The sequence below is a fragment of the Theropithecus gelada genome, chromosome 4 (assembly GCF_003255815.1).
Source record: "Theropithecus gelada isolate Dixy chromosome 4, Tgel_1.0, whole genome shotgun sequence".
Lineage (NCBI taxonomy): Eukaryota > Metazoa > Chordata > Mammalia > Primates > Cercopithecidae > Theropithecus > Theropithecus gelada.
In genome coordinates, this window is record NC_037671.1 from 35102129 (window position 1) to 35171582 (window position 69454).

Here is a 69454-nt window from a genome sequence, read left to right on the forward strand (position 1 = left end):
TCTAAGCAGTTCTCCCTGCCAACTCAAGTGTCCACGGTGGTCAGTGAGTCTCCTCCTGCCATGGTTCCAGAGGTCACGGTGACAATGGGTTGCTCCTTGCCAGTTCAACTCACCCATTTCCCTGGAGTCACTGGAGGATAGGAATGAGTCCGGATGTGCTGTAGCCCCATGTAGGGTTCCCAGCTTTCTCCCCCTTCAGCCCAGCTTCTGTGTCTTCCCTCTGTCCACTCTAGGTGCCTTCTGTCTGAACATCTGTTAGGAGCACGCCAGTCATCTGGGTTCCTCATTGAGAGCTGTTCCACCTGGCTGCATCTAGTCGACCATCTTGCCCTCCCCCCGACCAAGATACATTTCAATAAAATTTGTGGATACTAAAGAAAAAGAAAATACCGTCTGGATACTCAGCAAAAGTAGCAATGACTTATTAATAATTAGATTATCATCAGATTTTTTGATAGCAGTTATGTGAAAATGTAGTAACTTTTTAAGATACTCAGCAGAAAATAGAATCAAGATTTTTATAGTCACAAAACTTACTTTCAACTATGAAGTGCAAGAACTTTCTGGTGTAGATTGAATGTGCCTTCCCAAAATTCATGTGATGAAATCCTAACACCCAAGGTGATGGTATCAGGAGATGATGCCTTTGGAAGGTGATTAGGTCATGAGGGTGCAGCCCTTATGAATGGGATTAGGGCCCTTATAAGGGAGACTCCAGAGAACTGCCTTTCCTTCTGCCACATGAGGTCTTAGTGAGAAGATGCTGCCAGCAGGCCTTCACCAGATCCCTGCCAGGCTGACACACTGGTCTCAGACCTCCAGCCTCCACAACTGTGAAAAATACATTTCTGCTGTTTTTAAGCCACCCAGTCTCTGGTAGTTTGTTATAGCAGTTCATACAAACTAAGATACTTTCCTAAGCCTTCCTGAGGCACCTAGCAGAAATAGTTTCAAACAGTCATGATGATACATCAGTAGTTTATAAGTCTTTTGGATCAGGATTCCTTTTTATTCGTAAAACTATTGAGAACACCAAGAAACTTTAGTTTACATGGGTCATGTAAAGTGACATTTATATTAATTTGTTTATTTGTTATTAAATAACAATGACAAACCCATTACATGTTAACATAAACAACATACTTTTATGGAAAATAGCTGTCTTTTCCAGCACAAAAAATATAGTGGAAAAAAAGGAATTATTTTACATTTGTAAAAATCTCTTTAATGTCTGGCTTAATAAAGCTAGCTTGGTTATATATTCTTCTACATTCAAGCTGTAACAATATGTTGTTTTGGCTAAACTACAAAAAAAAAAAATCTGGCCTCACTCTGATACACAATTGGAAAAAGAAGGAAAGTTTCAATAGCCATTTCAGCTATTGTAACTGTTCTTCCTTGATAAGACACCAAAACTCGAGAAATGGCAGATTCTTACAGGTTAGTTGCTGTGTGGAATCTGAAACCTTATCAATTAACTTTTCATATTCTGTTATGTTAAAATTCACTAGTCTATCTTTAAATGGATCTTTTCCTCTATGCATGACTTTGCAATATCATGCATTGATTATTTGTAAATTATTGGTTCATAGGGTTATGCAGATCTTTAAAGTGTTGACATATTTTATTAAAATATTTTTAAACCATATTTGTTAATATCACCACCAAGCTCATCAGAAAAATATTTAAGTAGTGAGAAGCTGTGGCACACATAAGTTTTCCAAACTTTTAATTTTCTCTTGAAATTCCAATTTCCACTGTCAATATTATTTTCTTTGATGAGATAGGCTCATTTTGTTCATTTTTGAGAAAATTTCTACCAAATACCCAAGTCTGAATAATCACAGAGTGCCTTTCAGTCATTCTTTCAAGGAAAATGATGACCCACTTTAAAAAAAAAATGTTTAACTTCACTCACAACTCATGCAATTACACAATAGCTTTTCCATAGGACAACTGCCTTTCCATCAGTATGCACCAGAAATGCTGCCTATTTTCTTACACTGACTATTAAACAGATGTGTGCTTGAGGTTTAAAACGTAGTAAACTAATGATTTTATTGCTTCATCAAGGTCACTGGCTTTTGCTTTTTGTTTGTTTGTTTGTTTTACCGTAAGCTTATGGCAGTGAAGAACATGACTACCTGTACAGCTTGGTGTCACCGCCTTGATTTGTGCTCAGGCACTAACAGTTTCACGTGACCACCATAGATGTCTGTACCACTATGTAAATAATACAGTGAAAAAGGCAAATAACATCTTAGTATTATTACAAAAATAGCTTGACTTCATAGGCCCCTTGAAGGGTCCCAGGGACCTCCAGGGATCCACGGACCACACCTTGAAAACCACCACATGACAGGGATATCCACATAAGGAATGATGGTGAGCGTTAAACATCTCTCTACTCACAGAACTAAGACTAATAAGGGAGCAAGTAGTCTATGCAGTGGTACAGGATCAATAAGTATAGATACAGTTCAATTAGAAACGGGGGGAGAACATAGGTAAAAACGGAGAACGCAGGTAATAGGGAAAAAGTAGGTAAAAAGAATTTCAACCTTTTTCAGTAGCGATTTTGGTGGTTTTAGTATGAGTGTTATTATCCTTAGACTGCTGTCTATGTTAACCCAGGAAAAGCAAATAAGTATGGACATTCCCTGCGTCCCTGAAAACCAGAGTTCTTGGTGTAAAAGAAAGTAGATGCAGATGTAATATAGAAAAGACTGACTTTTTTTTTTTTTTTTTTTTTTTTTTTTTTTTTTGACGGAGTATTGCTCTGTCACCAGGCTGGAGTGCAGTGGCACGATCTTGGCTCACTGTAACCTCCACCTCCCAGGTTCGAGCGATTCTCCTGCCTCAGCCTCCCGAGTAGCTGGGACTACAGGCACCTGCCACCACACCTGGATAATTTTTGTATTTTTAGTAGAGACGGGGTTTCACCGTGTTGCCCAGGATGTTCTCAATCTCTTGACCTCGTGATTCACCTGCCTCGGTCTCCCAAAGTGCTGGGATTACAGGTATGAGCCACCGTGCTCGGACGACTGATTTTTAAAAAATGTATACATGTATAAATGTTTTTTTCCATTGATCAGGCCAGACACAATGACCACTCCCATCTATTTAGGCTCCCCCACTGCCCCTCTCCCTGCTTTCTCTCCATGTCCTGACCAAAAAATCACAGAATGCCTCTGTGACCCAGCTAACTGCAGGTTTTTCCCAGCAGGCTCGAACCCAAGCCAAGGCCTTGAACACGCCCAGGCACTGATAAACGTATTTAGGTTGTTACTCTAAACACTGAAACTTTGTCCCGGCCCTGAGCCAGATGCCCTAAACCTTCATATAAACTCTAAACCCTGACCCCCTCACTGCAGACATACCTAGGCAGAACATCCCTTTTCTTTTGCTGTCTGCGAGGACTCCTAAAGCCCTCTGAAGGTAAATTCCCCAAATAAATGCTTTGGACTGATCACCCTGGCATTTAGTGCTTCTTTCTGAGTCTTAACCCACACCATCTCAGGATGGTTTGAGGCACTTCCTTGTGGCAACTCCCTTGACGCCACTTTTGAGGTGACGCCAGCACAAAACACCCTAACGCTGGATTATAGTCTTAAATGTAATTTCCCACTAAACTAAACCAGGGATTTCTGGAAAAATGGCTGCCTCCAGGTCGGGGCAAGACATGAACAGGATGAACCAGAAACATCTTGTCATCCCAGATAACAAAGAAATTGTCAAAAGAACTTTGTGTCAAAAGAATTCAGTTTCATTATTAGCCACTTGAAGAAGTTTTCACTCACCAAAAATACAGCAATAAGCTTTAACAAGCATAAAAATTGCAATAGAGTAAAACCTATCAAACATTTAAATCCTTCTGTTTATAATTATTTTAAGAATGAAAAGTAAAACCTGATTGGCCATCTATAGATTTTATTAGTAGTGGGAAACCAATTTGTTAATTTGAAAATTGGTAAATAAAAGGAGAGTCAAACACTGATCCTGCCTTTCCACTGTACCACTGAGTAGCCCACTAGTAAATGAAGGGAACTGCCTCTTTGTAGCATTAATAAAGCATATAAATGAAGAAAAAATGACAGAATATCACCATTCAGCAATCCCCAATAAATTAACAGACTAAGCAATTAGTATCAATGGTTGATAACATCACAAAAAGAAACACCTGGAAATTATGTGTCTCATGGTGAAAGGCCACAACACCGCGTACGGATTTTCCAAAGGAAAAGATCGAACCAGAGACTGATCCAGGCTCTGCATCCAGATGCCAATTTGCAGGAGGCCCAGGGGGCAGAGGACGTGTTACACCGCACCGTGTGTACGCAGCCAGCAAAGTCCAGAGTGTGGGAAACTCTACAGGTCAAATGGCTCGAGCTTTTCAACAGATTAATCGTAAGGGGGAAAAAAGGTTGATGGGGGAGAAACCAGTGAAGTACAAGAGACGTAAAAGACAACTAAGCTGTGGCGTCCGGGAACACATACCTGGGGGAATAGACTACAAAGACAAGAAAGAAGTCACAATAAAGTCAGGATATAGTCACTTTTGAGGGGAGGGAGAGGCTATGATTGGCCTGACGTACACAGAGACTTCTGCTGGAGCTGGCAAAGTCCTGTTCCTTGACTTGATTACAGGGGTTTTCTTTCAATAATTCACTGAACTGTACATTTTTTGTATCTCCATTTTATTTGACAACAAAAAGGTTTTTAAAAACAGTGAAAAGGAAACAGTGACTACCTGAGCATTTGTCTTCTGAAGACTGTGGAGACTGCAGTTGGAAGACAGAAAGCTTTGGAGATCATGACTTATAGGAATACAGCTGGACCACAGAAAAGTAAATGATTTGGGGCTGGAAGGAGCAAGGTCTTAGGGGAGTTTCTGGACAGTGTCCTTGGCAATGGGGATTAATGATATACACATAGAAGGGAGAAGGGCAGATGGGTGGGAGATGCATGATCTCAGAACACAGAGCTCCAGAATCAGTTTAGGCTCCTCCAAGGATCAGGGAAGAGGGTTATTCCCAGAACATTGACCTCATGGATGTCCTTTACCTCGCCCACGGCCCAGACTACTCATCACTACTTCAGGCTCCAGGGAGAGAAGCTTCAGTGAGGACCTCAGCATGGCTGAGGGAGCAGAACAGCTCTTGAGACCTGGAGGAACAGTGATGAGGGTCTCAGGAGGCAGCCTCACCACTCCCCACAGCCGTTCCAGAGACTCAGGGGACAGTCCCGTCCAGACAGCACCAGCCTTACTCCTCCCTACCCCCATGGCATCTCCTTCTGGTCAAAGAACCGGGAGAATGATCTGCCACTCAAAGACAAGGGAAAAGAGATATTACCTCATCACCAGACATCTGTGTCCTCACATATCCTGGAAAGAAATCGAGAAAAGAATGGATTGCCCCAATTAGGACCCAATATGATTATCCTGAGGGAAGAACAAATGACTGGCAATGTCAGCACTCTTTCTGCTTATCCTGTTTCTAGCTTCCGAAAAAATTATCCCAGTGATCCCTGAGAGGTACAATCAGCTTTCCTTGCCTCAGATCATTGACGTTAGGGAAGGTGGGAGTGGGGAAGGTCTGGGACAGGCGGCAGGGCACTCCTCACAGGCTCATTACCTTTCTGAGCCCTAAGTTGGATGACGATTCCCACCAGAAGGAAGATTAGCCCAAGTAGGAAGGCTGCAATGCCACTCAGCATCTTTCTCCAAGAATATTCAGACTGAACTCCTATGGAAAACAGGTCTTAAATTAGTAAAAACATCCCAATATTTAAAGCATCTTCTTGAAATCCCAGAATCTGTACTAGACACCAAATCCAATGCTAGCTAGAGAAAAATAAATAAATTTTAAAATGGTTCTTTGAAACCAAAGTTGGCACCCATGGAGTTACCAGCCATCTGTTACTAATTCTTACAGCCCATAAGAATGCCTCCTGAATACTAAGACCAAAGAATTGGAGGACACCAGTTCATAGGGTTGGAAGCACATAATGAGGTGATTAGACCTCCTCGTTTCTTGGAAGATATGAGGATAGATATCTACCATGTTTTCTCCCACCCTAACCCAAGGACTCCGGTTTCTGTAACTGTCTCAGATCAAGGGAAAGAATAATTCATGCTGTGACCAAGATAAATGCAGAAGTGACACAGGCTCTGTATTGAGTCAGTATAGTCCTGAGTCAGGCCCAGAGAGTACTAGAAACTAATTCTCACTCCACTCCACAGAAATAGGGCTCAGCAGGCTGGAGTGATGGACAAGGCAGGTGTAGACATCTCCAAGTTCAGGAGTCATTTCTAGTATCACCACGGTCTGAAAGGTCCAGTCTCCATTCCCGATAAGGCCAGTGGACATGACCCCAGCTCTCTCCTCCTGCCCATTCAGGAACCACCTGATCTTGATGTCCCCTGGATAGAAGCCCGTCACAGAGCAGTGCAGCAGATTATGCTGGTGCAGGAGTGCGGTCCTCTCTGGGTACACTGTCACCTCTGGTTGCACTAGGAAGGGAGAGAAAAATGAGACATCGTGGAAGAAAACCACCAAGCTGGGACAGGAGAGTCTTTAGGGACCATCACTATGTCAATCTCTTTCCCAGATCACCCAGACGAACACAAAGTATGGGCAAGTCTCAGTCCCCAGGCTCAGTAACGGGGTATGTCAGTGTCTGCCAGGAGGATTTAGACTTTCTGAGGTACTCCCACGATTACTGCTTCTCTTTGAGAGCACACTAGCCCTCGAAGTCCCTGAGAACTGAGAACCCTGGGGGTCTGAGACCAAGATCACAGTGGCTGACTTGTGAGGATAATGCATCACAGCTGGGGCCAGAACATCTATACAGACAACCATTTATCCTAAAGCAGAAAATTGCTTACAAGGAAGAAGAGCCGTGGCCAGGTTCACATGGGGGACATTCCTGAGCCCCGCCAGACCTCACCTTCCAGCTCACCTTTTCTCCCCACAGTGAAGGGTGCGCCCAGTCTGTAGTTGTGTCTACAGACCCCATCCACGGCCTCTCTGCTCCTCTCCAAGAGATCCAGCCGGCTGTTCCACTGCTCGGCATCTGGCTGCCCCAGCTTCGTCAATGCCACAAACATCCCCACATCACTGTCGAAACGTACATACTCCTCCAAGTTAAAGATGAATCTGACCACAAACTGCACCTTTTCTGTCCCGTTGGTGAAGTAACAGTCAGCCTTTGCCTGAATCACAAAATCTTCTGGAAAACCAAAACAGGGACCATGAACCAGCCCCCTCCTCTGGGAAAACCCATGCCTGGTAAGTTACGTCAGACCACATGGATCTAAGAGGAGGCCTTTGACCTCAGAATGCTCAAAAAGCACAGTGTCAAGTGAGAAAAGAAACAGAATGTGATTCCACACACAATGATATTTACTAAATTTTAAAATTACATAAAAGGAAATAATGCTACCTATTTCTAAAGGCCCCTCTCCTACTTAGAGACATACCAGACGTGTTTAGAATGGATTCTCTAGGGAGGGGAGAGAATGAGAATGGAGGCAAGGGAAGAGAAGAGAGAGTCTTGTGCTACTGCCAATAATGACAATGTGCTGTGAACTCACTGGGTAAAATTAAACCAATTCTATGCACTTAACAGCAACAACTGCAATAAAAAGGAAATTCAAATGGGGTTAATAATGTAGGTAAGTCAGGAAGGACTTCCCGAAGAAACTGCATCTAAGTCAAGACTTGAAGGATATTTGCTATTAATGTTGGGTTGTAAATTTACTTTCATTCCCAAGTTCAGAGGCCTCCTCCAACTCTGAATTGAGCCATAAGAATGACCTTCCTGGGTGAACCCCACTTATCCCTCACTCAGTACCTAATGTCAGATGAAGTTGCAGCCTGCAGTTTCTCAGCATGTATATTCTTCTCTATTTCCTCTAGTAGTCTAAACCAGAGGGGGAAATATGAATTTTTCATCATCATTTAAAATCTGTGCTGATTTTTTTTTTTTCAGTTGTATTGTTTAATGGACATTATAGACTCAGGGCGGTTTCTCTTCTCTAAGAATGATGATCTCCCCCAGCCAGGTTTGTTCCTGTTTTGTATTTAATGAAACTAACATGCAAAGTGGATTCTGTTCTTAGCACATTACATCCTGTTTCTGCTCATTAATATGTGCTTTCATAGTCTCACATTGCTTCATGGTTGTATCGTCTGTCACCTGTGCTAGAAAAATAACAGTGACAAGTAACTTGTACCTGGTAGCCTGAGGACAAAGACAATGTATGCTATTCAACTTCTCTTACTTCTCAAAACTGTTTACTACAATTCTGACCATATAATAGCGGCTTAATAAATGACAGAAGGAGCAACCTTTGTTTCCAGTTTCATTTGTCCACATATACCCCAACTGAGGTTTCTTTCCGTGTCCTGACCGAAAAATCACAGAATGCCTCGAACCCTGGCCAAGGCCTTGAACATGCTCGAACCCTGGCCAAGGCCTTGAACACGCCCAGTCTCTGACTGAGGTTGATATACACAATAAGGACCCTAAAAAAAACACAATGTTTCCCTCTTTCTGCCTCCCTACCCCTCTTTAATAGGTGGCTGTGGTATATGAAGTCCATCCCATGCAAAGAGGGAAGAAGTACTTTTCGGCCAAAGGGCAGAACACTGCTCTTTGAAACCAAAAGCCACTTCCAGTCTGATCTGTGGCCTGGACTTATAAGGAAAGGCATCACTCCCCCATGCCAGCTCTTGCATAAGCACTGGAAAAAAATAATTGCTCTGTTCTTACCTGGAGAGTCTGTGCCTTGAGTCATGGAGGAATCCAGTCTGGTCAGATTCACTAGCAGAGCCACCACCCAGGGGACCCACCCAGAACCCATTCTGGAGAAAGCAAAAAAATGAGATAGTAAAATCGTCAGCCTCTTCAGAATGGTTTCAAAAAGTACTCATTAAGAGTATAAATAGGTGTTTTTCTGGCTTCCCCAGGATTGGAAACTCCTCGGATTGACAACCAATCAAGATAGAAGAGTTTTGCATCATCAGGTACTAGGTAGGATACTTTCACAAAGTTGTGTCATACCACTCAATCATTGTTTGCCTGCAGAATCACTGATAGTAATTTAGGTATATTAAAAATGGGCTGGGAGAAGAAGTAAAAATATATATTTGACACATTATGGGGCCCTAGAAGAACTAAGCAGACTGTTTATTATGTATTCTTCTATTCCCTGGCCTGTTCTGACCAATAGGCCTCCCTCCCTATGGGGTGTTGACATTGCCAACAGGCAGGGTATAAATTAAGAAGGAATTAAGAGTATGTAAATTAAGCATTCTGAAGCATATGCCTCAAGAGGATTTAGTAAAGGGATTATCAGAGAAGAAACAGAAGACATAGAGAACATTTGGAGAGTACGGTTTCCTATAAGCCAAAAGGACCACAAAAAAATAAAATAAATTTAAAAAAAAAAAACTACGGAAAGAGAATTCTCAAATAATAAAATTCTGCAAAAAGGCTCACCAGGATACAATATAAAAGAGCATTAATGTGTTTTATGATTAGTAGGGCACCAATAACCTTCAAGAGGACAGCAGAGTGTTAAAGGTAGAAGCCATATTTCAAAAGACTGAATTGGAAACAAGAAAACAAAAGGAGCAGATTAAAAGAGTCTTTCAAGAATTTTGAAAGTGAAAACAAAGAAAAATGGGATACACTTGAGAAAAAACAACACCAAGAAAAAATACTTTTCTTGGGTTATTTAAATTGACACGTAATAATTGTACATATTTATGGGGCACAGCATGATATTTCAACACACGTATACATTGTGTAGTGATTAAATCAGGGTAATTAGTATGTGATATATATACATGATGAAATACTCTTCAGCCATAAAAAAAGCATGAAATCCTGTCATTTGCAACAACATGAGTGAACCTGAAGGGCCCTATGTTAAGTGAAATAAACCAAGAACAGAAGGACAATATTATGTGATTTCACTCTTACGTGGAATCTAAAAAAGTTGACCTCATAGAAGTAAAGAGTACATTAGTAGTTACCAGAGGCTGGGGAGTCAGGGGTAGAAATGGGTAGAGGTTGGTAACAAGTACAAAGTTACAGTTAGACAGAAGGAATGAGTTCTGGTGTTCCGGAAAAAGAAACTTTTAAGACAGGAGAGATCTTAGCAAGGTTCCAAGTGAAGTGGAAGGCATCTGTAGAAAAGAGGAACTGAAGATAAAAAAGAAAAGAAAGGGACAATTTTCTCCAAAATGCTGTGTCTGAATGTCACTCAAAATTCATGTGTTGCAACTTAATCACCAATGTGATAGTATCAAAAGGTGGGCCCTTTAGGAGGTGATTAAGTCATGAATGCAGAGGCCTCCTGAATGGGATTAGAGACTTAAAAAGGGCTAGAGACAGCAGCGATGATGGCTCATGCCCATAATCCCAGCACTTTGGGAGGCTGAGGAGGAAGATTGCTTGAGGCCAGGAGTTAGAGACCAACCTGGAAAACATAGTGAGACCCCCGTGTCTAAATAAAATTTAAAAATATTAAAGAAAAAAATATGCTGGTATGCACCTGTGGTCTTAGCTACTTTGGAGGCTGAGGTAGGAGGACTGCTTGAGCCCAAAAGTTCAAAGTTGCAGTGAGCCATGAATGCACCACTGCACTCCAGCATGGGTAACAGAGCAAGGCCCTGTCTTAATCAATCAGTCAATCAATAAAAATAGAAGGGCTGGAGGGAATACCTTGGCACTTTTGCCCTTCTGCCTTCTCATTTGTGAGGACTGTTACACTGGAATGATTCGACTGAAGTGTTTAGTTAAGTATTCTTTCAGTAAAACCTAGACAGTAAAACACTATCTTTAAGCAAATAAAACCAAAAGTGCAAATTGTAATCCACCATCTATGTTATTATTATTTAAAGGACAATGTTTACTCATCATTTCACATCATCTTTCAGCATGAAATGTGGCCCTGATTTACCTATACTGTGCAATTAAGAATGAACCCAGGATATCATGGTAACCACAAGTTCACTGCAATTACTTTTTTTTTTCAAGTCGATGGCCAAGGCATCAAATCTTCCAGAGCTATGACCTTGAACTTCTAACTTCCAGAACTGTGAGAAATAAATTTCTGTTCTTCATAAATTACCCTGTCTCGTGTATCTTGTTACAGTAACACAAATGGACTAAGATAGCGAGCATAAGGCTTGGGGGAAGAAAGGTACACTTCTTCAGATAAAAGAACAAAGACAGGATGATTAGCAGGGGAGAGAGGGGAATGAGGGAGTTCCATTTAGATGGTTGTGATGGACTCAGCTGAGAACAAGACAAGATCTGTCAAAAAGGAGTTGAAAGAAAATATATTTGATAACTAAGAAGAGCAAGAAGTGGTTTGTAAGTGAGTTTTTAAAGTTAATTAAGCAGGATTCAGAAAAGAGAGGTGAAATGCAATTGTGCAAACTTTTACTGTTCTATGACCCTTAGTAAACATAGCCTTGGTTAGAAGCCTGGATCAGACCATCAGAAAAATAATTTCTTCCCCATGGGAGATTATAACAGGTAAAGAAAAAGAGAGAAGACGTGGAAGACATCGCTAATGTTCATCCTCTAATTTCTAGGCCCATGGAAAACAAGAAACTAGACTTCCTACTCTCCTGGAGCTGTGTGACTCGTTCTCACCAATGGAAAGTGAACAAAAGGTTCCTAGTCAAAGAATTTAACTCCCCGTGCATGACTCTTCTCCTCCTCCCCTACCAAGTCAACCAAGACAGCCTTGTGTTGAGATGGCACAATCCCAGTAGAAAAGCAGTCTAATTAGCTGAGTCACCACGAAAAGCAGCTGCCCCAGGGAATCACTCACACCTACAACACACTCTATGAATGAGAAACAACTGTTCTTTAATGAAAGCCCTGGAGGTTGTTGGTTACCACAGCCTGGCCTGACTTGACTTAACCGCTACAGGACAGGAGCTAGGAGGCTGACACCTCTCTCTCCACATCTCTCATGTAAATGTGATGATTCATGAAGTGGAAGGCTGGCCACAGGCTTACTGGTAGACCCCAAGTACAAGGCATTTGACCCTAGTTGCGAGTACTTCTCCTCCAGGTGCATGGCTGTGGAGCTCACACTGGTGAGGGCTTGTGTGGAGCTGAGGATAAGGAGGCATCAGAGGGTGGTCAAGCCACTGGCTCTAACTTCTTCCCTTTTTCCTGCCCACACCTACCTCAGTCTTTCCCAAATGTTTTATTGCATTTGGAAATGGAGACAGACACCCAACTTAGGCTAAGTGAATGAGGACATGGCGCGGAGATGATCAGATGCAGTAACAGCATGAGCGGGTGGAAGAGGTGTGTGTCCCCTTCTTTGTAGACAGCACCATGGCTGGGCTTCTGCAGCTTCCCTCAGAGCTGAAAGAAGGGCCATGTGGAGAGGAGAGGAAGGGCCTAGACAATATGGATCAAATGGGGGCCTGTATTTAGATTCAGAGGAGAGAGGGGGTTGATAGATGGCAAGGGGTGGGGAGGAAATGGAGGATATGGCGCTGGACCAGAAAGTTAGGAGGGCTGCTCTTTCTTCTGTGTAAATGTGTCTAAGGCTCACAAACTCTAAAATCTGATCTGCCTACATAATAATAATAACATTTGTCAATTGCTTATTATGAGTTTATTTTCTAAGTACTATATGAATGTGTGCTTGTGTGTGTGAGAGAGAAAGAGAGAAAGAAAGAGAGAGAATCATCACAAAACCCTTTGCAATAGATACTATCATGATCTCCCTTTTACAGATGAAGTAAGTATGGAATGAACCACAGGTCACATAACTAGTAAGTCCCTAGGCTGTACTTTTTCCATCACACTGTATTTCTTGGGAACCCAGGGAAACTTTATTCCTACACCTTTAGCATTCCGGTCATGATAAGGCACACAAAAAGGCAAAATAACCAAGGAATTTCATCATAGCTATTTGGTGTCAGAACAGATCTCTGTCAGGAAATCATATCCTACCTAACAAAGGGAAATCAGTGGTCTCACATCACAAGCAAGGAATGGCATAGAGCTTGGCGATGGGAACTAAGAAGAGAAAGCAATAAGCTTCAGTTAGCAAGCTACAGATCTCCTTCATCAATGGCCTCTGGTACATCTTAAATAAACTGAAGCATCATATTCACCCCATTAGAAACGTTTTTGGGTCATTTTCTGTGCTTAGTGTCAGTGTCTACAATAGAAGGGCCTGGGCTTATCAGAGACACTGTTCAGTTCCGGGGAGACAAGAGGAAAAAGATGTGGCTTGCTTCCTTTCTCCCATATTTATGTTTTTTGTCTTCTACTTTAATTAACCTGAAAAATAGGGCAGGGTGTTTTGATCTTTTTCTTCCTGTCTGACCTAAGTCAGCAGCCCTCCCTAAATAGCTACAGGCTCCTCTGTGATTTTTCACTCAAGTTCATATTTTGCTTCTCTCTTTTCTTTCCTTCCTCGTTCTCCGAGAAGTGAGAGAATTTGGGTGTATGTGTGGTTGTTTTTTTAGGGTGGTATAAAATTATTATTCTCCCTACTGCCTGACACAAATATCCCTTCAACTGCTGTTTTGGTGACTTTAACATGGAAGCAAAATGTACATCTCAATTCATTTTCTTCCTTCTACTTCCTCCTAACACGCCAACATAATCCACTCTGCCCTGGAGGAGTTATGGAAAATATTCTGAGTTGCTAGATAGAAAATTAAATCATATTTTTAGAGAACACTATTGTTGAGCTACAGTTTAATTGAAGGAATTGTACTAGGCTAAGAATTTTGCCAGCTCAAAATACTGGTTTAATTCTTTCTCAGTGGTGACTGACATCTCAAACTAGCAAGAGGTGTAACATGAGGGGAAGGGGCTGGGAAAGAAGGAAAGGATGTGAGAAACAAAATAAATAGCTAGAATTTGGGGTGTCCAAAGCAAACTCATGATCCCACCTAGTGAGAATCCATTTGGAAACTGAGGAACCAAAGACTTGGGCTCCAATCTGTAGTCACTTCTTTGATATACCTTTGGGATGGGTGGACTCACCCAAAGTATTGTTTTATATGTACTATTTGCCTCAATTTCTCTATGATGGTTTTGTCCATCACCTCATCCTGAAAAAAATAAATGTTGGTGATGCTTTGTTCCACATATTCGTTCATTTGCACTCATCATTCCTAGGAAATATCCATTGAAATTCAAAATATCATGAACTTCCAAAAGGTTTTCTAGAAAAAAAAAAAAAACCTTAATCTTGATGGGTGTTTTTAAATCTGTGCTAGAATCTGTTTGCAATGTTTTATTTAGGATTTTTGTGTCAATACAATAAGTAAATTCATCTACAATTTTTATTTTTGAGCATTGTCTTAGCTTAACATCAACATTATACTTGCTTCATTAAAAATGTTTCTTCTATGCCACTGAGCCATTTAATTTTTATTTGTTTGTTTGTTTGTTTGTTTGTTTTAGAGACAGGGCTTCACTCTGTTGCCCTGGCTGGAGTGCAGTGGCACGATCATAGCTCACTGCAGCCTTGAACTCCTGGGCCCAAGCAATCCTTCCACCTCAGCCAAGTAGTTGGAACCACAGGCACAAGCCACCACATCTGCCTAATTTTTGTATTTTTTGTAGAGACGGGTTTTCGCTGTTGCCCACATTGGTCTCGAACTCCTGAGTTCAAGCAATCCAACTGCTTCGGCCTCCCAAAGTGTTGGGATTATAGGTGTGAGCCACTGCGCCCGGCCTTTATTTTCAATTGTAAAAGTTCAATATAGATGTAGCATATCTATTTTTTTATTGATAGTAATATCTTCTATCTTCTGTGTTCATACTATTTTTTTTTTTTTTTTTTTGAAACGGAGTCTCACTCTGTTGCCCAGGCTGGAGTGTGGTGGCGCAATCTTGGCTCATTGCAACCTTTGCTTCCCGGGTTCAAGAGATTCTCCTGCCTCAGCCTCCCGAGTAGCTGGGATTACAGGTGCCCACCACCACACCTGGCTAATTTTTGTATTTTTGGTAGAGACAGGGTTTCACCGTGTTGGCCAGGCTGGTCTCGAACTCCTGACCTCAGGTGATCCGCCCACCTTGGCCTACCAAAGTGCTGAGATTACAGGCATGAACCACCACACCCGGCCTATTTTTTGTCCACTTAACTGGTCTAGTCCAGGGAAAGGGAATTAAAGTGTTCTATTGATAGTACATTTCTGAATATTTTCCTTGTATCTACCTTAACTTCTGCTTTATAAGAGTTACCTATTTGGTATTAGAACCTAAATATACACCTCATATATTCATATGAATTTTATACTTTACATTATAAAGTGCCCTTCCTGTCACACGCAATTTTTGTTGTTGTTGTTGTTTTTTGTTTTTTGTTTTTTTGTGTGTGTACGTGTGTGTGAGGAGTGTCTGAATTTCATCTTGTTTGGTAAGACGAATGTGACCTCTGCTTCCTTCTTGTTTGCATTCTCTTGTTATGCCTTTGCCCATCATCTTATTTGTTGAAAGTAATGAATACATCTTTCTGAGTGGTTTTATGTTAGGTGTCTTTTGCATATTGCAAATAATATAGTTTTTATCTTAATCTAATTTAAAAATATTTTCATTTATAAAGTTCAGTTAAGAAGCCCGTTTATAATTATTCATACGGCAAATAGAGTCAATCTAATTTGTTGATATTAACTTCAGTTAAATATAATGTTTACATGAGTATTTATTTTTGAAAATCTTTCACTATGTCTTTATTGTGCATTTTTTAAATTTTAGCTTTTCAGATATTAAGAAAGGTGTATATTTCAAGGTTGCTTTGATAAGTTTATTTGTATATAATACACTTAGTTCTGTCTTTCTTTAGACAATCCCTGTTAGTCTTCTATAATGAACAATCATAAAACTAGCTCATATCCTCTCCCTTCCTCCTTCTTTGTGTGTGTGTGTGTGTCTACCTTTGTACTCTTAAATATGTAAATACATGCACTTGATTTATTAGTTTTAAAGAATATATTTTGACTTCTAGATGTTACAGACAAGAACATCAACAAGCTTATTTGATATTCTTATTCCTTTTTCCACTTATTCTATAATCTTTGAGAAATGTGTTTCAATTTGTCAATTAATTTCTTCTTATAATTCTCCTATATTTCTTACATGTTTTGTAGTTTTATTGCTAGGTGCAGACTGATTCAGTTTTAGTATAATGTTCTAGTGACTTCATTATCATTACATAATGGCTGTCTTTGTTTTTACTAATGCCTTTGGTTTTAGACTATACGTTTAGATATGTCTGTAACTACATAAGCTGTCTTTCTGTCTCCTGTTAGTGTTTGCTTTGTGTATCTTTTATCTGGTTTTGATTTAACATTTTCATGTTTTTAGGTTTTTTGTGATCTTATGAAGGGCATGTAACTGGATTTTGTGATATTGTTAATCTAATCTGAGAACTTTCCTTTAACCCCCATATTTAAGCTATTTATACTTGTGATCACTGTGCTATTTACATTCGTTTCTGTTACAATATATTGGGCTTTGTATTTACTATGTCTTACTGTGCTTCTTTTGTTTTCCTTGCATCACTTATATTAAATCAATTAACTTTTTATTTAAAGTCTTCTTTAATTTTCCCCTACTGATTTAGGAGTTTTAAATTCTAATTATATTAGTTAAAAGTCAGTCTTACATTTTTAACATGCTTCTCAAATGTGGCAGCATCTGAAGGTAATCAATATCTCTATCCTCCTTTCAAACAAGACAAAGACTTTAGGTGCTTTAACTTTGTCTGCCTCATTCTCATGTCATTTGTGGTTGCTCTGCCTTATTTTAAAATTTAACAGTCATTTTTATTACTGATTTTTATCGTTACAGTCATATTTCATTTCTCATTCTGATTTTCCAATATTTTAGACAGATTTCTTATTGTTGTTTATATGTATGTGTTTATTTTTCTCATCTTTGCTCCCTTATCCTTCTGGGTTTAGTATATGTTACTTACATGATAATATTAAAAAGAAAATGATAACTAAAATACAATGCTGTTTTCACCCAGAAGACAGTCAAAATTTTAAAAATTAACACTCTCTGTTGGTTAAAAAAAAAAATAGGGTGCGCGCCCAAGATGGCTGAATAGGAACAGCTCCAGCCTCCAGTTCCCAGTGTGAGCGACACAGAAGACGGGTGATTTCTGCATTTTCAACAGAGGTACCAGGTTCATCTCACTGGGGCATGTCGGACAGGTGGCGCTGGTCTGCGGGTGCAGCCCGACCAGCAAGAGCTAAAGCAGGGTGAGGTATTGCCTAACCTGGGAAGTGCAAGGGGGAAGGGAATTCCTTTTCCTAGCCAAAGGAAATTGAGACACACAACACCTGGAAAATCAGGTAACTCCCACCCTAATACTGCGCTTTACCAAGGGTCTTAGTAAAGAGCACACCAGGAGATTATATCTCACACCTGGCCCAGAGGGTCCCACGCCCACGGAGCCTCCCTCATTGTTAGCACAACACTCTGAGATTTAACTGCAAGGCGGCAGTGAGGCTGGGGGAGGGGCGCCCACCATTGCTGAGGCTTAAGTAGGTAAAAAAAGTCGCCGGGAAGCTCGAATTGGGTGGAGCCCACCACAGCTCAAGGAGGCTGGCCTGCCTCTGTAGACTCCACCTCTGGGAACAGGGCATAGTTAAACAAAAAACAGCAGAAAACTCGGCAGAGGTAAATGCCCCTGTCTGACAGTTTTGAAGAGAGCAGGGGATCTCCCAACACAGAGGTTGAGATCTGAGAACGGACAGACTGCCTGCTCAAGTGGGTCCCTGATCCCTGAGTAGCCTAACTGGGAGACATCCACCACTAGGTGCAGACCAACACCTCACACCTCACATGGCGGGGTACAACCCTGAGAGGAAGTTTCCAGAGCAAGAATCAGACAGCAACACTCGCTGTTCAGCAATATTCTATCTTCTGCAGCCTCTGCTGCTGATACCCAGGCAAATAGGGTCTGGAGTGGACCTCAAGCAAACTCCAACAGACCTACAGCTGAGGGTCCTGACTGTTAGAAGGAAAACAAACAAACAGAAAGGACACCCACACCAAAACCCCATCAGTACGTCACCATCATCAAAAACCAAAGGCAGATAAAACCACAAAGATGGGGAAAAAGCAGTGCAGAAAAGCTGGAAATTCAAAAAATCAGAGCACATCTCCCCAACCAATGGAACACAGCTCATCGCCTGCAACGGAACAAAGCTCGACAGAGAATGACTTTGACGAGTTGAGAGTAGAAGGTTTCAGTCGATCAAACTTCTCAGAGCTAAGGGAGGAACTACGTAACCAGCGCAAAGAAACTAAAAACCTTGAAAAAAGAATGGATGAATGGATAACTAGAATAACCAATGAAGAGAAGACCTTAAAAGAACTCATAGAGATGAAAATCATAACACAAGCACTACATGACAAATGTACAAGCTTCAGTAACCGACTCGATCAACTGGAAGAAAGAGTATCAGTGATTGAAGATCAAATGAATAAAATGAATGAGAAGAGAAGTGTAGAGAAAAAAGAGTAAAAAGCAATGAACAAAGCCTCCAAGAAATATGGGATTATGTGAAAAGACCAAATCTACATCTGATTGGTGTGCCTGAAAATGACAGGGAAAATGGAACCAAATTGGAAAACACTCTGCAGGATATCAGCCAGGAGAACTTCCCCAACCTAGTAGGGCAGGCCGACATTCAAATTCAGGAAATACAGAGAATGCCACAAAGATAATCCTTGAGAAGGGCAACTTCAAGACACATAATTGTCAGATTCATCAAAGTTGAAATGAAGGAAACAATGTTAAGGACAGCCAGAGAGTAAGGTCGGGTTACACACAAAGGGAAGCCCATCAGACTAACAGCAGATCTCTCAGCAGAAACTCTCCAAGCCAGAAGAGAATGGGGGCCAGTATTCAACATTCTTAAAGAAAATAATTTTCAACCCAGAATTTCATGTCCAGCCAAACTAAGTTTCATAAGTGCAAGAGAAATAAAATCCTTTATAGACAAGCAAATGCTTAGAGATTTTGTCACCACCAGGCCTGCCCTACAAGAGATCCTGAAGGAAGCACTAAACATGGAAAGGAACAACAGGTACCAGCCATTGCAAAAACATGCCAAATTGTAAAGTCCATCGATGCTAGGAAGAAACTGCATCAACTAGTGAGCAAAATAACCAGTTAATATCAAAATGACAGGATCAAGTTCACACATAATAATATTAATCTTAAATGTAAACGGACTAAATGGTCCAATTAAAAGACACAGACTGGCAAATTGGATAAAGAGTCAAGACCCATCAGTTTGCTGTATTCAGGAGACCCATCTCACATGCAGAGACACACACAGGCTCAAAATAAAGGGATAGAGGAAGATCTACCAAGCAAATGGAAAAAAAAAAAAAGCAGGGGTTGCAATACTAGTCTCTGATAAAACAGACTTTAAACCATCAAAGATCAAAAGAGACATAATGATAAAAGGATCAATTCATCAGGAAGAGCTAACTATCCTAAATATATATGCACCCAATACAGGAGCACCCAGATTCATAAAGCAAGTCCTTAGAGACTTACAAAGAGACTTAGATTCCCATACAATAATAATGGGAGACGTTAACACCCCACTGTCAACATTAGACAGATTAACGAGACAGAAAGTTAACAAGGATATCCAGGAATTGAACTCATCTCTGCAGCAAGCGGACCTAATAGACATCTACAGAACTCTCCACCCCAAATCAACAGAATGTACATTCTTCTCAGCACCACATCACACTTATTCCAAAATTGACCACATAGTTGGAAGTAAAGCACACCTCAGCAAATGTAAAAGAACACAAATTATAACAAACTGTCTCTCAGACCACAGTGCAATCAAACTAGAACTCAGGACTAAGAAACTCAATCAAAACCACTCAACTACATGGAAACTGAGCAACCTCCTCCTGAATGACTACTGGGTACATAACGAAATGAAGGCAGAAATAAAGATGTTCTTTGAAACCAATGAGAACAAAGATACAACATACCAGAATCTCTGGGACACATTTAAAGCAGTGTGCAGAGGGAAATTTATAGCACAAATTCCCACAAGAGAAAGCAGGAAAGATCTAAAATTGACACCCTAACATCACAATTAAAAGAACTAGAGAAACAAGAGCAAACACATTCAAAAGCGAGCAGAAAGCAAGAAATAACTAAGATCAGAGCAGAACTGAAGGAGATAGAGACACAAAAAACCCTCCAGAAAATCAATGAATCCAGGAGCTGATTTTTTGAAAAGATCAACAAAATTGATAGATCGCTAGCAAGACTAATAAAGAAGAAAAGAGAGAAGAATCAAATAGACGCAATAAAAAATGATAAAGGGGCTATTACCACCGACCCCACAGAAATACAAACACCTCTACGCAAATAAACTAGAAAACCTAGAAGAAATGGATAATTTCCTGGACACTTACACTCTCCCAGTGTAAGGAAGAAGTTGAATCCCTGAATAGACCAATAGCAGGCTCTAATAGCCTAACAACCAAAAAAAGTCCAGGACCAGACGGATTCACAGCCAAATTCTACCAGAGGTACAAGAAGGAGTTGTTACCATTCCTTCTGAAACTATTCCAAGCAATAGAAAAAGAGGGAATCCTCCCTAATTCATTTTATGAGGCCAACATCATCCTGATACCAAGCCTGACAGAGATACAATAAAAAAAGAGAATTTTAGACCAATATCCCTCATGAACATCGATGCAAAAATCCTCAATAAAATACTGGCAAACCGAATCCAGCAGCACATCAAAAAGCTTATCCACCATGATCAAGTTGGCTTCATCCCTGGGACGCAAGGTTGGTTCAACGTACGCAAATCAATAAACGTAATCCAGCATATAAACAGAACCAAAGACAAAAACCACATGAGTATCTCAATAGATGCAGAAAACGCCTTTGACAAAATTCAACAGCCCTTCATGCTAAAAACTCTCAATAAATTAGGTATTGATGGAACGTATCTCCAAACAATAAGAGCTATTTATGACAAACCCACAGCCAATATCATACTGAATGGGCAAAAACTGGAAGCATTCCCTTTGAATACTGGCACAAGACAGGGATGCCCTCTCGCCACTCCTATTCAACATAGTGTTGGAAGTTCTCGCTAGGGCAATCAGGTAAGAGAAAGAAATAAAGGGTATTCCATTAGGAAAAGAAGTCGTCAAATTGTCCCTGTTTGCAGATGACAAGATTGTATACTTAGAAAACCTCATCATCTCAGCCCAAAATCTCCTTAGCTGATAAGCAACTTCAGCAAAGTCTCAGGATACAAAATCAGTGTGCAAAATCACAAGCATTCTTATATACCAGTAACAAAAAAACAGAGAGCCAAATCATGAATGAACTCCCATTCACAATAGCTTCAAAGAGAATAAAATACCTAGGAATCCAACTTATAAGGGATGTAAAGGATTTCTTCAAGGAGAACTACAAATCACTGCTCAGTGAAATAAAAGAGGACACAAACAAATGGAAGAACATATCATGCTCATGGATAGGAAGAATCAATATTGTGAAAATGGCCATACTGCCCAAGGTAATTTATAGATTCAATGCCATCCCCATTAAGCTACCAATAACTTTCTTCACAGAATTGGAAAAAACTGCTTTAAAGTTCATATGGAACCAAAAAAGACCCTGCATTGCCAAGACAATCCTAAGTCAAAAGAACAAAGCTGGAGGCATCACGCTACCTGACTTCAAACTATACTACAAGGCTACAGTAACCAAAACAGCATGGTACTGGTACCAAAACAGAGATATAGACCAATGGAACAGAACAGAGCCCTTAGAAATAATACCACACATCTACAGCCATCTGATCTTTGACAAACCTGACAAAAACAAGAAATGGGGAAAGGATTCCCTATTTAATAAATGGTGCTGGGAAAATTGGCTAGCCATAAGTAGAAAGCTGAAACTGGATCCTTTCCTTACTCCTTATATGAAAATTAATTCAAGATGGATTAGAGACGTAAATGTTAGACCTAAAACCATAAAAACCCTAGAAGAAAACCTAGGTAATACCATCCAGGACATAGGCATGAACAAGGACTTCATGCCTAAAACACCAAAAGCAACGGCAACAAAAGCCAAAATTGACAAATGGGATCTAATTAAACTAAAGAGCTTCTGCACAGCAAAATAAACTACCATCAGAGTGAACAGGCAACCTACAGAATGGGAGAAAATTTTTGCAATCTACTCATCTGACAAAGGGCTAATATCCAGAACCTATAAAGAACTCAATCAAATTTACAAGAAAAAAACAAACAACCCCATCAAAAAGTGGCCAAAGGATATGAACAGACATTTCTCAAAAGAAGACATTCATACATCCAACAGACACATGAAAAAATGCTCATCTTCACTTGCCATCGGAGAAATGCAAATCAAAACCACAATGAGATACCATCTCACACCAGTTAGAATGGCAATCATTAAAAAATCAGGAAACAACAGGTGCTGGAGAGGATGTGGAGAAATAGGAACACTTTTACACTGTTGGTGGGACTGTAAACTAGTTCGACCATTGTGGAAAAGTGTGGCGATTCCTCAAGGATCTAGAACTAGAAATACCATTTGACCCAGCCATCCCATTACTGGGGATATACCCAAAGGATTATAAGTCATGCTGCTATAAAGATACATGCACACGTATGTTTATTGCAGCACTATTCACAATAGCAAAGACTTGGAATCAACCCAAATGTCCATCAGTGACAGACTGGATTAAGAAAATGTGGCACATATACACCATGGAATACTATGCAGCCATAAAAAAGGATGAGTTCGTGTCCTTTGTAGGGACACGGATGCAGCTGGAAACCATCATTCTCAGTAAACTATCACAAGAACAGAAAACCAAACACTGCATGTTCTCACTCATAGGTGGAACTGAACAATGAGATCACTTGGACTGGGGAAGGGGAATATCACACACCGGGGCATATCACGGGGATGGGGGAGGGGGAAAGGATTGCATTGGGAGTTACATCTGATGTAAATGTCGAGTTGATGGGTGCTGACGAGTTGATGGGTGCAGCACACCAACATGGCACAAATATACATATGTAACAAACCTGCACGTTATGCACATGTACCCTAGAACTTAAAGTAAAGTATAATTTTAAAAAAAAAGAGAAAAAAAAAGGAAACCATCATTCTCAGCAAACTATCGCAAGAACAGAAAACCAAATACCGCATGTTCTCACTAATAGGTGGGAATTGAACAATGAGATCACTTGGACACAGGAAGGGGAACATCACACACCGGGGTCTGTTGTGGGGTGAGGGGAGGGGGGAGGGATAGCATTAGGAGATATACCTAATGTAAATGACGAGTTAATGGGTGCAGCACACCAACATGTCACATGTACACATATGTAACAAACCTGCACGTTGTGCACATGTACCCTAGAACTTAAAGTATAATAATAAAAAAAAAGAAAATAGGAAACGTTTGAGCTGTAGCAATGTACATAAAGCATGAATCAATTTGCTCTTGAAACATTATATTAAAAAGCAATCGACAGAAGATAATATGTATAACCTTGAAATACCCAGAATACTGAAATACTAGAATAAGCTACATTGAATCTCAGAACTTTAGAACTTCAAACAAATCAGAGATAATTTGAAATCATGCTTTTACTTAGTATTAAGAAAAAGAAACTAATTCCTAAAACTAACTACTTTATTTATTCACTGTTTCACAGCTAGTCAATCTAATTTCAGTATCTTTTAATAAGATCATTTCCTTAACAATGCAGATACAATTTTTTTTAAAAACATTCTTGAAAATAAACTGTTACATACCAAAAAATTATATATAGAGAGAGAAACAGATAAAGTCATATGTTGCTGCTGGAATGATAAATTAATATAACATCTATGAAGGCAATTTTGCAATATCAATATTCATAATGTATATATTGGATTCAGCAACTCCTCTTTAAGATTGTATCATACTCGTATGTTTGCATATGTGCATTACCATATCTATACAAGACTAACTAGCAACAGCAAAAGACTTCCAATAACCTAACTAGCCATCAGTAAAAGGAAACAGGCTAAATAAAATATGGAACTTCCATAAAATAGAATACTACATAGCCATATATTTTTAATTTAAAAAATAAAGTTCAGAACAGTTAACTTAGAGAGCTGCTGTTTGCAAAAATACTGAGCAAGAATAAAGATATACATATTTGCTTAATACACAGTAAACTTCTCTGGCAGGATAAACACAAAGCTGGAAGCACAGATTGCCTGTGCAAGAGGGATTAGCAAACCTTGGGGAAGGATTGAGAGTGAGGGTTTCCTCTGTATATTTTTTTGTGTCTTTTGAGTTTTAAACCACATTAATATATTACTTATTTAAATAAATAAATAATATATTTTTAAAAGAGGATAGTAGGAAGATAAGTGGAATCAGGGAGTATAGGCAACTCTTTTGAGGAGCTGTTTTGCAAAGCTGGGCAAAGTCTACCTTTTCCTTAGCTATGTGACCCAGGCAAGTTAGTAAATGTTTCCGAAACTCCATTTTCTCCTTGTTAGAATTGAGATAGTAATACCTGTCACAGAGAATTATCTTGAAAATAAGGTAAGAAAATATGTGTCAGATACTTAGCACAGCAATAGCACATAGTAAGCACCAGTGAATGCTTACTAGTAGTAGTATAATTCCTAAGAGTCCATGGAACTCTAGGTTCAAAATCCAGTATCTTCTGGGACCATCAGATGGCATCAGACTCAAGCACGTGCTCCTCTAGCTGACAGCTCTAAAACACAAGGAAGATATTTGTTTTCCTTATTCCCTAGTCCCTTCCCCAACAAAATTCTGACAATTCCGCATTTCCTCCTCTTGTTTCACAATTGCCATGTGGATTCCAAGTGGCTATCCCTGGGTGGAGGCATAAAGGACTTGAAACTCAATGCTGTTTCCACATAGGGCCGGGCAGACACGGTATAGAGTTGTTTTGGCGTCCAAGGAAATCTATCAGTTTCCCAAGCTTTCCCCTCTCCATTCATACTTTCCTTCAGAAAGAATAAGGCATGCCTAGGTGGGAAAGATACTGCAGGTAAGTGACAAGAAGGGGAAATTATAGGGTAAGGAGATCAATCAAATGGTGATGGAGGGTAGGAGTGAACAAAAAGAACTCTGGAGCAAACCAGGATTAGTGACATCTGTGGTTCCTAGACACACCACACTTACAGGAATTTGTCTGTCTAGCCCGAATATTACGACTTTCAGAGGACATTTTTCTGTGTCCCTGACATAAAGCCTACCTGGGAGTTTCCCCTGAGATAAGAAACTTTCAGGACATCTTAAGGTCTACTGCTTCTTCCTGTGCTGCCCATCAAGATAAGTTTTCTACCCAGCTTTATCATGATGAGCTGTGTGATTTCATGTCAGTTTCTCCGTAAAATTAGATTTGACTGTTACATTATTTTTAAGATGCCTTCCAGGCTTAAAGTATGATGATGCATGGGTGTAACTGTATGGAGGAAATCAAAGAATTTCTCAGATCATCTTCTTCCGTGAGGGCTTCAGCTTCCATAAAGTTGGGAGATACAGGAATTATTATTCCTGTTTTATGAATAAAGGACATTTGTGGGAGGGAAAGGAATCAGGCCAGAGCTCTTTCTCTCCAAAGGCCTATTTTACTGTCTGTGAAATTTGAGAGATGGATGGGTGTGGAGCTGCAAGTCAGCCCCAGGATGAAAGAAAGGCAAATCTGCACAAGAACTGCCCACTCTTACCCCATCCTCACTGCACCCTGCTCCCAACAGCCGCCAGGCAAGAAAAAATCCAGAACAGCAGTTCTGGGGAATCCGTTGCCAGCACTGGAAAGTACCTGCTGTTTCCGGGAATATGAAGGTTTCTCTTTCCTAGAATAGCAACCTTCCAAGTTAAGTCCCTCCCATCAACCAGTGATCTGTACAATGTTGCACTTTCAGTAGTGGGAGTGGGCAGGGAGGATTAAGATTGAGCACGATGGAGGAGATATTTATTCATTTATTCAACGGACTTTTTATTTATTCTCCACTATGAATTTGGCCCTCGACCAGGTAGTAGATATAAAGCTTCATAAGATATATGGCTTTCTGCCCAGGTGCTCATGGTCTAGTGGAAGGTCGAAAAAGCTGGGAAGGTGAAGATAGAACTTTAAAAGGGCTGTGAAAGAGGTAACCACACAGTGACAGAAGCACGTGGAAAGGGCTCTTTGCCCAGACTGACGACGTAAGGAAGGCTTCCTGGAAGACCTGAAAACTGAGTTAAGTCTTGAACTTGAAAATCAGGGGCGAGTCGAGCAGAAAATGGGCAAGAAAACACCATATGCAAAGGCACAAAGGTATTGGGGAGGGCAGGAAGTTTGTTGTGGAGCTGAATGCAGCAAGAAAGGCTGAGACAGGTGGGCTGGAACACTGTGTGCCCTGAAAAGGATCTCTGCAGTAAGGCTCAAGAGCACCTGAAGGAATTTTCAGAAATGCCATCATCGTATGTGACATACAATTTAGAAAAATGACTTTGTGAAGAATGGCTGAAAGAGGGAAGCTAATGGCAGAGAAACCTCCCTGGTGATGGGATTATCTTAAGTCTATGGGTGAAGACTGTAACAATGGGACCAGAGAGAAGAGAATAGATTCAGAATTATTTAGAGCTCAAAGCAGCAGAGCTCTTCTCAATCTGATTATGGATTAGGGTTTATGGACCCAAGATGCAATATCATTTATTGGGCCAGGGTGTGGACTCTAGGGTCAGGCCTGTGTTCAAACTCCAAGTCCACCACTACGACTGCCTTGGGAAAGTCATTTAACCCCTGTGAGCTTCAGTCTTCTCGTCTATAAAACAGGGGTAATAACCAACCTCATAAGGTTGGGGATAACGATTAAAAACGATAATACATCAAAAACACTTAGCACAGTTCCTACTCACATTAAAACTCTATCAATGGTAGCTGTTACCAATGTTGTTATTAATACTGCTAATCAGGGAACTGTTCTCTGTCCCTCCATACCCTAGCTTCTTCAAAACAGCAGACACTGGTGGGAACAGGGAACGATATAGAAAGGCAATCTCATGAATATTTATGTCATTTTTTGTTAATTTCTATCTCAAAAAACAGATAAACAACTGATGGGACAGGCAGCAAAATAGTAACTATGGTTATCTCTGGGAAGTGACACAATGGGTACTTTTAGTTTTCTTCTTTGTACTTTTTTATATTGTCTAAATTTTCTATATGAATGTATACAGTTCATGTAAGAAGGAAAATATTTTAAAATATATTTATTATGCCACAAAATACTCCTCATCACCAGGCAAAGCTCTAGTCACCAAGGAATTAAGTTTCCTGGACACAGACAGCCCCCACCCAACCCCCCCCCACCCCTCCATCCCACCAAAAGCACACAGGGTCCAAATCTCCATCATGCCTGCAACTCAGGAACAACTATCTGGCCACAAAGCTCTGGGAAACTCAAAGCAGGAACAGCTCTGGGTCCTGGAGACGCCCCTGAGAAGACGGCCCAGTATCCCTGGGGCCTCAGTCCATCAGCCGCTGCTGCACCAGGCGGGAATAGAAGTCCTGCCCCTCTTGGAGCTGGGCAAGCTTCTGCAGCTCGCCCTCCTGGAGAACGAGGATCTGGTGGGCGCTCTGAACTGTCTGCAGCCTGTGAGCGATCACCAGCACTGTGCGATCCCCACGGGAATTCCAGTCCTGCAGCTGAAGGGGTGATCACAGTGCCTCAGAAAGACAGGAATAAGACGGACACCATATCCACCTGGGCACCATCTCTTAGGACTTAGGGTAAAGAAGATGTGAAATAAAAGAAGGTAGGAAAGGGCAGTAGATAAAGGCCTGGACTGCCCTTCTCGTCTGGCTGTACTGCCACAGCTGGAGGAACGGGAGCCCAGGAGGAATCGGGGCTGCCTTCACACCACCAGATTCCATTCCCCAACCCCAAGAAGGCACAGACTCTTTCCACTAGTAGGTCCTTCGTCCTCCCTCTGCCCAATTCTGCACAGGCTGATCCTCCCAGCGTGCCCGCTCCCAGGCCCCACTGTCCCCCACCCCTCTCACGGTACTCACGGCCTGCTCGCACTGCACATCCAGGGCACTAGTGGCCTCATCCAGGATGAGGACTCGTGGGTCTCGCACAAGGGCCCGGGCAATGGCCAGACGTTGTTTCTGTCCCGCAGCCAGCTGGCTCCCCTTCTCCCCTACATCTGAGGACATCAGAGAAATTCTCTTCCTCAGATACAAGTGACAGAGACAACATACAAGGAGGGACAAGTGCATAGCAGGTACTTCCAGTAGGACCTCGGGAGGTGGCAGGAGGGCCATGGGGTGGAGACCTGACGAGGCTGCCCGTGGAGGGAGCACCACTGCTGCATTGCTTTCTGCAAACAAAGACTCTTGAGCAAGATGGAGGCTGAAGAATTCAAGGTATGGAGAAGAAGACATAGGAATGGAGTAAAGGGCAGAGGAACAGCAAACATCAAGTTACAGGGACACGACTCTCACCACTAAGAGTAAGTGTGATTTTCTCTTTTTCACTGAAGGAGCAGGCTTACAATTTGTAGAAGATACCTGTGTATATTCCATGCTCCATTTCCTGGATGAAGTCATCTGCGTGGGCAGCCTGGGCAGCCGCCATCACCTTATCATCTTCGCAGCTCTGCAGCCCATAAGCAATGTTGTTCCTCACAGAACCGGAGAACAGCACAGGCTCCTGCCCAACTGAAACCACCTGTGCAGACGGGACAGGGGCAGAGGACTATGTATAAACCCCCAAGGCACGGGCCCTCTTGTCCTCCCCACCTACCTCCCTCAGAATGAACACCTGGTGCATCTCTCCGTGGATCTCCCATCCTCTCTCTGTACATGCTCCCTTCTCCTGTCCCGTCTTCTCCCTCCTCACCCACCTGGCTGTGCAGGTAGCAGTGTTCATATTGTGAGACGGGCTTTCCATCCAGCAGCACCTGTCCCGCGGTGGGCTGGTACAGATTCTGCAGCAGGGCAGCCACTGTGCTCTTCCCAGACCCATTGGGTCCCACCAGCGCCGTCACCTCACCAGGACGTAGGGTGAACGTCAGCCCCTGGAAAACCAGAAAAGAGTTAAGGGCCTGCCCCTTCTCCCTCAAAATCCCTCCATTTCTCTTCCTAGCAGAGGCAAGACCAGTTTCTCAGAGGCAAATGAACTACAGGCTGTGATGTCCAATTATGCATTAGCAGCAGAGAGCAAGGGTCCAGGTTTCCTCCCTCTTTCAGGCACCTTGAGCACATGCCTGTCGGGGCGATTGGGATATGCAAAGGAGACGTCTTGGAATTTCACAACCCCCTGCAGAGTGGTGGGGGCCAGTGTGCCAGGTGAGGGCAGATTTGGCTGTCGGTCCATGTAGGAGAAAACCTTGTCCGCAGCTCCCACGTTGCTGAGCATATCCCCATATATGTATACCAGGGTCTGCAAAACAGGAATGGGAGAGCCGGCTAATCAAACACACTTCCACCAGAGACCACCCTCCCAACTCCTCACACACTCCACTCACAACCGTACTGCTCCTCCTCCGTATTCAAAAGAGATTCTCCACCTTTAAATGTACAATTTGGATGGAATTTAAAAGCGGCACCAATACCCCAGTGTTCCAATTTGCAATGTAAAAGATATACAGTCCATTCTCCTGCCATTCAGCATTGCCTCTAGCCCCAGATCTTTTCAGTTACTTCTTCCTATTACTTGGGCCCAGTTCTGTCTTGCTTGATTAGACAGGAACTCCTTAAATGCAGGCACTGTGTCCAACTCACCTGTGTAGCCATCAGAGTGACTAGCGCAGTTCTCTACACAAAAAAGATGTTTATCAAGTGTCTAGGAAAATGTTTAAATAAAGCCCTGGATGAAGTAGCTGTTTTTGAGAACTGGTAAATGTAGGAAGAGACCTAAATGCTCACTCTGCCTTTCCTCATCAAATTGTACCACTGGATAATGAAATGGTAGATAAGGGGAAGTCTCCCTTCATAGACCTACTTCAGATAATATGTGAAGAATGACAGAGTATCTCCCTTTTGCAGCCCTAATTCTGTCATGGATCTAGGTACTGCTCATCGGTGGCTGATGTTGCCACAAATAGAGAACCAGACACTGTGTGACTCTTGGAGGAAGAAAGCATCACCACCTAAAAAGCACTGTTGCTGGAAAAAGACAAAAAAAAAAAAAAAAAAAACCCTCAATCTCACAAGCTTCTAGGTGTATCTATCAATAGACAGGAAATACAGAGGCAGAAGAGCATATAATACCACAGGGATTCAGTCAACAAAATCCAGACCCTAAGAAACTCCACAGGACAAACAACCTATTTCTTCAGCAAATAAACTGTGCAAGGGAAACTTTTAGAAAGACACATGGATTGATGGATGGAGGGATGGATAGATAGATAGACAGATGGAGAGAGAGAGAGAGAGAGATAGACAGACAGACTTAGGTATAGATAGACTTAGAGAGAGAGAGAGAGAGAGAGAGAGAGAGAGAGAGATAGATAGATAGATAGACTTAGATAGATAGATAGACTTAGATAGATAGATAGACTTAGATAGATAGATAGATAGATAGATAGACTTAGATAGCCTTAGATAGATATCGATAGATAGATAGATAGACTTAGATAGACAGAGATAGATAGATAGATGGACTTAGATGGATAGACTTAGACAGATTGATAGACAGATAGATAGACTTAGATAGATAGACTGATAGATAGATAACTTAGATAGATAGATAGACTTAGATAGATAGATAGATAGATAGATAGATAGATAAATAGATAGACAGACTTAAAAGATGTATCAACCAATCACAATATGTGGCCGTTTTTGGATCCTGATTCAAGCAAAGTACAATAAACACACTCATACACATATATTACATGGATAGCACAAGTGGAAATTTGACAACTGACTGTATTTGATAAATTTTAAGAACTATTGTTAATTTTTTGGTGTGATAATGGCTTTGTTGTTATATACTTTTAAAGATGTTTATATTTTTAAGAAACATACCAAAATATTTACAGATGAAACTATATAATATCTTGGATTCGCTTCAGAATAATATGGGTGGGGGAAGTGGCTGGGGATACCGATCAAACAAGATTGGGCATGAGTTGATCATTGTTAAAGCACAGGATGTATACATGTGAATTTGTAAAAGTATTTTGTCTTATTTTTGGCATATGTTTAAAATTCTCCATAGCAAAATTACTTGGGGGTTTTGGTTTTGTATTGTATTGTTAAAAGGAACAAATAAAGCCCAAGGCCCAGAAGGCCACAAAGAAAAAGACAGGGAAAAAAGGAGAGCAGGCTTGGCTTCTCACTCACTTGCACATAGCTCCCCACGCTCTCCTGGTAGATCATAAAGGAAAGCAGGCTGCCCTGGGTGAGCTCCCCATCCTGCATCTGCTGCAGCCCACAGCTCAGCATCAGCACCTGCACCCCCAAGTGCAGCACCTGGGAGAGGAGAAGAAAGAGATGAGGCTGGGAATCCTCCCATTCTTTCCCCCTCTCTGCCTCTATGAGACTGACCTGCAAAGGCCCCCAGAACCAGCTGTAGTTTCCCTTTCCCTTTCCCTCCCCTTTTCCTGGGCTCCTTTCACAACCACTCTGCTATCTTACCCTCCTTATGAGCAGGTACAAGGCGCGTTCCAGGTCTCTCCGCCAATACAGCTGCCGGCATTGTTCAAGGGCCTCTTTATAGCGACAGACTTCATGCTCCTCAGCCCCAAAACTGCGAACGGTCTGCAACCCTCCAACGGCCTCCCGCACCACCTGCCCTGCCCTGGCCACTGCATCCTGGATCTCCCGAAGCACTGCCTGGAAGAGGGTCAGCAAACACCGGGGCTGATGTGGCAGAGACAGCAGGCCCCCACATCTTATTCCAGCCTATGCAATGCTCCCTAGTCTACCTAAAAATACCAAACTGTTTCTTTCCTTCTTCCTTACTCTTCTTTCCAGAAGGAGGAAGAGTGAAGGAGCGAGGGAACAAAATATTATCGAGCTCTCAGTGTTAGGTAGTAGAGGAAATACATGCAATTTTTTTTTTAACCTGCATTTGAGGTAATTCTCCCATCCCCAGTGTCTGAATCAGGAAGGAAGCGTAGTTTTCTCAAGGAGCCACAGATAGTTAAGAAAGGGGGAGATGTAATTCCAAATGGATCAGAGGCCTCAACATAAGAGCTAACACTATAAAACTCCTAGGAAAATGTAGAAGAGCCTCATGCCACTAGATTTGGCAATGATTTCTTGGACATGACACCAAAAGCACAGACAACAAAAAATAGATAAATCAGACTTCATCAGAATCTAAAACGCTTGTGCATCAAAGAACTCTATTGACAGAGTGAAAAAGCAACCATAAATGCAAGAAAATATTTGCGAATCATATATCTGATAAGAAATTAATATGCAAAACATTTAGTGAACTCCCATAACTCAAAAAAAAAAACAAAAAATGGGCAAAGAACTTACATTCTTTCAAAAAAGATACATAAATGGCTAAAAAACACACGAAAAGATGCTCAACATTTACTAATCATTAGGGAAATGCAAATCAAAACCACAATGAGATAATCCTAATCACCTAATCACCACCATTAGGATGGCTATCAGAAAAAAAAAAAGACAACAAAAAGTAATAAGTGTTGATGAGGATGTGGAGAAATTGGAAACCTTAATCACCACTGGTGGGAATTTAAAATTGTTGCCTCTGCTATGGAAAACTGTGTGGTGGTTTGATACAGTCTGGCTGTGTCCCTACCCAAATCTCATCTTGAATTCCCATGTGTCATGGGAGGGATTGGGTAGGAGGTAATTCAATCATGGGAGCAAGTCTTTCCCGTGCTGTTCTTGTGATAATGAATAAGTCTCACGAGACATGGTGGGGTTAAGAAGGGGAGTTCCCCTGCACAAGCTCTCTTTTCTCTTGTCTGCTGCCATGTGAAATGTGTCTTTCACCTTCCGCCATGATTGTGAGGTCTTCTCAGCCACGTGGAACTGTAAGTCCAATAAATCTCTTTCTTTTGTAAATTGCCTAATCTTGGGTGTGTCTTTATCAGCAGTGTAAAAATGGACTAATACGTGGTTCCTCAAAAATTTTAAAATAGAATTACCATATGATCCAGCAACTCCACTTCTAAGTATATACCCAAAAAAACCAAAAGCAGGGTATCAAACAGGTATTTGTACACTCATGTCCACAGCAGCATAATTCACAATAGCCAAAAGGTGGAAACAACGCAAATGTCCATTGACAGATGGATAATCAAAATGTGACATATGCACACAACAGAATATTATGCAGCCTTAAAAGGGAGGAAATTCTAATGCATGCTACAATAGGGATGAGGCCTGAAGACATTACGCTAAGTAAAATAAGGCAGTCACAAAAAGACAAATACTGTATGGTTCCAGTTACGTACAGTATCTGGAGTCATCAAATTCACGGAGACAGAAGGTACAATGGAGGTTGCCAGGGGCCAGGGGTTGGGGGTAGTGGGCAGTTACTGTTTAGTGGGTAGAGTTTCATTTTAGGAAGATGAAAAAAGTTCTGGAGATGGATGATGACAATGGTTGCCCAATAACAATGTGGGTTTCCTAAATGTCACTGTACTGTACACTTCAAATGGTTAAAATGGTAAATTTTATATTATGTATGTTTTACCACAATATAAGAGAAAAAGAGAAGGTGGAGCTGACATTCAGACTCAGGACTTCCTGATGACGCCTCCTTTCCCTATGCTTCATCCAGACTTCTTCTGTTGATTTTAAAGGGAAAATCTCCCTGCCTAAAAGCCTCCAAAAAATCATTTTTAATCTTTGCAGTGGGGGCGGGGGATGTATAGACTCCTTTAAGAAGCTAATGAAAAGTTATCACCTCCTATCATCTCCCCTTCCTATTCCCTCCCCCACACCCTCACACACACCTTTACATTTTTGTTTACAGTTCTGGAGGATCATGAACCTTCTGAACTCAAATATCTATTGTTGGATGGCTGGACAAGCAAAATGTGGTATATACATACAATATACCTTCTCCCCTAAGGGCTGAGAAGAGAACATCTCTCTCTAGGAGATCCTCTAGCCACAAATGTGGAAGCCTCCTCACCTGTCAGTTTTATTCTCCCTTTGGGGTTCCCTTACATGCACACTCACCTGATGGCGGGTGTTGTACACCTTCTCGGCTGCTATTGTGAAGGGCATGTCCAGCAGAGAAAGGAGGGTGAGTCGAGGCGATATGCTGAGCATGAAGCCATACAGCCCCACCACTTTCACCAGGCTTCGCAAGAGCACATTGGCATTGTAAGGAAGCCAGTTACTCATCAGGGTGGTATCCGAGCTCAGCCGTGAGTTCAGCTCCCCTAAGAAGGACAGAGCAGGTAAGGAAAGAGGAAACCATGTGTACTGCAGGGCCCCCAGAAACTCCCTCCTAACCGTTCCCTCTGACACAGCCCCCTCCTCTGAACATTCTCCTTCTCTTGCAGAGGGACAGTGGAGGCTGCTTCCCCCCCATCCCAAATGAGAGAAAAGCATCCCCAGGTCCTGGCATACGAGTGAAGGCAGGAGGAGAGGCTGTGGATGGAAGATCACTGAGGGGCAAGGGATGTCCATGGGAATCCCAGACCTGGACTCCAGGTCCCACCTGTCTTCACCTCCTGGAAGAAACCGAGGTCCTGGCGCAGCAGGGAGGAGAAAAGCTGCTCCCGGATCCGCAAGTTGATTCTAGACATGGTGTAGGTGAAGCAGCCTCCTCGGCAGCCTGCAGACAGTGAGCTGCGGGGTAGGAGATGAGAGGGGAGGGAGATGCAGAGAAGGAGCAAGCCAGCGGGTGAAACAGAGAAGCAAGCCAGGAGTGCAGAGAAGCACAAAGTCGGGGGAAAGCATGCCAGGAGAGGCAAAAGAGAAAGAAATGAGAGACAGACACACAGAGAGAGAAGAGGCAAGGAATACACAGAGGAAGAAGAAAGGGGAGACATGGTGAGCTAGATGTGAGAACAAAATCATAACATGTACAAATTCACAAGTATTTATGGAGTGCACTCTGTACTAGACACAATAGAAGGCTACAATAGAAGGGAAAATATATTGTGAAAACAAGTATCCCAGTGCTTATTTCTGTCCTGGCCTCCCTCAGGCTTGTCCCTCTGTGTGTCTTCTCTGCCTTCGTCTCCTTCCTGCCCCATACCCAAAGCCCTTCCCTGTCATCATAGATACTTCATCATGGGAACTGCAGTAATAAACTCCCTGCCCCCATCATTCTCTGGAGCCCGAGTCATGTGGTTCCCATCTTTCATCCTTCAGGTTGGAGAATTCCTCTTAGACCAACTACATGTCTACAGTAAAACTTAGAGGAAAAAATATAAAAGCATAAAAGCAGGTATTTTACAACATATATATTTCTAACACAAATTTAGTTACCATATTGAAGAAGCATTTGGAATAGTCAGACATGATATAATGAGGGTTTGGACTTTAATGAAAGGGATGCATTCTGAGAAATGTGTCATTAGATAGTTTCATCATTGTGTGAACATCATGGAATGTACTTACACAAACCTAGATGTCATAGCCTACTGCACACCGAGGCCATGTAGTTTAGCCTATTCCTCCTAGACTACAAATCTGTACAACATATGACTGCACCTAACACTGTGGGTGACTGTAACGCAGAAGTAACTATTCGTGTATCTAAACATAGAAAAGGTACAGTAAAAATATGGTATTATAATTTTGTGGGTCCACCATCTTATATGTGGCCCATCATTGACCTGAACATCATTATGCAGTGCATGACTGTAGTTTCAGCAGAAAGCAGCCAGGATGGAATGAAGGCACAATGAAGAAATGGTTTTTGAGGGTATTCTAAATTAAGTATGACCATAAAAATAGAGACAATCAGGCCGGCTGGGATTTGGGTAAGGTGAGTGTGCACCTCCTTAAACTTTGCACCCCAGGTGCCTCACTCACCTCATCCCAGTCCAAGCCTTATCAAACAGTTTGTTTGTTTATGTCTAGAAAGAGAAGGGAAAGCAAGTGAAGGGAAAAGAGTAATGATTCTGGAAAGAAAGGTGATAAGCCTCAGAGTAAGATCTTCAGGGACTGGCAAGGTAAGTTGGGAAAGAAGAGTGAGAGGGAGAAGCATGCTCGTCCTGAGGAGTGACCCTGGAGAATACTTTGGAGACAGACTTAGCGGTAGGAGGCAGAAAGAAATGGAATTTCATGGGCCTAGGAATGTTGAGAGACATTCCATCTGAGACTTCAATTACTTCTGTACTACCTTCACTCATAACTTGTACCTATAATAAGATCAGATAAACTTTGAAGATACTGGATGAATATGAATGAAGGAAGAAATGAATGGATAGAAGAAACAGAATGGTGACTACATTCGCCATATTTTAGTTTGAGTATTTTTGTGCTTTGCGCCTGAAAGGGCCTAGAAATAGGGAAGTGAAGACCCCTGGAAAGACTTGGGGCTAGCAAACGGACCCAGCTGCCCATCACCCACCTGCCAAAGGAGAAGAGGCACATGAAGAAGATGGCACTGGCAAAGGCATGGGGGTCAAAATCACCTCCCAGGATGTCAATCACACGACCAGAATAGTGAGGGATTAATGTCTCACCTGAGAGAGGCATGAAAAATAACGCATGAACGTACTGGTGCCCAGGCCCTTTTCCCACCTCCAACTCACAACGTCCTCTCCCGACTCACCTAAGACAGCAAGGACAAGGAAGAAGAAGGCGGCAACGAGGAGAGGCAGGTCCGGCCTGGAGAGCTTCAGCAGCCTCCACATCAAGACTTTGTTGTTCACCTGGTCCTGCTCCTTCTCCTGGGCTCCAGGAGGGCTCAGAACAGCCCACAGTGACCAGCTGAGCCCCGCGGCCCCGTACCCCACCAGCAGCCAGCTCCAAGAGGCTGAAGCGACTCTGGCTGGGGGAGCACGTGAGGCCCCCGCGACCAGGGCTCTCAGGGAGACAGTCAGGGGGGTGGCCAGACAGAGTGAGGGCAGCAGTGTCCCCACAAATCCCAGCAGCCCTCTTAGCTTCAGCAGCCCCCACAGCCCTCCCAGCCGCAGGGTCCCCTCCAGCCATAGTCCTGGCAGCCCTTGAGGAAGCAAAGTCCCCAGAGGGCCCTGAAGCAGCCACAGTAAAGCCGCGTCCACCAGCAGCAGGAAGGTCCAGGGTCTCAGGTCAGGGAGCGGCATGGCTCTGTCAAGGATACGAGATAAGAAATTACGGGGGTGGAGCCCCAGTCCTTGTCCCTGCCCTCCTACCTGCCTGGCTTCGCCCAACCCGTCCATCGGCTTCTCATTTTATCCTATTCGACCCTGAGAGCTCTCCTGAGTAACCGGTGCTCATCCGTACACCCCTCCTACAACAGACAGCTTTCGGCCTGCCTGGGGAGCTGGAAGCATGACCATCAGGAGCCTCGCGCTTAAAAAAAAAAAAAAAAAAAAAAAAAAAAATTCCCCGGACCCCCACCCCCACCCCCGCCTGCCGCAGCGAGCTAAGCGGTCCGGGCTCCGCTGCCTCCTATCGCCGGGTGCAGAGGGACTGGGAAACTGGAGCGCAGAGTGGGTAGTCACTTGGGCTGCGTCCCTGTTGGCGCTCCAGGTTCCCCTCCGCACCAACTCACCAGCCGCGGCGGGGAGACTGCAGCTCCGGGGTCTTCTGCTTCAGCGTTGAGGTCCGCTCCGCCTCTCCCAACTTCGCTACCGGCTCTGGTCAGCCAGCTACGCTCAGCCAGGGCGGGCGTCTGGGCGCGAGCAGCTTCCGCTTTCGCTTTCGCTTCCGCGGCCAAGGCCTTCATTCTGGGCTGGGCCGCCGGGAGGGGGCGCGCGAGACCCGCAGACAGCGGAACAGGAGCCCGAACTCCGGTTCGCAAGGCACAGGCCTCAATGAGTCTCACTCACCCTTAGTGGTGGTTACTCTGGGATATAAAACTGCAAAAATGTTTCTTTATCATTAAGTAAAATACAGTTGTCTCAAGGACTTTATCTGTTGTCCTTGCTTTGTAATTGAAGAATGCTTTGTAATTGGAGAATCACTAGATTTTCTCAGTTACTACTTCAAGCTCTGAACTTACTGTTAAGAAGTGCCCTCTTGCGGTGGCTCACGCCTGTAATCACAGCACTTTGGGAGGCCGAGGCGGGAGGACTGCCTAAAGTCAGGAGTTCGAGACCAGCCTGGCCAACATGGTGAAACCCTGTCTCTACTAAAAATACAAAAATTAGCCAGGGCATGATGGCAGACGCCTGTAATGCCAGCTACTCGGGAGGCTGAGGCAGGAGAATTGCTTGAACTCAGGAGACAGAGGTTTCAGTGAGCCGAGATCAGGTCATTGCACTCCAGCCTGGGCGACAGAGCGAGACTCCGTCTCAAAAAAACAAAAAAAAAAAAAAAAAAAAAAAAAAAGTGCCCTGTTCCATGCAAGCTCCAGTTTTAGGCGAACGAAAAAATATGCCGGGCTCTCCTAAATAGAAGGTTCCAACCAATCTCAACAGGCCAAAGGGGGTTTTCACGTACAGATTTTGAATTTAGGAGGCCCTGACCTCTTCATCCGTCCTTCTCTTCATCCGTCCTTCTCAGCAGAGCACCTTGAGCTGGCGCGTGCTCAGATGCCTCTAAGCCTGTATTCCAAATTATGTTGGGTGCACCTTCAGCCTATGAGGGAAATGCACGGTACTGGGCTTTGGTTCTTGTTCTATTTTAACACTGTTTAGAACAGTAATCAGGTTTCTAAATATCCTTCCTGACCCAGAGCCTACCTATGCAACAGAAAGATTCGTTTATTCCAGAAAGGACTCTTCAGATTGAAACCACCTCCCAAACTAAAAACAAACAAACAAAATCCCCAAAGGAAGGGTCACTTGGATTCCAACTCACCATTTTGAAATGTTATCTGTGTGACTACCAAGGAGTCACTTAAAGTTTAAAACAGTGGTGGTGGGGAGGAGGGATTTTAAGTAGGGACTCGCTAAAGTTTTTACAACTCTATTCATTCTGGAATTTTAAGTATCTCTCTCTAATGAAGAAAGTTCCATGCTCAAGCTCATGCTCCTACTTTCAAGCATTTGTTTCCTTTATTCTCTGGAAAGGGACACGGTCCGTAGTTCCAGCATGATTCCGGAAATCTCATGATGTGTGTCTATTTCTTCTAACCTGCGTCTTTCACATTTTCCCTGCACTCCTCACTTAGGGGAGTCCCCCTGATCTCTTCTTCCTCTAGAATTATAGTCCTGTCATCTTGCAATTCAGCATGACACATCATGGAATTGGACCCCTAATGTCTGTCTTTATATTCAATATCCAGTATCTCCGAAGTGTTATTTGGGGTAAATGGTATGGTGTTTATATGATTACCGTGTTAAGGTGAAGTGGAAGCTTTTTCATCCCACTCTGTAAAGTCAAAAACAGTTATCCTAGGTGTCCTACTCTCTGTTCCTCAAACCATTAACAATGGAGCACACAGGAGTCCCCAGGTGTCCCTCTATGGAAAGGACCCTAACCTATGTGAAATTGCAAATAAATGTCCATGAACAACAATGAACAGCCTTCCTGAGGTCTTGAAGAGATGAGTGTGGAAGGAAACCCCAGGAAGAAATATGTGGTAAGGCCACATTTCTTAGATAAGGGTCTGAGTCTCTTCTCCAGAAAAAGTGTCTCTTTATTTCCTGCCCCACCCAACAACCACAGGCCCAACCCCATTCAGCCACAAGAGGTATTTATAACCGTTTTTCTTTATTCTACTTAGTGGGGCACCCAGAAGCTTCCCTGGGGGAAACACTTGTTTAGATAGAGAACACGCAGAAGATGCACTTCACCACCTCCTCTGGCTGCTGAGCCCATACTCTCTCTTTGGCTCAGGCTAGGCTGCTTCTTCTGGGACTTAACGTGGCTCAGGTCCCTGAGTCGGCCAAGCCCTCGCGGAGGAGACCTGCCCAGCTGCCACCACCACCATTACTGGTTGGCTTCCCGGTACTGGTGCAGCAGGTCACTGACATCTGTACTTTCTACTTTTACCCAACCATCTTCCTTCATGTGGTACACTGTGGACAAATGAGAAAAGAACTCGGAGTCACCTTTCAGCTCAGCAAGTTCCTGTCACTGACGTTACGTTGAAGGCAGCAACAAGACACATGCGCAGGCTTAAAACCGTATGACTGGGCCTTTAATGCCCTTCTTCTGACTCTGAAAATTTCCTTCCTACCACTCTCCCTCCTTTGAGTCTTTCAATCTTTTTTTTTTTTTTCTTTTGAGACAGAGTCTCGCTCTGTGGCCCAGACTGGAGTGCAATGGCATGATCTTGGCTCACTGCCAAGTTCCACCTCCCAGGTTCAAGTGATTCTCCTGCCTCAGCCTCCCAAGTAGCTGGGACTATAGGCACCCGTCACCATGTCCGGCCAGTTTTTGTATTTTTAGTAGAGATGGGGTTTCGTCTTGGCCAGGCTAGTTTCTCAATCTTAAATCACCCCCCAACCACCCGCTGATTCCTCCCAGACATGATGGTGGGAGCATTGGTCTCTTACTATTGACAACGCCTCCAGAATAGCTGTCTCTGTGAGTGGCATGAGCAATCGCCCTGCGGCCAAGGTCATAGGCCTCTTCAGGGCTAAGATTAGGCCGATAGCCACTGTCCATGACCCCGTAGGCATAAGTGTTCCCACTACCAGTGGAGAACATATTTCCTGAGAGCCGAGTCCCATGTTCATTCACGTAGTAGAGTCCAGGACCCTGTAAGATGAAAGATTTCAGGCTGAAATTGGAGAGGAAGATGTTGGTAATATGGAGGTTCAAATGTGAGTCATAAAAAGTGGACAAAAGAATTAATATTACCACAAGAACACTGGAATTAGGAAATCACTCTGGTAAAGTCATAGAACTTTAGAAATAAAAAAGAAAAAACAAACTTGAAGTCAACTATTTAACAAAAGGGACAAGCTTACAAAACACACGAAATGATTCATATCTGGGTCAATAAATAGTCCATGGATATACTGGAACAGTTCTATAACCAAGCACTCTATATGCCATGCATCTTGTCAGGGAGGGAGTGGGAGCATATGATGGGAAACACATATGTCATCCATGGGGGACATGGTGGGGGAACATGGAGAATGGAGAGCACCCACCTTCTTATCCCAGCCACAGATCATACTGCCCATAGAGAGGCCCATGCCCCGGTACTGGCACATCATGTTGGACAGCAGCTTGGAGGCTGCCGACACTGAAATACGATCTCCATTTCGCAGATAGTACAGCCTGGGTGAAGACAAAGTGGAGTAAGGGAAGGGAGGTTAGCTCTTTCCAACTTGATGAGACAGGAAACGATTGAAGAGATAAGCATTGGAAAGGAATTATTTTGTAGGATCTAAAGATGAGAGAAAGATTTGGAATTTAAAGTATCTGAAGCATACAAAGGCAGCCTAGTAAATGATACTATCCCACCAGGGTGGATGTGTCAGTGCTAAATAACTGACATATTATCTGGCTTATGTGTGGAGCACAGGCTGAGATTTGGGAGAAGGTTCTTATCACCAAAAAGCTGTTTTGTGAAATATGCTATTAGCACTAAGATGGACCGCATAGGACAAGAGTAAGGAGCAATGATCTGAGAGATCCAGGGATTAACCACTAATCTAAGAAAGGAAGATGAGAGGCCTCACTTACCTGCATTCCTTGGCCAGCAGGCGCTCCCAGTACTGACAGTCTGCTGCACAGCCAGACATGGTGCCAAGCAGGTAAGGGTTAATCTCAATCACCTTGTTCACCCGTAAAGTAGCTGGAAGAAGATGGAGTTTTGGGAGAGAAGGGATGACCCCACAGATCCCCCAATGTGTCCTAAATCAATATCCACTTCCACTTTGCTGCAGAGTTGGCCTCCTGTAGAAAGGGGAGCCCAGCCCCCCAGATTCTGGAGCCTGCTGGAGTGTATAGACTCACCAATGTAGGACCCAGCTGAGGCCCGAGAATCCACTGCTACAATCACTCCATGCTGGAACTTGAAGGCAAGCGTGGTGGTGCCATGGGCCATGTCAATCTGAACGTTCCTTTCTCCTTCCCCACCCAGAGACTGGAAGAATTCTGTGGGCTGATAAGAGGAAAGAGGTAGAGAAAGGCAATGAAACATTCTGTAGTAAGAGGCTCCAGGAAAAGGTTTTAGAGAGTATGAGGGTGAGGAGATATGCACAAATTATCTAACCATCAATAAATGAAACAGTTAATAACCAATCTCTAGAAGGAAATGACTTGGGAGAAGGAAAAGAAGAGGTATGCTGTATCAACCTTTTCCATTTTCCAGCACAATAGAAATGAAAGCAAGCACTTGTTACCATAATGAAAAAACTTTGAGAGTGACTTAAAGTGTTTCTCCCATGCATAAACCATTCGACCCTCACAAAACACCGTTTAGTAACAGTATCCTCATTTTACAGAAGACGGGCTTGGGACCTAGACTAAGTGACTTGTTCTAAGTCGCGCAAAAGTGAGTTGCTGAGACGAGGCCAGCAGGCAAAGTTCATAGGTTTCCCAAGACACCACACAGCTCCTATATCATGTGATAACCCCATGAAAAAGGCCCCACGATTTGTGTGTGGACAAGGGCAGGAAAGCTCTCTTGTCTTCCTTTGGGAGCCCCCACCTCACCTGTAACTCTTTGTCCTAACTTGCACTTCCTCCTCTCAGGCCCCATCCCCACGTGGCTTCTTCTTTGGGTCTGGCGCTCTCCAGGACTGAAGGCTGCCCCCCACCCTGTCCCCCGCGCTCCCGCTCTCGCCTCCTCCTCTCAGGCGACCCTCCACTCCTCAGCACCCGCCTTCCCTCATCCCTGAGGGTTTCCCTACAGCCCCGACCTGCATTCCCCGGGGTAAGGCGAGCTCTGGAGACCGCATAGAGAAACTGTAGTGTCCTGGGTCCGAGCGATGCCCGCTTCCCGCGACCTGGAGAGCCCATTCCGGCCGCTGCCCTCGGGGGGCTCCGCATACATCCAGTAGCGCCATGACCGCCCAGCACCCGGAGATCTGTCGGTTCTCGGAGGAGGAAGTGAAAGCGAAAGCCACAGATCGAAGGGGAGGGAACCAGAATCTTTTCCACATCCCCCTGCCTTTTCCGAGAAAAGGACAGTTAGTGCCTGGACCAAGACTATCATATTGGGGACCGTCTTCTCTGCTGTCCCTTTATGGGGGTCGGGAGAACGATGGGTCAAGGGTTGTCCGAAGAAAGCGAGAAAGCGACGGGCGCCTTCAAAAGCCCCCTTGGCGATGTGTTACAGTAAGAGGTACTTCCAGGCTTGGGCATCTGCTGGAAACAGGGGTGGGTAGGGTCGTGTCATCTAAAGGCGCAGCCTCAACCAGAAGACTGGAAGTCAGCCAGGAGCTGGGAGTAGTTTCACGCGGAGTGGGGGTTCCTATGAGCATCACTTTACAAAACCAGGAGGGACGGAAGTGAGAGGGGGCAGAGTCTTGGGAACAGGTCCTGGGGCAACTGCAACAGAATATAACCGCCGCATGTAGGGGAAGGGGGCGCCAGGGAGAGGGCGCAGTCTCTGAATCTTTCCACGGCATCCATCCTAGGGCCCCTCCCAGTTCAACGGTCTCCTAACCTGTAGTCACCCACAAGAGCGTGCCCCTTCTGCCCGCCCTTCCTAGCATTGCTCCTTGCTTGGCGGAGCACTGCGGAGTTTCACGCCTCTAAACCCCGCCTCTCCTTGCAACATGTGTTGGCCTCATCTACCCAGCAACTGTCGACGTCACACGACCTGGACCTCCCTGAATGGGAGATATTTACTAGACAATCCCGCCTACTGTTCTGAGGTTTCCCCTCCAGGTGCCGCTTCGCAGCCAGGCGAGCCAGGAAGGACCGAAGCGGGCGAGGTGGTGAGTTGTGGGGCGCGCCCAGTCCCTCTGTTCCCCCCTGGCATTTGCTCTGGCCGCGCCCGCCCCATCTGCCACCTTGGAGAGGCCACGGCTCTGAGCTGCGGCCGCTGGTGCTTTGGTGGGCCCTGTAGCCGGGGTCTTGCTCATTCTTGGAGGTGGGCGTAAGGGGATGGGGGAAGTGGAAGGGGCCTCATAGGAATTAAAAAGCTTAAGGGAAAAAATGATGCACTTAGGGGGTAAAACATTGAGGATGATAAAAGACGAGACACCCCGCGCTGAAAAGTGCGCTGCACTTTGGTGTGCCAGAAACATAAGAAACCACAGTACAAAACACCAATTTTATTATAAATATCAAGCACCTACAGGGTGTTTATGGGCCAGCATACGCCTTCAGTGCTATTGACAATAGCTGATCATCTTTCTGTACATTCTGAACATTTCTCAGTTTTCAGAGTGCTGGCCACACCAAAGCATCAACCCTGGCTCTAAACCCAGTCACACCAAGGAATTACAAATCCTGTGTTTGTCCTCCAGGAAGTCTGCATTATCATGAGGAGCTTGGAAGGGAGGTAACACACTCAAAGTAAATTTCAAGTAACTCCTTCTAGAGGCAGCTGCCTACTCTGCAGCTGTGGTTCTCCACCACAGAGAGAAGAAAAGGGAGGGAGATGGAGTGCGCAGGTCTGAGAAGGCTTTCATTCTGGAGCATCTGCAGGAGCCTGTACCATGGCCCAGTAGCACCCCTTTTTCTCCATGAGCTGCTGGTGGGTTCCCCGCTCCCGGATAGTGCCTCCTTCCAGAAAGAGGATGTGGTCAGCCTGCTCCACCAGGCTGAGGTTCTGGGTGATGAGAAGCACTGAGCGAGAGTACCGCTCAGGACTTTCATACAGGAGCTGCTCCACCTGAGGAAAGACATCGGACCGTCAGAGCTGGGAGCCCAGGGAGCCACCTGTGTTTCCAGGGCTGGGACTGACCTCACAGGATCACTGCTGACTCTGCCAACAACCCTAAGGACACCAAAGTTTCCCATTCTGAGTACTTCTCGGCAAACCCTTTGTTTCATTAAGAACTGTTTTAAATGAAGGGTGCGAAAGTGGGATAAAAGTGAGAGTCCTAGAGTGAAACACATGACAGAAGAATAAAGACTATTGAATAGTCCTCTTCTCTACCCATGGACTTGGAATTTTTATATTAGATTTTAAGAAAATATAACTTAGTAGTAAAGAGGTGAGCCTTCAAGTCAGGCAGATCCAAATTTGGGTCAAGGCTGCACCACTCAAAAGCTATATGACCTCTATATGAGCAGCTTATTCAATCTCTTTTAGCCTCCATTTTGTCATCTGTAGAATGATGATAAATGCCTAGCTCAGAAGGATTCCTACTGAATAAATGAGTGGCAGTGTGTGTAAAGAGACTAGCTTAATTAATATTATGATTAGGATGTGCTGGGCCCAGTGGCTCATGCCTATAATCCTAGCACTTTGGGAAGTCAAGGTGGGAAGATCACTTGAGCCCAGGAGTTCAAGGCCAGCCTAGGCAACATAGCGGGACCCTGTCTGTACCAAAAAAAAATTTAAAAATAAACAATATTATGAGGATGGCTTTTTCGTTATGTTTCGCTTTAGAAATTCAGTCTATAGGACTGGGCTCGGTGGCTCACACCTATAACTCCAGCCCTTTAGGAGGCTGAGGTGGGCAGACTACCTGAGCTCAGGAATTCAAAGCCATGTACACACACGCACATGCACACAGACACACTCATGCATGGGCAACATGGTGAAACCCCATCTCTACTAAAAATACAAAAGCCAACCAGGCATGGTGGCGTATGTCTGTAGTCCCAGCTACTCTGGAGGCTGAGGGGAGAATCGCTTGAGCCCAGGAGGTTGAGGCTGCAGTGAGCCAAGATTGTGCCACTGCGCTCCAGCTTGGGCAACAGAGTGAGATATTGTCCAAAAAAAAAATGAAAGAAAGTCAGTCAGTCTGTAGTTTGTAGATAGTCTCTTTTAACTGGTGCTAGGTGTCTTGTCTTTGCCTTGTCTTCGCCTTGTCTTCTATCTCTACTCCTTGGGGAGGCATCCAGTGGAACTGGATTTGGGAACTGAGAATTGCAAGGACTGGTTTGTATAATTATGATGTTAGTAAAACTAATGGAAGATGTATAAAAGAGGCAAGATGGGGTGGGATATAGGCATTAAGAAGATGACTGCCTCACCCGTAACTGGCTGTTTGCATCCAGGGCACTGGTGGCATCATCCAGGATAAGTACACATGGCTTCCGGATCAATGCTCGGGCCAATGCCACTGCCTGTCGCTGACCCCCGGACAGCTGGCTTCCAGCCTCGCCTACCTCTGCAGAGCAAAGGGCCAAGATGAGAACTGTATAGCCATATGTGTGTGTACATGTACACACACGCACATGCACACACACTCATGCATTCACGCACTCACACACACCAAGATCTGACAGTTGTAGCTGGATAGGGGAGATTCTGGGAGGGTGAATAGAATCCTGAGGATGTCAGGATGAAGAAGCCATAGGAGCACGATCTTACAACTTAAAATTGATGTCCATGAGTCAGGAGGAACTGAAGGATAAAGGCAAGACTATTGGGGTTTCAGCAAAGGTAAAGATGGCTGGGTGGTGAGATGAGTGGAGAGAGTACCTGTGTCATAGCCCCGAGGGAGTCCAGAGATGAAACTATGGGCCCCAGACTTTACTGCAGCAGCTGTGATTTCCTCCATAGTTGGCTTCTGGGTCAGGCCATAGGCAATATTTTCTTGAAGACTTCTTCCAAATACCTGTGGCTCTTGTCCCACTGCAGCCACCTGAGATGAAATATGATGAAGAGTCATAGAACAAGGCACACGGGAGTATGGTTATCTGGAGATCGAAGACTCAAAATCTTTATTGAGAACATGTCACGAAATCATACTACCTCCCTCCTGACCACACCACCATCTCCACCCAAGGTCTCTTATCATTCCCTAACTCCCCTTTCAGAGTGCTCAGTAAGAACACTCTTCTTATTTGATGCTCCCTGCCTTCCTTCATGCCACCTTCTTGCATACCTGCTTGTGCAGGTAGCGGTGCTCATATTGGGGAAGTGGCTTCCCATCCAACAGCAGCTGTCCCCCGGTGGGCTGGTACAGATTCTGCAGCAGGGCAGCCACTGTGCTCTTCCCAGACCCATTGGGTCCCACCAGCGCCGTCACCTCGCCAGGGCGTAGGGTGAATGTCAGCCCCTAGAGGCCAGAGAAGCACACAATAAGAGGCTACCAAGGCCTCTAACCTAGAGGGTGTTATTGCCTTGTTACATAGCATGATGTCTTACCCCAGAAGAAAAACAAGGAAACATAGCAACTCCTACCCTGCCACATGCACAGATCTCTGTCTGGGTGATACCTCCCCAAGGAGTAGAGATAGAAGATGTGGCAAAGACAAGGGCAGACACCCAGCACCACTATGCCACACACTTGATGTCAGATACCACCAGGAAATGGAAAAATCACATTCCAAATTACAAAGGAGAAGGAAAGATGGAAGACCGAAGACACAGATTTTCCTGCAGCAATTCCTTGGAATGTGAGAGCACTCGCTTCGAAACCTCTTCTCCCATTCTCTTTGGAAGCCCAAACTGGGTTCTTGAGTTTGGGGAAGATTTATGGAACAGACGATGCTTACCATTATCTTTAAAGGGTTAGGAAGGATATGTGCTTGGCAGTAAGCAGGCTGAAGGCAGGAAGAAAATGTAGGATGGCAGAATTATAGTTGGGGCCAGTGGAATACAGGGAGTGGTAGGTTGTACCTGTAGCACTAAGACATCTGGACGGTTTGGGTAGGCAAAGGAGACATCTTGGAACTGGACAAGGCCCTCCAAGTGTAAGGGAGTCAACAGACCACTGGGTGGGCAGCGAGGGGTGCGGTCCAGGTACTCAAATATTTTCTCTGAGGAGCCCACAGCCTTCTGTACTCTGGGGTAGACGGAGAGCAGTACCTAGAGGGAGGTAAGAATAGTGAAAGTGAGGTGGGAGACCTAGTCTGCTTGCCAGCATTATGTGAAGTGAGAAGGGTAAAGAATGGAAAGAAGTAACACAGATGGTGCTGGGCCAGAGGAAGGAATCACACTGGGGAGTGAAGGTGGAAGGACCTCACCTCCACAGCCACGGTGAACTGCATCTGGTAGAGAACAAATGTGACAAGGTTCCCACTGCTTACAGCCCCGCTGGTCACCAGCTGCCCACCGATATAGAGGATTCCCACCTTCAGCAGCATGCCTGAAATCTATAGAGACCACAGAAAAAAAGGGACTGAGGTAGAGAAATCTGGAGGGGACACAAAGAACCACAGTCATTCACATAAAGGAAATATCAAGTCCCCTTCTCCCAAGTGACATCGGTAGGCTCAATAGGTAGACAGGAGAATGACCCAGAGACCCCAGGGAGTCTGACTCAATGCACATCATGGAAGTCACGGTTATCTTCACCACCATCACCACCATCACCTTGTCTGGGGAGCATTTTACTCTTCGCAAGAGGTTTTCATTCATGTGATGTCAGCTAGTACATCAAGAACCCTATAAAGAAGGTTATATCACTCCATTTTTGGAAAATGAGGAAACAGTCGGCCGGGCACGGTGGCTCACGCCGGTGATCCCAATACTTTTGGAGGCCGAAGCAGGTGGATCAGGAGATTGAGACCATCCTGGCTAACATGGTGAAACCCGGTATTTCCAACCATTTCCCAGTAAAGGAGGAGTGGGAGCAGGGTCATAGGAATGGGAATGGAGTTACGGCATCTTAAGGACAAGGGAATGGGTATTCATCTTCAGGTGCTCACACTAGTGGTCCAGGAGTTGACTGCATAGGCCACAGCCTCCTTCTGGTTGAGCGTCTTTATTTCTTGCAGCTTTTCCCTAAACTTCTGGACTTCACCCTCCTCGTTGGCAAAGCTTCGAACTGTAGGCATGGCCGACAGAGCCTCAATGGCCACCTGGCTGGACTTTGCCAGAGATTCCCGCACCTGCACTGCCAGCAACTGTGGAGACATGGACAAGAGATGTCACACAGGTTGGCAAACCATCAGGGACACTAATACCTGAGTTACCTATTTGGAAATTAAAGGTGAGAAGAGGCAGAGGAAAGGGAGAAAAGAGAAAGAGACACAGCTATGTCCCTTAGATACTAAAGAAATACAAGGAAGAGGAAAATGACTCAGAATGGGTTGGGGATCAAATTCTTAATGACAGATTGTGGGCAGAAGCTAGAAAACAAGACCCAGAGAGTATGAAGATTAATGTTGAGCAACCTGGGAACATAGACCAGAGGGACAGGGCGTTCCATGAAGATGGAGAATCAGTAAGGGCGCCAGGAAAGTTGGACTGAAAGCAATGTGAGAGGAACTGAGTGTGCCAAGTCTGGGAGATGAGGGTCTGTGTAGTGCGGGCCAACTCCATGAACATACCTGATACCATTTTCCCACCTTCTTGGGCAGAAGGAAAAGCAGAGGCAGGGTGACCAGGGTGACCATGGTGAGGGACACTGACCCCCAGAGCATGATCCCCAAGAGACATAGGCCTCGAACCAGGTACCACAGAAATAAGCTCAGATTCTCACTCAGAGCATCACTCAGGGCGGAAGTGTCCTCTGTTACCCGAGACGTGATGTTACCTGCAGGGTTGGGGAGAAAAGAGTGAGGTGAATCAGACAGGTTCCAAGTGATGAGAGGAACTAACAATAAGCCAGGGTGCCAGGGTTGGGGCATCAACATGGGGTTCTAAGGAGGCTGCAGGAAACAATGTTAGGGTTCTGCAGAAGTCTGCAAATCTCAGTGCAGGGAGGATAAGTGTTAAAGAGGAAAGGCCTGACCCAAGACCTGCATTTTAATTATAAAGTCATTGATGCACATGTGAATTTCCATTTTCCTGAAAGCTTTCTGTTCCCTAAAGAACCTGTATGTCCCATGCTATACACACAGGCAGGAAGAGCTTAAACTGGTCACATAACAGAGATGGAGGAGGAGGGTGCTGCTAGAAAGCATGCCAAAGTCTGTGGAGCACTCACTGGGACTACGGTTCTAACCCCAGGTGTGTCTCTAGCCATATGTCACTGTGCAGTTTCTAGTGCTGCTAGAAAGCATGCTGAAGTCTCTGGAGCACTCGAGAGACCAGGGTTCTAACCCCAAGTGTGTCTCTAGCCATATGTAACTGTGCAGTTTCGCATTTAGGGTCTTGGCGTCAGTTTCCTTCTCTGTCAGATGAGGCAGTTGGTCTCTATGAGCTCAAAATTTCCAGGTTTGAAATCCTATGGTTTCTATCTAAGGATATATAGGAATAGATTTATGAGAAAATGCTAGATGAAAACTCTAGGTCTTTCTTAAGGTAAGGAGGACAATATTTTGCTCCTGAGGTATATCAAGAATGAGAAAGAACAATGTGTGTGTGTGTGTGTGTGTGAGAGAGAGAGAGAGAGAGAGACAGGAGAGAGGGTATATCAAGAATGAGAAAGAGCAATGTGTGTGTGTGTGTGAGAGAGAGAGAGACAGAGAGAGAGGGTATATCAAGAATGAGAAAGAACAATGTGTGTGTGTGTGTGAGAGCGAGAGAGAGAGAGCGGGGATGGGGGAGATCAAGGCAGATGTATGAGGATATAAACAGTACATGGTGTATAATGAAAGAGTTTCAGGAGAAACCTGTTTGGTTCTGTTGGAAAAACTCTGTCTCCTGGCGCAGGACAGCACCAAACACCTCTCCCTGCAAGTGGCTGTGCACGTGGCCCATGGTGGTGTTATAGATCCCGTCACCCATGAACTCCAGCACTGCACTAGAAAGAACCCGGGAAAAAAAGGGGGTCAGGGTGTGTTCAGGGAACAGACTGAAGGTCCAGGTATCCCCATATAAGTGCATTTTGGACAGCAGCCCCAATTTCCAACTCCCTCATTTGCAGGGTGCCCCATTTTCAGCCCCCAGACCTGGCTATGGTGAGAATGGACATGAGAGTTAAGTTTCGAGTGAAGGTATCGGCTGAGCCATCTTGTAGAATCCAGTCAGTGATACGGCCCGTAAAGAATGGAATGGCCATCTCCCCTGAAGAAAGAGAAGACAGGTCACAAACAAATATTAAGTCTAAGTAGGTCAGTTCCAGTCAGACTGGTCCCACCACGCCTCCTCCCCCTCACCATTATTCTGGAGGACATCAGCAGAAAGGAAACACTGACGTCTCAATCCCAAACCAAATAGGCTGCCCTGGAACTCACTACCCTGTGGTTGCTCTACCAGAACTTTCAGGATTTTATTAGGAAGGCTGGAGATCATGAAGTAGAAAAGCCTCCTGTTAGAGATGAGGATGCCCCGCCCTTCGGCCCCAGAGCAAAGGATTTCCCCGCCTCCGGCGTGGCCCAGAGAATCAAGACGCCAGCAATCGAGCCTCGAACTTCTGGCCCTGCCAGTCCAATGCCGTTTCTTCTACACTGAAGTGGTGTTCCAAGACCCATGCTAGGATTCCTTCCCCTGCTCCACATTTCCCAGAACCCACGCTACTCTACCTCACTGACAATTACCTTTGATTCCTGTCCCGGTCCCCTTGTGTCCTCCCCTCTTGCCCTGCGTTCCCCTTACCAAGAGAGGAGAGGATCACCAGGACCAGGAATAGCGAGAGGCGGGGCATCTCCGAGCCCAGGCAGCCTAGAAGCCGACGCACAGGGTCTCCAGAGACGCCCTGACCGCCGGTCACCCAGAGGCTCCCGAGTTTGTGCCACAGGGCTGCTGCGGGCAGTGCCGCTGCGTAACTGACGATGAAGGCGCTAGGGTGACTTCCCCAGTGCAGTAGCCTGGTGCTATCCGCGGCCCCTGGAGCTCCCCACGAGATCAACTCTCGGAACAAGGCAAGTCCTGGCAGGGCCAAGCCCAGTGCCGCAGCTAATGGCTCCAAAGCAGCCAGCCAGCCCTGAGCACCTGCGTTTTCGCTCTTGGAGCCAACCGTTGCCCTGAGGACCCCGCAGGCCCCCAGCCAGAGCACGGCCCAGCGGCTCAGGCCCACCGCCCAGACCTGGAGCAGCGGCAGCGCGGTGGGCACCAGCAGAGAGAATATGCGGGGCAGCGCGGTCCGGAGGAGCACCCAGTCGGTGAGAAGTAGCAGTACTGTCCCCAGCCATGCGAGAGAAGCTCCAGGAAGGCAGCGGCACCCGCGGGGAGCGGGGCACCTAGAGCTAGCCATTGGCACCCCGACGCCGTTCAGGTCCCGGTCGGCCCTGGGACTCTCCGTGCTCCGGTGGGGCCTGAGGCTCTGGGTACCGCGGAGTCCGCCCCTACTGGCGACTGGGGGAGGGAGCGAGGGCGGAGCTCTTGGAAAGTCCCAGTAACAGTCTGATCCTGTGCTGGCGAGAAGCGCAGCCATTTAGAGGAAAGCGAAATCGAAAGCGGCCGCCTGCTCACTAGATACGCCTACTTCCAAAAGTGGCCTGCCCAGACTATTTTGGGAGCAAGCGTGGAAATCAGATCTGAGAATCTTGGGAGCAGCCCTAGTGCCCAATTTTCTCCGTCACGCACACCCTTCCCGCCTCTCCCTGCCTCCTGCCTTCCCACCAGCACCAGTTTTCCCACCCCAGCCCCAGGGCGGGGCTGTCTAGTCACTTGTCTCCGGGCAGATCTGCCCTACACAGGTTAGCGCCGCGCGCAAAGCCGCTGCGCAGCGCGCAAAGGCGCACAGCAGCACCCGGGCGCCTCCTGGCGGCGCCGCGAAGGGGCGGGGCTGTTGGCTGCGCGCTGCGCGCTGTCCCAGGTCCGAAACCAGTGCCCCAGGCGGCGAGGAGAGCGGCGCCTGGCAGGGATGCTGCGGGCGGGAGCACCAACCGGGGACTTACCCCGGGCAGGAGAAGTCCACACCGGGGTAATGGGTCTGGGCTTGAGGGTTGGCACAGGGGTGGAGGAGGTGTACCGGCCAGGGGACCCTGGAAGCGCGGAGAAGTGAATGCAGAGACCAACGTAGGGAGGTAGCCTCTAGCAGCCAGCGCTTGCAACCCGCAGTCAGCATAGGGTATTTCTTTTCTGGGGTGGTGGTCGTCTAGCGTGTCCGTGAAGGGACCAGGCACGCGAGGCTGGTGGAAAAGGGGGTGCTTTGACTCCTAGCTGGAAGCGTCAAGGGGAAGCTACTCTAAAGCGCTTTCGCTTTCACTCTGGTCCCAGACAGTGCGGGCTGGTTAAATCAAGAAAGGGGGTTGGGGATGGTGCAAAGAGATGAGGAAATGGTTCCCTGGGTGAAGTAGAACAGCACTTGGGAGAAGGAAATATAGGCACTTATTGAGAAGGACCAATTCATCACACAGACTTTTGATAAACTTGCCACTGGGTAACTCTTAGCCCAAGCACTGATAATGGGGGTTCTGCGTTAACCAGTGATGCCCTTCCCTAGCTTGACCCAGAAAGGCTCCTCCTTGGCCCAGATGCTGCCTTGCTCCCTTCCCTGTGTCTTCCCTGCCCACTCCCATGTGCCCACTGGGGGGACTTTGCTTAGGATGGGCGCCTGGGGCAGATGGCAGTCCCAAGACTGGCTGGCTGGCTTCTGCTCTGGACTACTGCCACCACTCGTGGCTTGGGGGCAGCTTTGTTACAGAGGAATAGCCTCTAACTTGAAGTTAACCTGTTCTTTGACCCTCTGTTCATGATAAGTCGGTCCGTCGGAAAGCACACTCAGAGAAGCGTCCTTTGGGGCCAGAGTAATTTACAGCCTGGTAAGAAAGGCACAGTGAAACCACTTACACTCTGGGAAATCTCCCCTCACTGCCAAATGAGCAGTGGCAAGTAGGAAGTAGAAGTGGAAACAAGGGATAAGAGTTAGACCTGAATTTTAGTCCCAGGTCTACTATTAATTCTGTGTGACTCTGCATAAGTCGTTTGCATTTTCTGTGACTTGGTTTCCTCATTTGAACCGAGGATCTTTAAGACTCCTTCCAACTCAGCAGCAGGAAAAATGTAGCTCTATCTCCCCTCACTTTTTCTTGATTCTTTTCTTGACCTGGAAAAGTCAACTTAAACTTCTCAGTCAAATCCTCTCTTGGTACAAATTTACCCCCCTGGCTGCTGAGATATTTATTTACCTCTTGATCAGAAATTCCATAACTGAAACTTTTATTTTAAACCATCTACGTGTTCCTTGCTGCTTCTCTCCTGCCTTGCCGCTGGCCATGCTAACCACTGCCCTCCTCGATTTTTTCCACTGTTCAATAAATTGAAAGAGCTCACTTCTGATGAAATGGGGGTTGAGAGTGGAGGATTGTGAACAAAAGAAAAGAAAAGAAAAGGCTGACCTTGTTTCCCAGAATCATAGTCAGATGCTCTGTGTTGGGTCTAAACCACATCTGCACATACTAGGAGCCTTTCCCATGGAGATAATTTTCACTTGTGGAGCTGCTTCACTTCTACCTGTAGGAACCTCATCTCCACCTCTCTCTCTCTTTACAGTGGAGAGGATTCCACTAGGCAAGTTGGAACTCAGGGCCACAGTTCTTTCTGTGTTGTATCACAGCTGCGCTGTGGCATTCCCCTGCAGCCAGATGAAGCAATAGATAAAGTGGAAAGATGAAGGGAAAAAAGCCTGTACTGACAGTCAGCTCTGGCCTGTTACTGTGTGATCTTTGAGCCAGTCAACTTCGCCTCTCTGGGAATATTTTTTCTTCTCTAACATGAGGGCATCAAGGCTCTTCCTGCCCTGATATTCCATATTCTGTGTCTCTGCAGACCACCATCATGGCAGTGGAGTTTGACGGGGGCGTTGTGGTGGGTTCTGATTCCCGAGTGTCTGCAGGGTAAGTAAAAGTGAAGATGTATGCATTTGGAAAGAAGCTAATGGCCTCAAATACACATTTTTCTTACCCATTCATGAAAAGACTGGCAAATTGGAGCTTTGGAGGAATGGAGTTGACCTTCCCAAAAAGCCACTATGATAAGCTATTTGGTGGGCGCTTGGGTCTCTGAATTTGTGGAGGAGGATCTGGGGTCTGAATGCGTATGTGACCTGTCCCAGTAGTGTACAGGGATGAGTGTAAAGGAATAGGGTCTGAGTGGGGGACAGGAGACAGATTTTTGAGGAGCTTCTTTCCATCTGTATTTAGAGATCAAAAAGATGATTCTGTCAAGCAGATACCTGGTTTCTCATTTACCATATATTGAACTATGTTGTCTCTTCCCCCCCTCCTAACCAATTTCCTCACATGCAAAATGAGTATATAGGGTTAGGTCAATATTACTTACATTATGTTCCATAGAACATACTTATGTTCTATGTTAATAGCATAGATTGTTAATAGCAAAGAAAAATTGATGAGGCATATTTTTCTTACCTTAGCATTTTTTGCTTTGTTATAAAATCTAAGCCTGAAAAATAAACCTAATTTTGATTAACATCTGCAGTGATTAATAATATCTGAGATGATTATTTGCCTCCTGCTTTAATCCAAGCATTAAACTTCATGCTATTCTCTTGTCAAATAAATTTGAGAGACATTGAATGATCACCCTCAAAAATTCCTGAGTTCTGGTTGGGTGCAGTGTCTCACATTTATAATCTCAGCACTTTGGGATGCCGAGGTGGGCAGATATTTGAGGTCAGGAGTTCGAGATCAGCCTGGCCAACATGTTGAGACCCTGTCTGTAATGAAAATACAAAAATTAGCCGGGCTTGGTGATTGATGCCTGTAATCCCAGCTACTCGGGAGGCTGAGGCAGGAGAATCACTTGAACCCGGGAGGCAAAGGTTGCAGTGAGCCCAATATTGCACCACTACATTCCAGCCTGGGTGATAGAGTGAGACTCTGTCTCCAAAAAAAGAAAAAATTCCTGAGTTTTAACTTGGTGACTGTTGACTCCCTCCTAACAGCGAGGCGGTGGTGAACCGAGTGTTTGACAAGCTGTCCCCCCTGCACCAGCGCATCTACTGTGCACTCTCCGGTTCAGCTGCCGATGCCCAAGCCGTGGCCGACATGGCTGCCTACCAGCTGGAGCTCCATGGGTATGAAGCTCTGGAGTTCTGACTACCCACCCACTAGAGCTCCCCCAACTTGCATGAATCCATGTACAGTGTGCTGTTCCAGGAGCTGGACACTAGGAAATGAAAGATTCTTGTTTTGGCTCCTGCTGGCACTTGAATCCGCCAGTTTCTGCATCTGTAAAGTGGAGACAATATATATAGTACCTTATGAGACGGTTATTTGGAGAACCACGTTATATATGCAAACATAGTTTAAAAGCTGTAAATCACTATCCTAACATAAATAATCAGGAAGAAGGTGATATCGTGACCCACCCTAATATCAGGCAGTTACCGTATGAGAAATCAAAGTCGTTGGGATGGAAGTAATCTTATCTGCTTTTCCCCATTAGGGCAGGGCCCTTGCAGCCAAAAGAAAGTTATGTGGGTGGGGCTCAGCGAAAGAGAGTGAGCAATTGAAGGGTTCTTACCAGTTGGTGGTGTGGGACTCTGGTTCCCCTGTACATGTGGGAGGGAGGCTGCAGTTTGAGCTATTGCAGCTATAGTTTTCAGGGTTCGTTTAGCAGGGATGATGGTAACAGTATAGGAGAGTGAGACTTAAAATTCTATCAACCTTTATTCCTAATATTTCCTTCAGGATAGAACTGGAGGAACCTCCACTTGTTCTGGCTGCTGCAAATGTGGTGAGAAATATCACCTACAAATATCGAGAGGACTTGTCTGCACATCTCATGGTAGCTGGCTGGGACCAACGTGAAGGGGGTCAGGTGAGTTTCTCCCAAAGCGCTCTCTCCTCTGGGCTTCCCCACTCTCCTGTAGGGGGAGATGGAAGGCCTATGTCATTCTAGCAATGAGTTCCAAGGACACTACCTCTGAAAGTATAGTACATTTGGGACATGAGATACCAGGGCTTCATTGCAGGGTGCACAGACCACTTAATGTCTCAGTGGGAAGGAAGGGCTTGATGATTCTTTAACCTGAGGATCCCTCTCCCAGGTATATGGAACCCTGGGAGGAATGCTAACTCGACAGCCTTTTGCCATCGGTGGCTCTGGCAGCACCTATATCTATGGTTATGTGGATGCAGCATATAAGCCAGGCATGTCTCCAGAGGAGTGCAGGCGCTTCACCACAGACGGTAACCAGCCAAGTGGAAGGGTACCTGGGGAGGGCTTTTAAACATGGGAAGGAAGTAGATTATGAGGAACAGGAAGAGAAATACAGGGGTGACCATTTAAGTTAATGCCCAAACTAGTACACTTTTAAAAGTGAAAAGGGGCAGGACAAATGCAAAGCTCAATGGGGCTCTTGGGCAATACGGATAAACCAGGGCTGTTCTGAGTAAATCAAATGAGGATACACAGTCACTGTAAGAACCAGTGGTGTGCTAAGCACAATGGCTCACACCTGTAATGCTAATACTTTGGGAGGCTGAGGCAGGAGGATTACTTGAGCCCAGGAGTTTGAGGCCAGCCTAGGCAAGATGGTGAAACCCTGTCTCTACAAAAAAACAATTTAAAAAAATACAAAAAAAATGAGCTGGGCATAGTGGTGCACACTTGTAGTCCCAGCTACTCAGGAGGCTGAGGAGGAAAGATCATCTGAGCTGGGGAGATCAAGGCTGTGGTGAGCGGTGATTGCACCACTGCACTCCAGCCTAGGTGATAGAGTGAGACCCTGTCTGAAAAAAAAAAAAAAGAACCAGTGGTGTACTGAGGTGTGCTGAGGCTGGCTTGGGACCGCTCATGAGAGCTGATTGTTAAATAGTCAAGGATTTGTGAGCTGCTCGTTAAGCTATTTGTAACTTGCAGTTGATCATAGCGGGAGCATTTACATCATGGACATCAGCAGATGCCACATATGGAAGCCTTCTTTTAAAAAAACTGACTTACCAGCACACCACTAAATATGCCTTTCTGAAAGATGAGTTTTGAGGTGAAAGCAGTAGTAGGCATATGGATGGAGGGGGAATAAAAATATTTTTGAAGCTAAGCCATTCTCTTTCTCCCTCTCTCCAACTTGAAACCCTCTGCAGCTATTGCTCTGGCCATGAGCCGGGATGGCTCAAGCGGGGGTGTCGTCTACCTGGTCACTATTACAGCTGCTGGTGTGGACCATCGAGTCATCTTGGGCAATGAGCTGCCAAAATTCTATGATGAGTGAACCTTCCCCAGACTTCTCTTTCTTATTTTGTAATAAACTCTCTAGGACAAAAACCTGGTACGGTCGTTGGGAAATGAGTGCTCAGGGAGATGGAGCTTAGGGGAGGGCGCTTCTTCCCTCCTAGATGTCAGCATACACTCTTTCTTCTTTTGTCGCAGGTCTAAAACATCTTTCCTAGAGAAAACAAAAGGGACTAAACTAGAAGTATAAAGAGCCCTATACATGACAGATCATCACGTACTGAATGATTTTGAAGTACTACAAACAATAAAAATTCTTATTCTTGTGCCCAAGGGATGAGGATGCAAGTGAGGTGGTGGGAATCTTTCCTTTGAGGCTAAGACTGACAGATAGGCAAGACACCTGCACACATGAGAATTAGCTAAGTCTATCAGCAAACTCACATGTAAAAGAATTCCTTTCATAATGCATTCATTCACATTAAAGAGCAATACATGAAAAATGCTCAAATATTTTGGGGCACTTGTGAATTTCAAAGAATAGTGACAATAACCAAAAGAAGCTACATTTATGGCATTGGCTAAATGTTTTACAAATTTTATCTCTTAAAATTCAAACCGGAAAACCCCCTGTAATCCCTCCACTTTGGGAGGTCAAGGCAGGAGGATTCCTTGAGCCCAGGAGTTTGTGACCAGCCTGGGCAACATAGTGAGAACCCTGTCTCTACAAAAAATATTAAAAATTAGTCAGATGTGGTGGTGCACGCCTGTAGTCCCAGCTGCTTGGGAGGCTGAGTGGGAGGATCGCTTAGGCCTGGGAGTTTGAGGCTAGAGTGAGTTGTGATTGCGCCACTGCACTCTAGCCTGAGAGACAGAGAAAGATCCTGTGTCAAAAAACAAAAAACAAAAAAAAAGGAAAAGAAAAGAAAAAGAAAAACAAACAAACAAAAACACCCAACCCTATATAGGTATTATTCCTTCTGTAGGACACATAGAGGTTTAGAAGGACTAAATCACTTGACCAAGGTCACAAAATAAGTTCTGAGGCTGGGACCTGGGATTTAGTTTTATTATATGCCCTTCCTCTACCACTCCCTAAAACTTCCCATTCCCTCAATCCCCATATATCATCTTAAAATCTGCAACAAATAGCCCCATACATTGGTTGGCACTTATGAAACTGTTACCAGATGACTGAGTAACTGTATTAAAACAAATTGAATTCTGCTTCTATCTTTGCCCTGCACTCCCTGAGTGACGGGAGTGAACTCTTATGTCCTTTTCTGTCAAAAGATGGTGCTGAATGATTTCTAAGGTAGTTTGCAGTTCCAACATTCAATGCCATTTTGCTAACAAGTGGGCAGTCAACAGGCATATTCAACAGAAATACTAGTAGGATCTCAGGCTAAACATACCAATTCAAAATACTCCAAAACAGTCACATCCCCCTGGAGTGTAAAGAAAAAATCTAAAATTACAAATGCCTGGAGTTGTTTCTAGCCATGATATTTAACTTATTTGAGATTTTAAAACACTAATTTAATAGCCCATTTTTATCGCTGATCACAGGTAGAAATGCTGGGCAGCATACAAAAAGCAAGTACTCAAGGACTCCAAAAAGTAAACAAAAGCAGGTGGATTGTGAAGAGGGTCAAAACTTGGAGGGGGCCCCTCCTGGGGAGTGGGTTTTCAGTGTTTTCCCCTTTTTTCTCCCAGTTCTGCCCTGACATCAGGCCTCAGGTGCAGAGCTGCACTACGTGGTAGCACAAGCCCTGAGTCAATAAGAGAAATACCAGCTTTCTGGCCAGAGGAACCAAGAAAAAGGGCCCCTGCGGGCGGGGATGTGTAGGGGAATCTCCAAACTGAGAGTGCAGGAGGAAATTCCCTAATTCTGAGTCTGAACCCTCAGGTGTACCAGGTTCCCCCTGAGCTGCACATGCATGTGACATGCCCTAAGGGCACAGCAAAGACTTTGAGAACCTAATGAAGATTAAATCTTTTAATATTAGAAGACTTCGGCCAGGCGTGGTGGCTCACGCCTGTGATTCCAGCACTTTGGGAGGCCAAGGCGGGTGGTTCACCTGAGGTCAGGAGTTCGTGACCAGCCTGGCCAACATGGTGAAACCCCTTCTCTAGAAAACTACAAAAATTAGCTGGGCGTGGTGTCTGTAATCCCAGTTACTCAGGAGGCTGAGGCAGGGAGAATCACTTGAACCTGGGAGGCAGAGGTTGCAGTGAGCCAAGATCGCGCCATTACACTCCAGCCTGGGCAACAAGAGTGAAACTCCATCTCAAAAAAAAAAAAAAAATTAGAAGACTTCATTTCTCTGCATTGGCCAAATAACTGTTCTAATGCCCTTCATTCCAATAAAAGGTTTGTAGCAGCTTACAGAGATAATTTTAAACAATTTTTAAAAGAAGAAAACAACATTGGGTCAAAGAGAAAATATGGTTAAGAAAATAAGTGAAGCCAAGGAGTGAAGCTAATGGACAACATGAATATCTTTAAAAAAAATAGTGGTGTGCTGTCTTATACTGGCTAGCAAGAGCAGACTGTAAAGTATTCAGGATTTTTGAAGACAGTTGTTAACTATTGGTAACTTGATACCATGGTGGAAGTATTTATACTATAGAAATCAGCAATGCTACAAGTCAGAAGCATTGTTTTTCTTGAGAGCCAGTTTAACAGGACACATATTTATCAGCCAACTATAAATGGATAAAAAATAATTGGTTCTGGGCCATAGGATAGTGAAAGCAAAGAAGAAAGTAAAATGAGGTACAAGATTCATAGGATTCATTTTTTAAAAGTTGCCAAAAAGCCAAAAATTATATGTAATAGTTCAAGCCACACAGAACATTTACTCAAATAGGCCATGCATCATTCCATAAAGGTAATTCTAATAAATTCCAGAGTATCAGTATCTTAGAAACTATCTATATTCTAGGCCGGGAGCAGTGGCTCACGCCTATAATCCCAACACTTTGGGAGGTCAACGTGGGCAGATCCCTAGAGCCCAGGAGTTTGAGACCAGCCTGGGCAACATGGCAAAACCCCATCTCTACAAAAAATTTAGCTGGATGGGGTGCACCTGTAGTCCCAGCTACTCAGGAGGCTGGGCGGGAGGATCGCTTGAACCCAGGAGGCAGAGGTTGCAGTGAGCTGAGATTGTGCCATTGCTCGCCAACCTGGGCAACAGAGTAAGACCCTGTCAAAAAAAAAAAGAAACTATATTCTGCAACTATACTGTAATAAAATTAGAACTTGATAACTAAAATATACTTAAAATTGTAAGTGAACAAATATATTTATCAGTAACATGGATTTAAAAGGCAGTCGTGGATGGGAGGATCGCTGGAGTCCAGGAGATGGAGGCTGCGGTGAGGCATGATTGCGTCACTGAACTCCAGCCTCAGCAACAGAGTGGGACCGTGTGTCAAATAAATAGCAGTTATAAAGAAAATTAACTATTTTTAAAACAGGTGGTAAAAATGTTACATATAAAATATACGTATAAAATAATGTTATAATTTCAAATTTATTAGAACAAGAAAAGTTAAAATAAATGACCTAAAAATTCTACTCAAAACTTTGGAAAAAGAAGTTGAGCAAACCTAAAGAAATAAGAAGAAAAGGAGTTATAAAGATAAGAATAGAAAGCAATGAAACAGAAATAGAGAACAAAAAACTAGGTAATGAAAATTAACACACTTTTGATTCCAAAAGCTGCTTATTTAAAAATATTTGTAAGATATTCACTTACAACAAGGCTGATTATGGATAACGGGAGAAAAAATGAATAAACAAATACATAATGAAAAAGGGGGAACAGCTACAGAGATGACACAGATAGAAAGCGTAGAGTATTATGAACAAGTATATGCTAATAAATTTGAAAACCTAGGTGAGATAGGTAAATTCCTAGAAACATTTCATCTATCAAAATTAGCACAAGAAGAATACAAAACTTGACTATACCAGTAAGTATTAAAGCAATTTTTAAAGTTATCAATGACCTCTAATAAAAATTTATATTTTTTAAAATGCCCAGATGGTTTCACAGATGAGTTCTATCAAACATTCGAGGAACATGAAACTTCTATATTATGTATTTTTTCCAGAAAATAGAAAAAAGATTAAACCTGATTAGCTAATTTTATCAGCAAGTGTAATCTTGATTCGAAATTGAGTTGTGGAAAACTCAAGGAAAGAAAATAATAGGCCCGTTTCACCTTAAACACAGATGGGAGACAAAATAATTATTTATGAACTGAATTCAACAATATTACAAATAATAATACTGGGAGGCCAAGGTGGGAGGATCGCCTGAGGCCAGGAGTTCAAGACCAGTGTGGACAACATACTGAGATCCTGTCTCCACAAAAAATTTAAAAATTAGCCAGGTGTGGTGGTGAGCATCTGTAGTCTCAGCTACTGGGGAGGCTGACGCAGGAGGATCACTTGAGCCCAGGAGTTTGAGGCTGCAGGAAGCTATGATTGCACCACTGCATTTTGGCCTGTGCAACAGAGCAAGACCCTGTCTCTAAAAATATGTATAATAATAACAATAATAATGATGATTATGCTAGTAATGATACATCAAGATCTAATAGGGAATCCTTGGAATACTAGGGTGGTTCAATATAATAAAACATATTGTTGCTATAATTCACCATATTCATAGACAGAAAAGTCATTTCCTTTGCTCAGTCTATTAATAAAAGACATTTGGTAAAGTATATCCATTTGTGATTTTTGGAAAACAGTTAAGGAGGCAGGAATCAAAAGTTTCTTATTTTGGTAAAGGTTATATTCCAAAAAATCTGTAACCACCAGTATACATAATGGAAAAACCTCAGGTACCCAAGACAAGAATGTTCACTATAATTACTAGCTTAACATAGCACAAAGCCTATGGGCAACATAGCAAGACCCATTTACCAAAAATAAATTTAAAACATTTTAATTAGCTGGCATGGTGGTGTGTGCCTGTAGTCCTACCTACTTGGGAGGCCAAGGCAGGAAGATTGCTTGCGCCCAGGAGTTTGAGCTTACTGTGAGCTGTGATCACACTCCTGCACTCCAGCCTGGGTGACAAAGGAAGACCCTGTCTCTAAAAAATAAAAAAATACAAATACACATAAAAATTAGCACTAAACCAACAATGACTGTGTACCATGAACTGAAAAGTATTAATTTTACCATTTGCATCTGAGGTTAACAATATGTCAATGACTTAAATAATATCATATCTCTGAGAGTAATTTCTCCTGTATTTCCAAGACAAATGTTAGATAATTTTCCATTTTTTCCATTCAACAAAATAAACAGGAAATATAATTAAAGTTTTACTTGAGGATTGGGATTTAGAAAGGAAGACAGGAATTAAGAATAATCCTTAGTTCTCTTCCTAATTTTCACCTCTCTCACTGATACATATGTATTATTTTCTTTTTGTGTCTTTTAGAATCTAATAAACATGTTCTATATTATATAACAAACTAGAATATATGGATTATCTTTAGTCTTCCTTACCAAGTTCTTAACTCTGCTGGCTCTGGGGCACTGGACATACCATGTAAGAAGAAAAATGTTTTAACTCCATTGAACTTATTCAGAAGCATCGGAAATTGGTTCAGCAATATTCAACTTTGCCCAGCAATGTTTATGAAAGTTTCATATATAGAATAGTGTAAGTATGTGTAATACAGAATGTATGCTCTCAAAAACTAAGAGATAAAGTATGGAGATCCTAAACTCTGTTGACATAGAAGAGGGTGGATTTCTCGAAGAAACAGCCTTCTATAGAAAATGGCTTGTATGAATTGGGATTCTCCAGAGAAGCAGAACCAATAGGATGTTGGCAGAGAGAGATTTATTTTAAGTAATTGACTCATACTACTGTGGGAACTGGCACGTTCAAAATCTGCAGGCAGGCTGGAGACCCGGGAAGAGCTGATGTTGCGGCTCGAGTCTGAAGGCAGTCCAGAGGCAGAATTCCCTCTTCCTTGGGGGAACCTCAGTCTTTGCCCTTAAGACCTTCAACTGATTGGAAGGGCCACTTAAATTATGGAGGGTAATCTGCTTTACCCAAAATCTATTGATTTAAATGTAAATCTCATCTAAAAAATACCTTCACAGCAATATCTAGACTGGTATTCAAATGTCTAGAAACCATAGCCTAGCCAAGTTAACACATAAAATTAACTATCACTTGGCTCAAGGTGAAACTTCCAAATCAATGTGGCAGGAGTGTTGAGGAAGGAAGTGAACTCAGTTCTAACTAAGTAGGGCAGCCGAATCATCACTGAAGTGTGGCACTGGCCTTTCGCCAAGGTAACATGTGGCAAAGTTTTAAATTAGGATAGGTACCAGGCAAAAGCTGGGTGAATCGATGGAGGCTTTTGTGCCAACCTTCACAGACTATCTGCGTCAGACTGCCCTGGATAGCATACAAAGGAAAAAAAGACAAATTACAAGCCTTTAATCCAAACTCATGACATGAATGAAAAACTGTAAATGCCTCTACAGCAGTTTTAAAGGCTATCAGTTTTAAAGGCTATCTTTTCTCCTGCAACCCAGCACAGATATGGCTGAGGGTCAAGCCCAGGGGCTTATGGTAAAGGTTATGAAGTTGTAGAAATGTTTGTTGCATCATCCAACAGCGGCTGTTGTGATAAGGCAAGACCACTGGTTGAGATAGACTGGACCCTGAGATATGAAATAGGGACCTATGAGCAGACACAGAGAAGTCTGAGTGAGAACTATGAATCACTACACCCCTCTGAGGGTCCTTGCTGAAAGAAGCAGACTCACTGTATTAGTTACCTATTGCCATGTAACAAATGACACCAGCTTAAAATAACAGACATTTACTATTAGGTGTTACTGGGACAATAGGGGATTTTTTAAATATGGATTGTGTGTTTGATAATATGGTATCAATTTCAAGTATCTTGGGGGTGATGACAGTATTAGGATTATGCAGGAGAAATGTCCTTATTCTTAAATCATACATGACAAAATATTAAGGATTCAAGTGGCATAATTTCCAAAGATTACTCTCAGATTGTTTAACAAAATGGTTCTTCAACAGTAAACAGATAAACAAAACATTGTCTATTCATACAACAGAGTACTATGTAAGCAATGAAACTTCATGAACTACTGAAAATGTAACAACATGGATGAATATCATAGAAACAAAATACTAAGTGAAGAAGCCAGACTTGCAAAAATACATACTGTGTGTTTCCATTATCTATTACAGTGCAGCACACCAACTCCAAACTTAATGGCTTAAAACAAAAACAATCATTTTATTATCTCTTGTGAACCTGTGAATTAACTGGACTCTAAGAACCACTGATGTAGTCCATGAACCAAAGCACATATTCACGGCAGCGGCTCCACCCAGCACCTCACACCTCTGATGTTTACTGGCTGCCTATCGGATTTGAACACCTTCAGAGTACTGTGAAATTTCCCCTACCTTTTGAGTCCTGCCTCCCTAAAGTAGAAACCAGAAAGCTCACTTCCCCTAGCCACCTTTGAAGCTAGAGCACCTAAGTTCCACCAATTAAATTCATCCACCTAAGACTTCAGTTACAAAGGGAGCCACAGGAGGAACCAGGGTGTGGGGGAGCGGAGCACGTTTTACTGTATTTATTTCTCTGGCAAAGGTGACAGAAGCAGCAACTGTCTTTTGAGGAAGCAGTGGGGTTTTTTCCTTTTTTTTTTTTAAGTGAAGTTCCTGAAACAGAAGTGGTTTAGGAGGTGTCTTCAGTGGTGGCTGCAGCAACGTCCAGGTGCTAACAACAGAACAAGCAGCAGCGTCTAGAAGACGTGGGGCAGCAGCAGTGGTGTGGCTCATCAGACCTGCTGTCTGCGTGGTCTGAGCCGTTACACACATGTGCCTCTCATCCGTAGTTCCAGCATTTCCTCTCTAAAAGTCTAGTTCTGAGAGAAATTTCTTTGGTAGACTTTTCAAAGTTTTATCAAACTCAAAGAAGGAACCAGGAAGAATACAAGAGCCTTGATCCAAAGAGTATTTGAAAAACAGAGCTGTATCTCTCAGTAAGGAAATAATTTCTAGGCTAGAGATTCAAAATGGCTAACGTACTAGAGGGCAATAAAGTCATAACCTTGGCGTTATCTTCTTTACCATAGAAAAAGAGAAAGCCAGCATCCCTTATCAGCTCTCTGCTGATTAACCTCTAATCGCACAGGGCTGGCCAGGTTCTTCTTAGGCAAATTACAGTCTCTGAGACACTCAGGGTTTGATCAGGCAGGGTTATGAGCAAAGGTTCAAGTGTGATATTAAATAATCAAGCACGTACAATTTTGCCTTATTTACAATTTTGAAACACTTTTCCTACATAATTTCTGACCTTAAGGGGCAGAATTAACCAAATAAAACTTTTCAGAAATGCTCTAATTCAGTTCCACTCATTTTATCATCTCTATTTGGCCTGTTTTAGGGTTAAGATATAAAGAGCCCCTTGTTGTGTAGTCAGCAAAACAAAAGTCTTATGCTATGAAGGCTCGAGAAATCACCTCTGTCTGGAAGGGCTTAGACCGTAAGGTCATAATCATATTTACTTCTTTCATGACCTAGCAATAATTGTGTTGTCACTCATCAACTCATTTATTCTGAGAACTCTCCCTCAGGAGAACTCAACAGCTAAGGATTTTGCTTGCAGTGCCTGTAACTGTGGATTAAATCCCATTTTCTCTGAAATGCCCAAAGTTCACTAGTGATCTGGACTTGTCACAAGTAACATCCTTTTCCACCTGTCAGGTGGGGACTCAATAAGCTATGAGTTCCTGTCCTAGGAGGACTTTGTAAGCTCTGTTTCCACATATAAACTGCAATCCTTGCTCTTTAATGATCTAATACCCAATTAAATGAGATTTTCCCTTAAATGTAACATTTCTGGAATAATCGTGATTCCAGATTTATAGGTAGGACTATTGAACCATTGCACGTTTAATACGTGGCTATAAAAACATAAAGTGATCCATAAAAGCACCTAGCATAGTTTGCAGAAAAGAACTGTATGCCAAATTTTCTATAGAATCATCGTATATTTTACCAGTGATCCTGTCTATAAAAATGCTTGGTTGTTTATAGATGTATGGGAGCAAATTTTCACTCAATGTTCTTTCACAAAGGATAGTTGAGATTTTTCTAAGCTTAAAATATTGTAAAAGTACTTTCCAGAATTCCAGTCAATAGCATCATTGTATCATCCTCAATTTCTCCTAATTACCTTGTAAATTATATTGAGATTTACTATAGCTTATCTTTCCTGAATTCTGAGATTCCTTGGGAACAAGATACCATTCAAAGAACTTTTAGTTTCATTTTCCACAAGCATAGGCTGAAATTGAGGAGTGTACATAGACAAACCAAGAAGAAATAAAATGCTTTCTCATATGCTTATCAGAAAATAGAACATTTATTCCAAAGGGCAGGTTTATCAGAAAAAAATGAACATTTAAAATAGTATCTACAGTATTCTAAAATAAATCATCATAATTAAACATTGATTTACAACTTTACCCAGTCTCATTTCTTGTTCCATTGATCTGGGGTTAGCAGACTATGTTGATGAATGCATCTGCTTCTGTACTAAAACAGTCCTATAACTGCTCATTTTTATGTCCCCTGGCATAATCTGACCAGGGCTGGCAACATCAGCCTAAACTAGTAAATTTGTTCTTGCAATTCTATTCTCTGCAGTATCAAGTGTCAAGAATATCTAGTAGAGGCCGGGTGCGGTGGCTCATGACTATAATCCCAGCACTTTAAGAGGCCAAGGTGGGCACATCACTTGAGGTCAGAAGTCAGAGACCAGCCTGGCCAACATGGTGAAATCCCATCTCCACTAAAACTACAAAAATTAGCCAGGTGTGGTGGCATGTACCTGTGCTCGGGAGGCTGAGGCAGGAGAATCACTTGAACCCAGGAGGCAAGGGTTGCATTGAGCCAAGATCTTGCCACTGCACTTCAGCCTGGGCAACAGGGTGAGACTCCATCTCAAAAAAAAAAAAATTGTAGAGTCATTTCCACGGAGCCTCTGAGGTTGTCCTTCCTGTTGTTTCTCTCAAAAGACCCAGCTTTTGATGAGTAACTTATAGCAGAGGCCTTCAGACAAGCATGAGGATAAAGCAGAAAGCATCTGTTCACGGCAAGGCCAGATGGCTCTGTTTAATTTATTACAGTGACCAACAAGATCGGACTAGAAGAGTAGAATCTTCCATTTCACCATTGCACAAGGACCAAGAGTCATTAGTCTAAAGATATGAACACACTTTAGACAGTGAGGGCATTGACAACTTTCCATGGTCTTCTTTCCAATCTACCCTATAAAGTGTGCATTAGGACTCCTACGAATTGACAGCAGTATTTGAAACCCAGAAGCAAAATCTTCTTCAAAATGAATGTATTAACAGTCACCATGCCAAACTTGGAGTACGAACAAGAGCATCCTTTTACCCTTACTGAAACCTATGCGGTCACTAAAACGTGTATCAATAATATTTTTAACCTGGACAAAATTCATCTAGAAAATTGAGCTACTGTTTTTTATTTGTCAGCTTTTACCACATTGTGGGTTTGAGACACAGGGTAGCTCTTTTGATAGTACAGCCTTAATTTAAAATATATAAATCATGCCAAACACATCTAATTACTTTTAGCTTCCTTCACAGGCACAGGAAGGTGAAAGATTAAGCCTTTGGCTCCACCTAGTGGCCAAATGGGTAGTGGCTGTCTAGTGAGAAAAAACAAAGATTTGGAGGCATGAAAAATAGCTTGACAGTGTTAGTATTCTGGATTCAGGGTATGAGGTTTGAAGAAGGCAACAACAAAAAAGAATTTTCAGAGAAACTGGTCACTTAAGTGCATAGGTACCTGAGAGTGAGCAACTGTTATAGTTTTGATATCTCAATAACCGAGTGACAAACATTTGAAAATAAACATAAAGAAGGTAACAATTATAAGAAACTTTAGGTGTTTCAGAAGCAAATGGGTTTTTTCGGTGTTTGTTTTTAAAATAATTTAAAAACTTGATGCTATCAGCACAAAGCACTAAAAGTTATCAAGATATTAAGTGACAGCATTCTGATAAGAAACCACCGCTTGCTGGGCAGATTATGCTAAAGGGAAAGAAAAAGTTTTTCCTATCTCTTTAAGTGTAGAGTGTATATTCCAAGATCAATTTTAAATTACAAATCCTCTCCTTTTTTGCTTATTAATTCGAATTCATCATTATGTGTGTGTTTTACAGAAATACATATGTAGTTGAATGACAATTTTATTTAAAGCTTTCAGCTTTAGTTTTAAA

At 43.7% G+C, this 69454-nt stretch overlaps 5 protein-coding genes and 1 long non-coding RNA gene across 11 annotated transcripts; 2 read left to right on the top strand and 4 right to left on the bottom strand.

Moving 5' to 3' along the window:
- Positions 1-4676: 4676 nt before the first annotated feature.
- LOC112623510 (HLA class II histocompatibility antigen, DO beta chain) lies at positions 4677-8964 on the bottom strand. The gene is made up of 6 exons (XM_025384020.1): positions 8779-8964; positions 6964-7233; positions 6233-6514; positions 5637-5747; positions 5355-5386; positions 4677-5166 (listed from the first exon to the last, which is right to left on the bottom strand). The coding sequence occupies exons 1-6, from the start codon at positions 8867-8869 to the stop codon at positions 5131-5133; spliced, it is 822 nt and encodes a 273-aa protein (XP_025239805.1). The 5' UTR covers positions 8870-8964; the 3' UTR covers positions 4677-5130.
- A 4781-nt stretch (positions 8965-13745) lies between these two features.
- TAP2 (transporter 2, ATP binding cassette subfamily B member) lies at positions 13746-37936 on the bottom strand. Of its 3 annotated transcripts, none has more exons than XM_025384016.1 (12): positions 37760-37936; positions 36836-37332; positions 36632-36746; positions 34766-34896; positions 34279-34484; positions 31744-31941; positions 31450-31578; positions 29354-29542; positions 29004-29177; positions 28669-28828; positions 28168-28304; positions 13746-14231 (listed from the first exon to the last, which is right to left on the bottom strand). In XM_025384016.1, exons 2-12 carry the CDS (start codon positions 37326-37328, stop codon positions 14202-14204), a joined length of 1962 nt encoding a protein of 653 aa, XP_025239801.1. In that variant the 5' UTR covers positions 37329-37332; positions 37760-37936; the 3' UTR covers positions 13746-14201. The 3 variants fall into 3 exon arrangements, with proteins under 3 accessions (XP_025239801.1, XP_025239800.1, XP_025239799.1); XM_025384015.1 differs by lacking the exon at positions 13746-14231 and adding an exon at positions 24170-27801; XM_025384014.1 differs by lacking the exon at positions 13746-14231 and adding an exon at positions 24170-27801 and having other exon boundaries at positions 36836-37895.
- Positions 37937-39845: 1909 nt separating this feature from the next.
- PSMB8 (proteasome subunit beta 8) lies at positions 39846-44099 on the bottom strand. Of its 3 annotated transcripts, none has more exons than XM_025384017.1 (6): positions 43404-44099; positions 42067-42214; positions 41794-41905; positions 41256-41385; positions 40653-40857; positions 39846-40172 (listed from the first exon to the last, which is right to left on the bottom strand). In XM_025384017.1, the coding sequence occupies exons 1-6, from the start codon at positions 43683-43685 to the stop codon at positions 40084-40086; spliced, it is 966 nt and encodes a 321-aa protein (XP_025239802.1). In that variant the 5' UTR covers positions 43686-44099; the 3' UTR covers positions 39846-40083. The 3 variants fall into 3 exon arrangements, with proteins under 3 accessions (XP_025239802.1, XP_025239804.1, XP_025239803.1); XM_025384019.1 differs by having other exon boundaries at positions 41794-41833; positions 42975-44099; XM_025384018.1 differs by having other exon boundaries at positions 42975-44099.
- Positions 43259-45595, top strand: LOC112623513. The gene is made up of 2 exons (XR_003119153.1): positions 43259-43997; positions 44532-45595. It is a non-coding gene; the product is annotated as an uncharacterized LOC112623513 (long non-coding RNA).
- Positions 44321-52579, bottom strand: TAP1 (transporter 1, ATP binding cassette subfamily B member). Of its 2 annotated transcripts, none has more exons than XM_025384012.1 (11): positions 51614-52579; positions 50968-51082; positions 50689-50819; positions 49462-49667; positions 48838-49035; positions 48154-48282; positions 47807-47995; positions 47070-47243; positions 46664-46826; positions 46213-46349; positions 44321-44899 (listed from the first exon to the last, which is right to left on the bottom strand). In XM_025384012.1, exons 1-11 carry the CDS (start codon positions 52389-52391, stop codon positions 44693-44695), a joined length of 2427 nt encoding a protein of 808 aa, XP_025239797.1. In that variant the 5' UTR covers positions 52392-52579; the 3' UTR covers positions 44321-44692. The 2 variants fall into 2 exon arrangements, with proteins under 2 accessions (XP_025239797.1, XP_025239798.1); XM_025384013.1 differs by lacking the exon at positions 51614-52579 and adding an exon at positions 51175-51360 and having other exon boundaries at positions 44322-44899.
- An 83-nt stretch (positions 52580-52662) lies between these two features.
- PSMB9 (proteasome subunit beta 9) lies at positions 52663-58190 on the top strand. The gene is made up of 6 exons (XM_025384021.1): positions 52663-52883; positions 54731-54798; positions 55869-56000; positions 56617-56746; positions 56976-57117; positions 58015-58190. Exons 1-6 carry the CDS (start codon positions 52824-52826, stop codon positions 58140-58142), a joined length of 660 nt encoding a protein of 219 aa, XP_025239806.1. The 5' UTR covers positions 52663-52823; the 3' UTR covers positions 58143-58190.
- Positions 58191-69454: the final 11264 nt, after the last annotated feature.

Coding starts and splice junctions, on each gene's coding strand:
- LOC112623510 (XM_025384020.1), bottom strand. CDS start 8,869: ATGGGTTCTGGGTGGGTCCCCTGGGTGGTGGCTCTGCTAGTGAATCTG. Junction 5,748..6,232: donor CCCTATTTCTGTGGAGTGGA/GTGAGAATTAGT, acceptor TGTTTTCCATAG/GAGTTCAGTCTGAATATTCT. Junction 5,167..5,354: donor CACAGATGTCTGGTGATGAG/GTAATATCTCTT, acceptor CTGTTCCTCCAG/GTCTCAAGAGCTGTTCTGCT.
- TAP2 (XM_025384014.1), bottom strand. CDS start 37,424: ATGGACGGGTTGGGCGAAGCCAGGCAGGTAGGAGGGCAGGGACAAGGA. Junction 34,897..36,631: donor TGCCTCTTCTCCTTTGGCAG/GTGGGTGATGGG, acceptor CCTACCCCGCAG/CTCACTGTCTGCAGGCTGCC. Junction 27,802..28,167: donor ATGTGCAGTGCGAGCAGGCC/GTGAGTACCGTG, acceptor TCACCCCTTCAG/CTGCAGGACTGGAATTCCCG.
- PSMB8 (XM_025384017.1), bottom strand. CDS start 43,685: ATGCCGTGGAAAGATTCAGAGACTGCGCCCTCTCCCTGGCGCCCCCTT. Junction 41,386..41,793: donor CTGCTGGCCAAGGAATGCAG/GTAAGTGAGGCC, acceptor GTCTTCACCCAG/GCTGTACTATCTGCGAAATG. Junction 40,858..41,255: donor TCTGTGGCTGGGATAAGAAG/GTGGGTGCTCTC, acceptor TTCATCTTACAG/GGTCCTGGACTCTACTACGT.
- TAP1 (XM_025384012.1), bottom strand. CDS start 52,391: ATGGCTGCGCTTCTCGCCAGCACAGGATCAGACTGTTACTGGGACTTT. Junction 51,083..51,613: donor GGTGATCCTCTCCTCTCTTG/GTAAGGGGAACG, acceptor CTCTTTCTTCAG/GGGAGATGGCCATTCCATTC. Junction 46,350..46,663: donor CCCTCGGGGCTATGACACAG/GTACTCTCTCCA, acceptor TTTGCTCTGCAG/AGGTAGGCGAGGCTGGAAGC.
- PSMB9 (XM_025384021.1), top strand. CDS start 52,824: ATGCTGCGGGCGGGAGCACCAACCGGGGACTTACCCCGGGCAGGAGAA. Junction 56,001..56,616: donor TACCAGCTGGAGCTCCATGG/GTATGAAGCTCT, acceptor TATTTCCTTCAG/GATAGAACTGGAGGAACCTC. Junction 56,747..56,975: donor ACCAACGTGAAGGGGGTCAG/GTGAGTTTCTCC, acceptor TCCCTCTCCCAG/GTATATGGAACCCTGGGAGG.